Below are 72089 nucleotides of genomic sequence, written 5' to 3' on the forward strand. Positions count from 1 at the left end.
AAATTTTTTTTTTGGAACTTGAAGCTATGGCGGTCGCTTAGGTGATAAGATGGCGACCTCCTCTGACGACAGGCTTTCTCACAGGATAAGGTCTGCTTCTTCGGAAAAGAGAAGAAGAACTCTTTGGTGTCGATACGACAATCGACAAAGCCTCTGTCAGGTTCATGCTGCTGCTGTTGCTGCGCTCACTGCTGTTTATGAAGTCTGTACTTCTCCATCCATTCTTCTTTCTCCTTCTTGAATTCCTCCTTGAAGAGCTCTTATTTCAGGTCTTCAGTGACTTTCAACATTATGATATTGTCTATTTCTTCAGGTCTCGGTATCAGACTTGTCATGACCCTATGCAAAGGTTTTGTGTAAGGCGATACGGTACATCATTGCCTTTTACTTCCTCAATGAAATCGTTTCATCTTCTTGCAAAATTACATTTGACTAGGTTTCATACGCAGCAGGTCCCTGTATATAAGGAGAGTGTCTTAGCGTCAGAGTATTCATTCCGCTCTCAAACGATCACGAAGATGGAAGAGTCAGCACAGATCGACCTGCTGGTCAAATATTTGCTAAAAGTCATACGAAAGCATAATTCACAGGCGAAAGTGGCAACAAAACTTACTCTTTTGGTCGTTGATTTGATGAGAGTCATACGAAAGTGTGTGCTAATGAAGTTTGCTATATCTGCAAAGGTAAATGGGTATTTGTCTCCAAAATACCTGCTTCGTCTAAGAAAGAGAGACAAAAGTCAAGATACCTAATATCGTTGTCAGGGGAAAGGACACTGGAATTCAGAGTGCCCTACGAGAAAAGAGAAGAAACAAAAAACAAGACGAAACAGAGAAGAGGGATTCAGAAGAAGAAGAAGAAGAAATTGAAGATGATGAAGAACTTGTGTCAGTAAAGACATGGAAATGGAAAAATTGACAATGTGAGCCGATGCGTTGGCCCTGATGTGAAATTTCATACTACCTTCTAAAAGAGAATAGACCAAAGAGAATGGTCTTGACATTGTATAATAAGGATGGCGTGTTTTGTTTTTACTCACACTTTATGAAATTGTGCTCTTTCACCTCTCTCTATCCCTCTGGATCATGTTTTAGTTAGAATTGAAATGGAAGGATGTTTTCCTTCACACACGCTCTTTAGGCATGCAAGTTCGTAAACAATAGTCAGTCTATTCATCCATCATTTTTGTGTCTTGATGTTTCTTAAAGCACACACTGATGCCATAAAATAACGGGTTAAATGGGTTTTGTAGTGTTGGGAGTGGGGTGGGGTGGGGTGTAGGTGTTTGGCAGAGTTGGTCATTGCAGGTGAGGGCTTAGGTGCTTTCAAAAAACGTTTTCTTCTTCACTCTGTGTTGATGGAATATAATGGGTTATTTTCTACACTCTCTGTTGATTGTATATATAAAGGGTTATTTCTTCAATCCGTGTGGATAGTGTATAATGGTTTTATTCTTCTTCCCTCTGTGGTGTGCGCGCGCGTGTGTGTGTGTGTGTGTGTGTGTGTTAGCGTACGTTGTGTAGATCGTATATTTGGTTGTTTTTTTTTTCTTCCTCCCGAGTGTGGATAGTATATTTGGGGTTTGCTTTTTCCTCTTCCCTCTGTGTGTGTGTGTGTGTGTGTGTGTGTGTGCGTGTGTTTGTGTGTGAGTGTGTCTGCGCGCTTATGTTGTGTGTGTGTGTGTGTATTGGTCTCTGTTTGTCCCTATAAAACTCACTTTATCCCTATCCGATACACTCTACCTACCTACCTACAGTAGCGCGTATTCAGGTCAGCCACTTGCAACACTGTTGCCATTTATCCCCTAGTGTTCAGTACAGTGACGTCACTGACGCTGGAAACTTTGAGACTATAAATATCGACTTGGGGATTTCCACATTTTGTAGCTATACATATATACTAGAATTCATAAACAGGAACGTCACTCAAGCTGAGCCTATAAATAGATAGTGGGATTTTCCAAAGGAAAAACCCACAAGTTGGAGCTATAAACAGATAGTGGGATTTCATAGGAATTTCAGCTGATTATAGATACATAGGTATTTATCCACGATCGTCACAGAAGTTGATATTGTAAGTAGTTACTAATTTTATCCATTTTATAGTGTGTGTGTGTGTGTGTGTGTGTGTGTGTGTGTGTTCGCGTACGTTGTGTAGATCGTATATTTGGTTGCTTTTTTTTTTCTTCCTCCCGAGTGTGGATAGTATATTTGGGGTTTGTTTTTTCCTCTTCCGTCTGTGTGTGTGTGTGTGTGTGTGTGTGTGTGTGCGTGTGTGTGAGTGTGTCTGCGCGCTTATGTTGTGTGTGTGTGTGTGTGTATTGGTCTCTGTTTGTCCCTATAAAACTCACTTTATCCCTATCAGATACACTCTACCTACCTACCTACAGTAGCGCGTATTCAGTTCAGCCACTTGCAACACTGTTGCCATTTATCCCCTAGTGTTCAGTACAGTGACGTCACTGACGCTGGAAATTTTGAGACTATAAATATCGACTTGGGGATTTCCACATTTTGTAGCTATACATATATACTAGAATTCATAAACAGGAACGTCACTCAAGCTGAGGCTATAAAAAGATAGTGGGATTTTCCAAAGGAAAAACCCACAAGTTGGAGCTATAAATAGATAGTGGGATTTCATAGGAATTTCAGCTGATTATAGATACATAGGTATTTATCCACGATCGTCACAGAAGTTGATATTGTAAGTAGTTACTAATTTTATCCATTTTAGTCTAAACCATTGTAACTTAATTTTCGGGGATATGTTTATTTTCCTTTAAATTCTGGGACAATTTCGTCATTTTAGCGTTACTTTTAGTCACATCCATTTTGTCGTTGAGCATTTCCTTGATTATAGCTATTTATAGCATCATTACAATTATGCAAATTTTTGAACACCCCAGCAAGATTTCAGGTCTTGGTAATGCTTTATATATAAATCTCACGCTTGTACTAGTGTATGTATGTTTCTGTCTCTGTTGTGTTTGACCCTCTACCATCATTGTCCCTAGACAATCCCACCATGTTCAATTCCCCTTGACGCTATACAGACCCACCATGTTCAATTTCCATATGTTAAATTCCCCTAGTGCCTAGATAGACCCACACTTTATTCCGCCATGTTCAATTCCCCTTGTCCCTAGACAAGCCCAAACTCTATTCCTCATGTTAATTTCCCTTGTCCCTAGACAGACCCAAACTCTATGTTAAATTCCCATTGTCCCTAAAGTGACCAACGATTTTTCTCCATGTTAAATTTCCATTGTCCCTAAAGTGCCCCAGGGGTCTTTTTAATGCTAAGTCCCATTGTCCCTAATGTGCCCCACTTTACTACTGCCGTCCAATTCGGTCTGGATTTAAAAAAAAAAAAAAATATAGATCATTGCATTAGCAGTGAATTGCTCAAATGAGTTGACATTACTATTTTCTAGGATCCTGTGTTTTATTCACTTGTCGGTTGATAGTTAGCTGGTATAGTCTACGTGTTTTTGTGATAGCGAAAATAGGGAGTATCATGCCGGCGGCTGGCATCCTTGATAATTCGATTAATGCCTATTTCTAGTTAACCGCTTAAAACTGTACACTACATACTCAATGTGTTTATAGTCCCTGACGTTTCATTTGTATACGTCATCGCATTTAACTTTGTTTTTCCTCTTCTTTATTTATTTGGTACATATAACTGTTGACTACCCTTTCATGCGGTCTACCTCGGTAATATTGTAAGAGTGCATAACACGATTTTCGAACCATTGCTATGAGCGACAGACTAACACGCGAAATAAAAAACTGATTTTTTTCTTCTTTTTCTATTTTTACTTATGGCAATTCAATCGCAATGTAGCAATGTGTAAAATATCCAGCTGGTAATTTCCATATATAATCACTGTGAAAATTAACTAAATATATACATGCAATAATAGCGCATGCTGATTTGAATATTCCAACAAGGATTGTGGGTTTTGTGGCCGTTGTGGGTTTTGTGGGCGTTGTGGGTTTTGTGGGTATTGTGGGTTTTGTGGGCGTTGTGCGTTTTGTGGGTATTGTGGGTTTTGTGGGCGTTGTGGGTATTGTGGGTTTTGTGGGTTTTGTCAGGAGTATATAAGGTTTTGTGGGCTGCTTGAGAGAGCAGCTAGCAGCCATCAAACTAGGTACACCAGTTATTGCGAGTTTTACTTTTTATTTTTATTTATATTTTGTTTTGTTTAGTTTATTGGAGAATTATGTAACTTTAGGCAATATTTTGGACAGTCAATATTTTTATTTAAGTACAAATCAATTTTTATTTAAGTTATTTTTTTAATATTTTTAATTCCTTTCTCTCTTCCAAATTATACACATACCAGTCATTTCTAATTTATTTTACAAGCAAAATAGATATTGTTTAATCATTTGTTATTTGAAATTCAGTTATATGGTCAAGTGAGTACTGTCGTGACAGACCAATATTTTTATTCATTTCTTTATTTATTTTCTTTATTTAATTAGTTTTTATGAAGCTAAAGAGATACAGAAAAGTTTCGCTACATTACAAATATATAATTATTTTTTTCTTAAATTATAGGTCCAACATCGTTCTTAATGAAATAAAATGTCTAAGTCATTGTGAATGTTTTCCTCACAGACTTGACATTCTAAATTCAATTCAACAATACTTGATTATTCTAGCAATCTATAAAACATAAATTATGTGTATATTTTATAATTTGTTACTTTTCTAAGTCACTGTGAGTGTTTTCCTCACCGACTTGACAGCCAATTTACTTCTATTTATACCAATTCACTTCAAATAAGTATTACGTTATGGTTGAGGTGTAACGTCAAGCAAGTGTTTTCCTTGCAGATTTTTACATTTCACAATTACAATCAAGTCATAGTTTCTCTTCTGTAGTAAACTATATTGCAACTAAATCCACATATAGTAACTCTAATATAATTTTCACTCATCAGAAGAAATAATATAATGAACTAATAGTATAGTGCTAATGTGTACCCTGACCTTGCCTGAAATTATCATATAACATACTGTACCGCCAAACAATGATAGCATTTAGGCTTAGTACAAAAACAACAAGACTGGCATGGTTATGAATTGACTTTATTCGCTGTTTCTTAATAAAGGAATCATCTTGTGTTATGGTTGAAAAGAAATCAAGAGTTTCAGTTTACTCCATTATCCCCCTCTTTAGTCAGCTGATAAGAAGCATACTCATCCCTCGTGCGATACTCCAAGATAGTATTATCAGGACCTAGTTCGGCCGTTACACAGCCCATCTCTCCCCACTCTACTTCTTCCTATGAAGCCCATCTCTCCCCACTCTACCCCCTCCTATGACAGCCCATCTATATAAAATGCTTCTAAAATTCGTCCTTGCTTGGTATTTCGTTTTAGTTTTATTTTCATCCATTATGGCATTCGTTTAGTCGGAGTGGCGTTTTCATTGTACTTGGATTTCGCAAGCAACTTGGAATTTTACTAATTGTAAAACCCACAAAATATTTATCAGTAGTAACTGAGATTTGTTAATCAGTATCACCGTAGTCTCAAAGGTACAAACCCCTAAAGGAGACAATATACAAGATGCCATTTTCACGAATATTTAACCATGCATCAGTGGCTTAGGTGGTCGACTTTACTTTCATTTCTCTTTCCAAAATCTTGTGCAATTCATAATTATGGATTAAATTTTAATGTGAGCATTGGGCCATAAGTATGGCTATGTTGTTGTCATTGTTTTGGTATGGCAAACTATGCCACAAATATGCAGAAAGGGGTACTATTCTGCTCGTGCCACGCCAGGTAATAGTTTTAGAAAGTCCTGCTCCGCTTTTCCTGGCAATATTTGTTAATATGCTGAAGTAAAATTACAGATATGACATGTATGATGGTACCACTGGTGAAGTTGTGAACGGTATGTTCTCTCTCTCTCTCTCTCTCTCTCTCTCTCTCTCTCTCTCTCTGTCTCTCTCTCTCTCTCTCTCTCTCTCTCTCTCTCTCTGGTACAACAAATAATTCGGCGTAACAAATCCCACAAATGTCAAAATGTGCAATACATAACACGGATATAATTATTGTTTTAAAGTAAGTATCGTTTCAAACTAATAGTATGCAAAGATCTCTGACAACTTAGTTTATTCATAAATCTTTTCAAACAGTACAACATACCATATCGTTCTCAATGTTCAAGGTTTAAAACGTTTTTTCCTATCACGCAAGGAATCTCTAAATGTTCTCCTTCTGTTTTATCGATTATCATTTTGAAGTTTAAAACAGCTGTCCTTTTCTATAGTATACAAAGTAGAATTTGTACCGGGCCCGACTTATGACTTTCGTCATCGTTACAGTTCTAATTAACACATATTATCATTTCTTTGAATGAGTAATTTAGATAGTAAAAACATAATTATGCCATATACTGTATTGCGACAGATCGTATAGCATGCCGCTACTGATGCCATATACTGCATTCCGACAGATCGTATAGCATGACGCTACTGTTGCCATATACTGTATTTATAGGTTACTGCATTTGTATTTGAAAATATGAACGAGTTTTGGGATGGAATACTGCACCACCTTGGGAGTGCAGTATATCCGTCCGACAAAACGAGTTCATATTTTCCCATACAAATGCAGTAACCTTTTTATTATATGCTCTTTTTTTTATTCTATCTAAGGTTTAATTATATAAACAAAATACACTACAAGAAACAATGTAAATGAATGAATGCCGTATTCCAAACTAAATACACAAGCGCAAATTTGTCATTACATAATGGCATCATTATTAATGCGCACATAACTCCGCCCAGATAAATTTGAACTTAGTCGCGCGCTCGACATAACTTTCGAAAGAAAATGGCGTGTCTAGTTAAAATTGAAATGTGCAGTCATATTTTGAAAGAATGCGCATTGCAACAACTTTCCATTTGATCTGGAATAAATATATTTTGGTATTGTGTTTCGATTCGACGAAAGTTTGCGATTTTGGACTGGATTCATCTGTGCAAATTATACATGAAATACATCGGATTGAAGTGGCGCGGGAGAAGCGTGCTTACATCTGCAAATGTGTTTCTGTTTCTGTCATTAAATGTTTGAAATCATGATGTGGGGAAAATATGAAGTCTTTCAATTGCAATTATCAAAAAGACGCTATGGAATTTAATGCTTATTTCATTTTGAGTTCAGTAAGGAGGATAGAATTGCACTTATCATCGAAGCTGTAGCAGAATTTCGAAATGTGTAATCCAGTTTGAAAGCATATGACATGGCTCATGTAATTCGGATTTGCAGAATTAAAAAAATACATTTTGAGGAAACTCAGGATGTAAAACGGTAAGTATATTTTATTTTGCCATTCTTATCACCAGCTAAAGAAGAGAGTATATGATTTGTCACTTGTATGTTATTTGTAAGGACCTTATCTTCCGTCTGTTATATAATGTAGCTAGCCTAAATCCGTAACATTGTATCAACGCGGAATGTGCCAAAACAGCAGGTTTTTTTTTTGCAGTCCACGAAACATGTTTTAGTTCATTCTGAAAAAAATTTAAACAACAACGTAAAGAGCCTCTTACGCGAGTGTACATGATTTGTGTACACATTAAAAGTGCTGGCGTCTGCGTCCATTGTCTGTTTATAATATAAAGTAGTTTCTTTATGCACGTGAATGCTATATGTGTATTGTTGCACGAGTTCAGTATCGGGTAATATTGAACGATTCTGGCAATGTAAAGTTAACCGGGAAACAAATGAGCATATAATAATGCGACAGATCGTATAGCATGACGCTACTGATGCCATATACTCTATTGCGACAGATCGTATAGCATGAAACTACTGATGCCATATACTGTATTGCGACAGATCGTATAGCATGACGCTACAGATGCCATATACTGTATTGCGACAGATCGTATAGCATGACGCTACAGATTCCATATACTGTATTGTGACAGATCGTATAGCATGACGCTACTGATGCCATATACTGTATTGCGACAGATCGTATAGCATGACGCTACTGATGCCATATACTGTACTGCGACAGATCGTATAGCATGACGCTACTGACACGTTTAAAGAGCCATAACCATTAGGTGAAGTCGATAAAAAGGCACTTGTCTTTGCCAAAATATGCTGTACTGCAACTTTACAGTTAATCAATCAGAACATCATTTGCAGATGGTCTTTATAGTGTTGTTGTTGTTGTTGTTGTTGTTAGTAGTGTAGCGTTTAGCGCCACTTTCAGCACACGATAGATTGCGTCTAGTGTTAATGGTGGAGGAAGAATCCGGGAAAACCCCGGAAATAAAAGAATGACCCACGAGAAGATACTGGCGAGCTTTCTCACAAACCCACACTGGCCAAATCCCAGACTCGAACCCAGGTGGTCTTTATTTTAAACAGACATACGTTATTAAATAAGGAATCATTGCAGCCATATATATATATATATATATATATATATATATATATATATATATATATATATATATATATATATATATATATATATATATATATATATATATATATCAGTAGTCGCTAGTAGAGGACTGATATTAAATAAGGACTAACACAATTTGAGATGGTCAGGATTTGGATGTACGAGTACAGCTAAAACGAATGTACAGAGACCAAATACGTAGGCAGTAGTGAAAGGGAGCTATACAGCGACAATGGGACAATACATTGCAGACCCCCTTGGGCTTGTATAGTGACAAGATTTACAGTGACAATGGGAAAATACAGGTAAGGTGACGTCACAGTACTGAAGATAGCTAACAATGTAGCAAGAATCTGACCTCAATCAGAACCAAAGAGCGGGAACAAACCCTAGAAAGTTTTGACGGGACATAGTCAAAGAAAACACATACAACAGAAAACATACAAAGACCAACAACTATACAAGCGACTAAACGTTTATTAGGCAAAAGAGCAAATCTTCTCGAGGCATATGAGTGGCCCTAAAAGGGGCCTTTAGGTTCGTCTTCTTCTCTCATTTTCCCCAGTATTTCCATCATCTCCTCACTTTCTCGATGATTCCTTTATTTTTCTTTTCTGTATCTGGAACCCAATCAGAATGTCCCATCATTCTAAATTTTTCCTGCGTCTTCATCCACTTTCATTCAGTTTTTCAAAATCCTCTTTTTTATTTCCGTTTCGAGTTTCAAAGTCACAGTATTCAAGCAAACGAACAGGGAAGGAACATTTGTCTTTGACAGGTTCATTTCGATGAGGGTAGGGTGAAATCAGCAGGAGTTTACTCAGTTTTGGATGACATCCGTAGGGTGTTAGCTGCATGGTGTCACGTGAATAATGACATCCACCATGAGAACTAGTAAAGAGTTTACGATAACAACTGACATCGGTTTCGCATCCGTCAGGTTTGATACGTAAAGCATCCCTTTCCATGGTAGGTATTGTAGTAGTAGTCATAGAAATTTCCCCATGATGTGGTACTGCATCACTGAGGTCACAAAGTGCAGCGTCGCTCTCATCGCCAGGCACAGCATCGCAATCCACTTGAGAATCCACAAACTTGAATGATATCTGTTTTATAGGATTCTTCTTTCTCGCTTGATTTTGGTAGTGACAATGAGATATCGGTATTGGACGTTGTCTCTTTTTATATACTGGCCAATATCGACGTGTCCGTACGGCAAAATTTACACTCTGTCTGCACTTCTCCTTGTGGGTACCGGTATTCGTAGCCGTGATGTTTAGGACCGCCACTAGCAAAACTTAGAATCTTGCCGGGGTGTTCGTCTGTCTAGGCTCTTGAACAGTCTATTCTTATCTCAGGATGACGTTGACCCAGGCGATCGATGCAGATGAAACTGTCCGTGTCAAACTACCGGACGCGATCACCTAACAGTTTTAAAGCTTCGTACAATTTTAAGCGAGCATGGGCTGTCACGTAGGCCGCAATGATAACATTTCCAAATTCGTCGGCTTCTTCAAAGTCCAGTTCTTCTTCGTAATTGACCGAAATCAAATTCTCACGAACGACGTCCACGTTGTTCATCTATTTGATTTTGTCGTAAATCATCTGTAAGTAGCGGGAAGGTTCTGTCAAATACTCTGTCTTGGGTAAACACAGTCATTGTGACATTTTACCGCGCAAGCAATTTAGCATCACTTTGGCAAATGATCGCCTTCTTTCCTTTTTCTCTACGTGGTCTAAAGTTATGCCTTCCTGCTCCCATTATTTATCTTTGAATTTCATTTGGTCTTCGGGAGTGTAAGACCAAAAAAGATAGCCGTTGAGTTCTTGTTTTAGTTTCATAAAAGCGTCCACGTAGTCTCAGAAAATACCTTTATGAGTCTCCTCGCCCCTGTATTATTGTACTCTCTTGGGAAAGTGGTAAATTTCGTACATTTCTAACAGCTGATATCCCAAGTTCAGAGCTTTACACATTTCCACGTTGACCCACGTTCCCGTAAAGGCGCGTTTTCCCGAGTGTGCTGACAAGGTTGGTCTCGGTTCCACGTTTCGGCACAAGTACGGCACATGAGAGACATAAGTACGAAATGGTACTTGTCCGTGGGAGGCAAGAGTTTGTACTTGATCAATCCTTCATATTGTTGAACGTTGTCCAGATCGATGTGTTCTGTAAGCAATCGCGGGTGCGGGAAAGCGACACAATTTGCACACGTATGGATACAGCAAACACACGTCCAAGTATATGAGTTCTTCTCATTTCTCTTCATCAGCGTGGTAAAGCAAACAAGTGGCATTCGTCCGCCCTCCGTACAAAATATTACGCGGGTTCAGTGTGTCCACCAGCTTGAGACTTTTCACAATGCGTTTAAACTCATCATTCGGTTTTCAAACGGTGATCGTACTCATGTTTCCACATTTCCACTATACGGTCCGATTTTCTTTTCGACTTCTCCGTTTGGGAATGTTAAATCCATTTGTCTTCCTTGTCTCACAATTATTGTAGCAAGCGTAGGTTTTGAGCGAGTATTGACGTTTGACAAAGTTGGTCATTTGAGGCCTGATGACAGCCAGGGTGATTTCAGGCATGAATTATCTGTGGTACACTAAGGAATAGGTTTTGGCGATGGTGCGGACTTCTTACAAAGGATCGATTCCTCCGTGTTCCATGAATAATACTCGAATATTTCCACAGCAACGCCGTTAAATGTCCACGTCCGAAGGACAATACTTTAACATTTCTTCCTGAACGTCGAAGGGGTCCGAGGCGTCAGTCTGGTACCAAGTGTAGAAAGCTATCCCTTCTTAGGTTCGCATGTTGTCGTGGTCGTAGTAGTGATCCTCAGGCAAATGGGGTAGAACGGCGTGTTGATTGGCTTCGGTATTGAAAAAGTGAGGAAATAGTCTTTGACCATTCCTGTCATTCAAAACGTTTTAGGCATTCAACTCAATGGCATGACCAAGTAACTCCTCGAATATTTGAAATGTACTTGACCCACTTGCATAAATGATTTTGGCTCCGTTTAAAGTCACTTTTGGACGTTCGGTACTTTGTTCCGAATTTTATCTCAAAAAATGTTCCATTGTATTCTGAGCAATTATGAGCCATCACCGTGACATGGCGATGACAATCTCCGAAACGTTCGATGTCCTCTTGACTCCACGTATCGTCGATGGAGTCTAAGATCCATTTGACAAAATCGGCCAGCGTGTTCGGTCCCTGAAAGATATTTTTACGTCCTCCAGGAATCTTGCTGCATTGAGGGCCATGACTAAAGATACGATCTTGGATGCACTTCTCACACGCTCGGTGAGCCATGCAGATATTAGGAATGTGACTGCAGGTCTCTTGCATGTATTTGAAATCGAAAGAGATGAAATTCCCTTTCTTCTGGTCATCTTCCTCCTCTTGTTTGGATTGGTACTTTTTAATGTAGCATTTGTGTTCGAAGTCCACGATTTGGGTGACAAATATGACATTGTTGTTTCATTGAACATACGTGTACCTTGGCATTGTTATACGTATGACTTGTCCACAAATAGGGCACAATTTCAGGAGTTGACAAGCACTTTTCTGCTGTGAACCTTGCGTCTTTAGATGTTTTTGGCAACAGACAAGGGCTAACAAAAGTGCGCTGACAGGCTGGACAATGCACTCGGTCTTGTCCTTCGTCTAAACAGGGTTGAGAGGCCAAACATCCTGAACATTTCGTTCTACAATGCTTGTTTTGCTTTTGTTTGTTATAGCCATTGTCACATATCCGCGCACTTCATGAAGGTGTACTTTCAAGGTGTAGCGTGGAGCCAGGACGTATTGCAATTTTTGCATTTCAGAAATGCCACATGATGTGTCTTTGCTGTGACAGGAGTCCTGCTTCTCTTTGTTTGGCTCGGTCTGATTTTTTAATCGTTTTTCAGGTTATTTTCCATTCTAACGTTTCGTTCTTGTCGGCATACGTTCGTCCCACCTCCATGGCACGGGCTAAACAAATCTGGTCTTGAGGATTGTTAGTTTGAACAAGACTATGCTTGATGCTATGAAGGCTGTCCACAAGTATCACCTTATTGTATTGTCCCATCCCTTGGGGAAGAGAAACGATGGTCATGAACAATGTAGCTTTTCCATCGGTGATGTGAAACTTGTCGTTAGATTGTTGCACGTGTTGAATCGTGTCGATTACTGGAAGGTGACAGTTCTGACGGACTGCCACACTCTAAACGGGGGACTTCAAATCGTCGTAATGAAAGGAAAGTCTCAAGCGGTCGTCTTCTTTGCCTTTTCAGTGTGGTAAACAAAGAATCCACACTTCGGTGATGAACCCTTCTGCTTTCTTGAGCGGTACGTGGGACTTTAAATATTCAAACTTCACTGTGTAAGCAGCAATCTTTAAGTTTCACAGTGTAAGCTGTGGTTCTAATTTTTCTAGTGGAGCGCTTTTCCGTCTCTCGAATTTGATGCAATCGTTTCATCTTGACTGAAAAAGTCAAACGTCTATTTTAAACGCCTTGGGTCCCTTCATATTATGTCAGACCAATGTATACAAAAAGTGTTATTGTCTTCCCTTCCAGTATTCATTTCACTCTCAAGCTGACCAGAACGATGGAAGAGCCTACACAGATCGAACTTCTGACCAGAGCTTTGCTAGATGTCATACGAAAGTTGTCTTCAGACAAGCAGACGGATTACTCAGCCTCCTTTCGAGATAAAAGTCAAGATACTTGCTATATCTGTAAGAAGAAAGGACTTTGGTCTTCAGAGTGTCCAGACCGTCAAAAAAGCAAGACAGGTGTCAGAGGAGACAAAAGTCAACGTACCTGTTATCATTGTCAAGAGAAATGACAATTGGTTTTCAAAATGCGCTAAGGAACACCAGGAGCAAGAAGACGAGAGGGTTACGAAGAGGAAGAAAAGATGTACCCTCCCCAAAAAAAGAATCCAGACAAAGAAAAAAGGGAAGAAAAGAAGGAGAGAAAGTGAGTAAGAAGAAGAGGAAATGCTGTGAAACTGAAGAAATTGAAGAAAGAAAAAATCAGAGACAGTGAACAAAAGACACAGAAGAAGTCTATGAACTTTCTAAAGTCTTGTGTTGTGATATTGAATTGCAAAATTTGTACCAGAATAGACCAGGCTGAAAAAGTAAGCGTCTCGTAAGTTTGATTTGTTAGAAAAAGAACCTACACTCGCGCACTCACTCACACACACACACGTACATCATGGTACAAAAGAGATTTTGAATTTTAATTGATTTTGTCAATTGAAATAATATCTCTTTTCGTGAGAAGAGAGTGGCCCTGAAAAGGACAGTTAGGTACCCTCCCCAAAGGAAGAATCCAGACAAAGATAAAAGAGAAGAAAAGAAGGAGAGAAAGAGAGGAAGAAGAAGGGGAAAATGCTGTGAAACTGAAGAAATTGAAGAAGAAAAAAAGACCGAGACAGTGAACAAAAGACACAGAAGAAGTCTATGAACTTTTTAAAGTCTTGTGTTGTGATATTCAATTGCAAAATTTGTACCAGAATAGACCGGGCAGAAAAAGTAAACGTCCCTTTGGTTTGATTTTTTAGAATAAGAATCTACACTCGCGCACTCACTCTCACACACACGTACATCATGGGTACAAAAGGGATTTTGAGTTTTAATTGATTTTGTCAATTGAAATAATATCCCTTTTCGAGAGAAGTGAATGGCCCTGAAAATGACCGTTTGGTATTTGATTGTTTAAAAGAACAAACTCAGGAACGTGACCGAATCAGTTTTAACTGCCTTAAGTCTTTGCCACGGCCATAAGCCTACATCTAGAATGGCTGCTGTCGATGATGATTTGGTAGAAATCACTAGGGGTGGTATCGCAGGCGTAGTAATAGGGTTGGGTTGTTTGGCTCTGGACGGTATCTTTCTCTTGGGTCGCATTAAAGAAGTCTGATACATTTGTTTCAGACTCCTCAACTCTGCGAAAATGTCTAAGAGCACCGTCACCATTTGACTTTCACTGTCCTCCTTCTCTCCTAGACCTTGTTTGTTCTCAGCTGCTTCTTCTTGTTGTGATTTCCTTCCTCTTGCATCTTCTTCTTGTTGTTACTGTTGAAGGAGAAAAGCTCCTTCAACATATATATATATATGTATGTATACGTATACATATATATATAGAGAGAGAGATAGATTTAGATAGATAGATATAGATAGATATAGATAGATATAGATATATATATATAGATATAGATAGATAGATCTAGATAGATATATATAGATATAGATAGATATAGATAGATATAGATAGATAAAGATAAAGATATGTATAGATAGAGATAGATATAGATAGAGATAGATATAGATATAGATAGATATAGATAGATATAGATAAAGATAGATAGATAGATGTGTGTGTGCGTGTTTGAGTTATGTCCATGAGTATATATTGTAATTATCATGATATTACATATCTAAACTCTCTTTCATGTGTGTAGATTATATTTAAAGATCGTGTCGCATACATTGGTGTTTACAAGTTGTAAAGAGTTAATGTAAATACTAATACTAAACCTGTTTACGAGTTTGAGGTACATTTTCATTATATCATTAAGTCCAGTGGTTGTCACGCAGTAAAATTGATGCTGACCAGACATGTTTTATATTTATCGGTGAGTATAACCGTTCTTTTTTACCAGCAGTCCCATAGATGCTTTTATCCGAAACATGTGCTGCATCGTCATTTGTAGACAATATATCATTCCATGCATCCAATGAAAGCATCAGCAATGTAAAGGGACTTTTACATTATGATAAGCATGATTTGGTGCATTGTAATTTGTTGCTTTTTATCAGGATATTTTAATATACACTTAAACTAAATGGTTGGTTTCAAACCGTTAACCTTTAAAAATGCTACTCTGATAATTTGGTCTTATTCCCCTTTTTCCTTTCAGGTTATTCCTACTTTGACGTTGTATGTGATACATATTACAAAACTTCGGTAATCCAGACAAGTGACTATTATTTTACAGTGGCCACAGCAGCACACGAACTTGGACACAAGTAAGTTTAGTCACGACGCCCTATTTGCTTGCTGAATTTGCGTCAACTCGATTAGATTTCATGGTGTCCTTGACAGGTTTTAGGATTCCCACATATGAAACTTCGTGGCCGCTTGTCCATGACCAGTGGTTTCCTCCGAATTTCTTTCATATGTATTATATTTCAAACAACAGATCACGGCATATTTTTGACGGCCGAGAATACTTTCTATAAAATCTATAGGTTATGTTTTTATTATATTGTCGTTTAGCAACATCTGTTATCATTTTAATCAAATATATTTTAAATATGTGACGTAAGTGTGGAAAATATTTTATTCCTTTTGTTTTGGACATTTTATTAGGCGACAGTGGACTGACACTCGATGCATCAGGGGCAAAAATCAATACAGGTTTATGTTGTCAAATCTACACTGTATCTGGCGTATATATGCCTTACCTGCTTCTTATTTCCAGTCTTGGAGCAGATCATGACGGTGAAGGGAACGGCATAGCTTGTAGGGCTGAAGATTATTTTCTTATGAGTCCCTTTGACCCAGTGTTCAACAAATCTGAACCATATTCCAGACACCCATGGATTTTCTCTAACTGTTCCGTGGAAGCGTTCAAGAATGCACTAAAAGATAAGTATGTATGCACAATATACCTCTAAACATATATCATAGTAGAGTGCTAATAGCGAGTTTCGATTTTTGCTACTAATCATTTTCAAACCCTTCTAGAACTAATGACTTCGTCGTGATATCGCAAGTGCATGCATGCTAGCCCACGTTCATTTCCACGAGCAGCCTATGAACGAAGAAAGTTATATGTGATCAAGACTTCAGCCAAGGTCAGATACAAAACAAAATCGATTATATCACATTACTGAAACCGATCGTTACAAAACAACTGGTACACCGACCGTCACACCAACTGGTTTGAGTTACATTGTCGTTTCAATTCGTCCTCGATTACTTGCTTTATGTTACCTAACAATTCGTCTGTCGAAATATTTGCTCTCTTTTCTGTCGTTTTACCTTACACCTATTTTGTTGATTGCCGTAAAGCATAAGGCTACTGTTGAAAGAATTCAAGCGCTAGGAGCTTTAATAATGATATCATACTTTTCTCATCTGTTACTTATGTGTTTAATCCAGCTTCCACAACATTGAATCAGTCCATTATTATTATGTAATTATTAATTACCGCTTTTAGATAACTCTTGCCGATATCTGATGTTTTCATTGACATAATAATATATATTGTGGGCGAGACCTTTGGCTAATGCAAGACGTTTTTACAGCTTGGCAATATTTGAAAGAAATTCCACATCTGATAAAATATTGGTAAGATAATTCCATATATTTCTTGGACTGCTTTGGCAGGAATGGAACCATGTTCGCGTTGTTTATTTCCACAATATTTTGCGGTGGAATGTCTGTTTCTTGGCATGTATATGTCTTTTATGCTTTAAAAGGAAATTACTGGACTTTTACAACCTGTAAAATCAACTGTTTCGGTCACACCGGTTCCTTGTCTGTGCTCAGACCCGTCGGTGATTTTGCATTTCTACCAAAAAACGTCTCGAACCTATTCTTGTGATTGCTTTGACTTCAATGGACGTCAAGATTATTTTACTGATTCCACTGTGATTCACACATATTCTCCAATGCAGCCGTGATACGATTATTTTTAGCGTCACTAGTCACAACAGTTACTATTGAATCTGCGTTGGGAACAATTCCGACTGAGCTGCCTATAATAGTTTTTGTGGTAGCGATACCGACAACACTTGGTGGTTGGCGCGAAGGCGATTCAAATGGCATATACAATACATGTATGCGTTTGAATTTCATGAGTAGTGCGATTTTTTTAATAATTTCATCTCGCACATGTTGTTCCACGTCGATTTATATTTTTCCTCGGTAAATGTGAGAGTCTAGCATATTTATTAATAACGTGACCTCGAAGTATAATTGCACAAGAGACTGTCCGTCCTCAGATGAAACTAACACACGCACTTCTAAATGATTATTCTTTTTACCCCTTTGTCATACACAAATAGAAAATTGATTTGTATGAAAGATTTGAATTGTTGACGATAGTGTGTTATATGGGTATTTCATAGCGTTTATAAAACCACACTGATTATGCTGCTGAATGTTTTCTGAAACGATGGGTCTCGTCTTCACCCAAAACTTGTTACAAGAACAAGTAAGTCCTTGTTGAATAACAGTTTAGATTTCTCTCATTTTGGATGAGGTGATAATGTTGCTACATGATCAATATGGAATGAAGCTGGGACGGATTTGTTGGTGAATTCCAATTCATCGTTGTAGAAACAATCCCTGTGTGTTTTCATTCCTTACTCTGCATTCAATGACCGGACATTTTCATTTGCGAATTCAACGATTCCATTTTAGCGTCGAGTTAGTTGGCATTTGTACATTACGGTGGTCCTTAATGTCAACTTTCCTTTCACCCTCAATAAGATTATACTTTAGTGACTGCCAGCGTTTCACACCACTACGACACAGATATTCGTCAACATGGGGACTGAAGCGTCCACTGTCACCCGGTCAAACACCCCGTCGTAAAATTCCGCATCATCATTACCGCGGTCAATATCCATCGCCTATATGCAATAATAAATCTTAAACGTAAACTGTCGAGAAGGTAACATAATCGTCGGGATACATGAGGGATGCTTCAGACTGAATTTTATCTTAGCTCGCAATGATATCGATGCCGTATATACGAGAGCTTTTGGGAAACAGATTTCGGGTTCATTACGGATTATTACTTGTATACGAGACTGACTGTTTGCCAACAGTTTTAATTAACTCTATTCACTATACCGGATACGATATAAAACTAAGATCCTGGCTCCAGTGCCTCTAAGATGTGAGATTTAGGTTTAACAGTGTTCTCCACGTCAGTACAAACAATTCGACCATTCATTATTAAATGTTCAGGTATTCCCTTCCCTTATGTCCAAATATTTAGTGAGTTTGTCATATGAACTAAAGCATATTTATGCACATGGGCCGTTGACAAAGCCGCATAAGTTGCACGTGGACCTATACCAAAATTTTCTCGTAGTAATTGATGCGTTGTTAACAAAACGTACTACACGGGATTCTGCTGAACATATTAATATGCAGCGTGGCTGGGTTACTATGGGGCGATTTAACGGTGTACTTGCGGAACGTATATTCAACCACTAGTACCTACTTAAATTGTTAATGACCTGTAAGGAATACTCTCACGTATGAGCAGCAAGGTATCCATCAGTTATGGAAAAACTCTAGAACGAAACCACATCAATTACTGAGGTTAATCCGCTGAAGCAATTCAACACAAAGACTCTCACCGTTATCTAAAATACGATTTCACTGCTATTCAGACGGAAAGAATTTGGTTCGGTACATGTGTGCGTCGGTTGAGCAGAAGGCGGACAAAATAGTGACACTAATCCGGCATGGTCCATCGATGTATTTAGAATCTCGGACAGAAATGATATTCCAAGGTAGCCAACACTTTACCATTGGTTGGGACCAAAATCTCTGAATTGATCATTTGCATGTGGACACTTAGTTTCAGCTGATACGGAAATGTCTCTGAGGTTTATTATCAATTCACGTGTGATGATATCAGAGAAATTGTATCGTTTGGTGTCAAGTGGGAATACGTTTACTTTACTGCAACGATGCATGCCTATCTAAAGTCTTTCTGACCGGAAAAGATTCGCTGGGTGCGCCAATTCCCGCCACTCGCGAGGACATGTCACATACATATCGTGTTGAAGATCCGTTTGCAGTATCACATATGTAACTCATTTTACCTTCTTTAGGATTTTGCTGTTTGAAACCAGGATCAAATACATTTTGCGGGCAGTTCAAGTTATTACTTGACAAACTTATCGGCGCACTCGTCCTTGAATTGTTCGACGACTTACCAGCTAGGCCTCTCCATTATCAGCATACATGCCGTAAGTGGCAATATGAATGAACAGCGATACTCCGTGTGCAACATGATGATGTTATTGACATATTGCGTAGACAAAATATTAAATGTGCTGTTAAGACACCTCCAGCACAAACGCTATAACATAGACTGGTTTAGTTTGCTTCCGATGTAACTTTACTGTGTAGGGCAGCTAGTCAACAATCGAAACAGTTTGGTGACTAAAAACTATGGTCAGCAAGAAGCTTGTATCCTGCTGTACAATCACGAATGATGTAAATGTGGATACGTTTGCGTTTAACTGTATCCGAAAAGGATCGAAGACAATCATGTGCAGAAGCACATCTGTTCTTTCAAACACATCATGGTCAGCAACCTCTTTTTAATTTTGCGTACTCATGATCGTCATTCTGAAATATTAATTGCGAGACAGACACGAGTAATAGGCGCTTATGGCAAACAATTGTGTGTCATCCTTTTTTTCCCATCCGCTTATATATCCATATGGGTACACTCCTTTTCTGGTAACCAACTTCATTATGTCAAGGTTAGCAGTATCATCTCTTGATTTTAAATCGATTATTACAATACGATTTAACATTAAAGATTACCTAGTCAAGACTGGAACCTCCAGCGAGATAATGAATTCCAGCTCTCCGATCCTGTGTCATGTACTTTTACACATTGTTGTGAATTAGGTTTATTGGCACATTTGATGATGTAGCGACTCGTTGCATGATGCGGTGACTATCCTACCCATACCACGTTGAAGATTGACACCCATACATGTTTTGTTATGCTATTCTGGTCCAGCTGTGTACATGCATGCAGTGTCTGCATGGAAATTCTCCACCCTCGTACGTACTGTACCAGTATACATTCTTGGAACATCTTGTGTCCACACGTGATGGGACAAAGTCTCTGGACAGTGCAAGAACAACAAAACAATATTAAACTACATGCATGTAATATCGATTGACAAATCGACTGCATGCGTTTAGTCCAAACAATGCAATAACAGCTATATCAGGATGAAATCTCTCAAACTTAATGATGTCAGTAACCTATACAGGCACCCAAGTGTTGTCTGTGCTATCGAAGTTGATCTTTATTATCAATGACGATTTGTAACGTGGACAAGACGCCGATTCAAGACATCGCTGTCATGGTTTCTCACATACAGTATTGTTCGCCACAGAAACCATGGGTGTAATTTGAATTGCGGAGACACTTTAATGGCGAGAAATATGTAGTTGGGATTCCATGCATCTGTTCACAAACCATCTGAATCTTTTCCTTGTTGTAATTTTTAACGTCTCAGGAATCTTTGCAAATGATCTGTTGATTTCCTTATTGATGGTCTCAGTGGAATGTGCTTAAATGAGAACTTGTTTTTTTGAAGTGATTTACTTTACAAGGATCGGAAGCTGAAATCGCTTTAACCCTGGTTATTTTGTTAATGACTTCTGTGTGTTTTTCTTGAACATTTATCTTTTGTGTTTATAGGATCATATGCGCACTGATTCTTCGTATAAGTGCCCTATAACACTAGCAATCAAATACGCATGGTCGGCAAAGTTGGTTGCGTGACTTTATACTACATTTAAGTCATGGTTTAGAACAGAGACCAAAACGGCAAATTCGCTCTCAATATTCCAGAATTTTTATGTGTGGTCCAGATAACTGTGATACTACCCATGACGTCATTATATACAACCACACCTGAAGAGTTCACTTGGAAATTATTCAGAAACTCTTTGATCGATTCAGTGTTGCAAATTAGACACTTAATCACTTAAAAATGTGTTTTACCATGTTTGTGTTACATTTTAGGACATCCTGTGAGACAACCAATCAGAATAGAGGCAATTGATTTTATTTTTTGGATATGACTGGATATCAGTGATAATTTTCTCAACTGTTAGTTTCAATAATTGTTGAATCTCCGAGCAAGATGTCTTGTAAGAAAATCAAGCTTCATTACTTTTCTTCTTCAAATGTCATGAGGCTATTAATACATTGAAGTCCATACTTAGGGGTGCACCAGCTGTTTCAGCTCCATAGTTCAGTCAGTTATTTCCACAATCTAGAAGTGCAACATGGTTTATAATTCCCTTGAAACGATTTGACGTGTATATTAGTTTAGATTATTTTCTGAATATTGTATTCAGTCCTTACAACCCCCTAACTTTCATTAACAAAATAAATTTAAAAAATCAAGAGATTAAATGTGGGGTTTGATGATGCAGGAATACAACATCGACATTAGTTACATCATGCAATAATATAGTCACATCATGAGATAAGATAGTCACATCATGAGATAAGACAGTCACATCATGAGATAAAATAGTCGCATTGCAGATGCATTTTCACGTAACTGAACTGTATTGCTTTGTTGGCCTTTATATATATATATATATATATATATATATATATATATATATATATATATATATATATATATATATATATATATATATATATATATATATATATATATATATATATATATATATATATTAGTGTGTGTGTGTGTGCTTGTGTGTGTGTGTGCGTGTGTTGAAACTTTATCTCATTGATTGAATTTTCCAGTGGCTACCATTTGATCTCTGCACAGCCCAGTAAAATATATTTCAATATCGTGTCAGCCGAAATAGGATCAAATTAGTCGCCATCAAGTCCTGCACCAACCCTAATCATATATGAGTTTGCATGTTATATCCAACCAGGTCATACGTTATGGAGTGCTTGTAAATTTTCTCCATATTTTTACTTCGTTGTCTTTGCCGAAAGCTTCTCAAACGTTCTTCCAGTGCTTGCTCTGTTCCGCTTCTGTAGCTTTGTACATTATTTCGTTGTAAGAGTATATTAGGGAGAAATCAATTCTCTAACTTATTTGCTCATTGCCACATTTATTATCTCTGGTGACGTATCCACTGCACATTTCAATGTCTATATGGCAAGGTTCACACGCTGATTTCTCAGTTCACTTCGGTGATTTGATTTCTTCTTGCACAATATCAGAGAGCAACTTTTCAAACTTTACAACGTATATTTCGCCAGCTTCACGAAGCTCCATTTTGAATTTGATCCATAAGACGATTAACTTATCAATAGACTCTTGATAATAAAATTCAGTTTCTATGTTAGTGTGATACGTCATAAATCCTTTCAAACTATGATACATATTAATTTGTGAGACTTTCGTAATATATATATATATATATATATATATATATATATATATATATATATATATATATAGAGAGAGAGAGAGAGAGAGAGAGAGAGAGAGAGAGACAGACAGAGAGAGACAGATACAGAGAGACAGAGAGAGAGATATATTGTCACAGAATAAGGCAAGACATAACTTGGCTTTGCCTTAGAACGATTTTACCATCTTTCGTTGTACATGCGTACAACGTTACCTAGGGTGAATAATTGTTTGTCCAGGTAAGCAACTGTACTAGCATGTATCTCGTCGAAAATTACTTGCGAGGATAGACATTAAAATCACGATATGCACGGGTATTTTACCATGACTATTACTCACTCTCCTATGGATTTAAGGTAGATTCCATTTATAACCGACACTGGTTGTTTTGCATCTTGTCGAGGAGTGAACGTTCTCCATTATGTTCTCCAGCCATATGGCTGTTCAGGGCTATTCATGGTTGTGTAGAGCTGTCTGAAGTTATTCAGGGCAGTTTAGGGCTGTCGGTAGCGGCTTAGGGCTGGCTGTCGCTGTTTAGTGCTGCGTGCTGTCTAAAAGCATGTGTATACGTGTGTCTGTACACGTGGTGGAGCCACGAATGTAGACATAGCCAATACAAGGGTGATGTATGCTGTCTGTACTTATGTGTATACGTTTGTCTGTACATGTGGTAGTTCCGTGAAGGGTGTGAGCGGCCGATAAAAGTGTGGGCCAACCCAAGGACTCGGTGAAACTGCGTGGTTCATGAGTTATGAATCATACGACTGTACAAGTGTCAAGAGGTATATGTTTGTTCCAATTGATGTTTCAAATGAGTACATTTTCAACTGCACGAGATTATTTTGAATTTTATTTATATTATAGGAGAGTATGTGAAATCTCGCTTACATTGCACAATATAGGAGAGTATATGAATCTCACTTACATTGCACAATATTATTTGAAACATATTTGAATTCCTTAATATTATTTGAATCTTATTCGTATTCCACACGTGATATTATTTGAATTTCTCTTACAGTACACAATATTATTTGAAACATATTTGAATTCCTTGAGATTATTTGAATCGCACTTTGTATGCATAAGATTACATGCATCATATTTTCGTTTTTCAATTTGCGAATGTTTGTGTAACGTGATTGGATCAATCGTATGTTGAGAGCATGAGAGAATCATTGTATCTATAATATATATATATATATACATTTCTATTAATTCCTTTTATAAATTTCCATCGTCCATCACATTGTGTTTTGCATTATTCATTTAATCCAAAACCCACTCGTTTTCTATTCTGATATATATATATATATATATATATATATATATATATATATATATATATATATATATATATATATATATATATATATATATATATATATATATATATATGTGTGTGTGTGTGTGTGCGTAAAACTGACATGTGTATGCATGGATGTCTTGACATGGATATACGTATTAGTAAGTATTTACGCACGTTTGTAGCTATATCACTTTGAAAGGTCCATTTACGTGTTTCAGAACGTGCTGGACTTTATTTACTTATTTGGTATATGCTATATCGAGGGTGAGAAACTGACATGTATATGCATGGATATATAGATATGGATAGACGTATTAGTAAGTATTTACGCATGTTTGTAGCTATATCACTTTAAAAGGTCCATTTATGTATTTCAGAACGTGCTTGACCAATGTAGGTGCTTTCTATAACATGAAGGAATGGACACAGTTTATGAAGAAACTGCCAGGACAGTTATATTCTCCCGATGTGCAGTGTGAGTTCATAAATGGACACGGATCCTTATTCTGTGGGGTATGTTCATTCTGTTTTCTTGTGCGTGAGCTTATTCCGATCTCTGTGAAAGAGTATGCAGTATTATAAGCGAAATGTTTTCATTCTTTACATTTATAGTTCAGTCAATACTCTACTTCAATATAGTTGATTACAAACAGAGCGCAATGAACGACGCGTGAACGGTGTGTGTGTGTGTGTGTCTTTCTTGCTCTCTGCCTTTATATATATAGAGAGAGTTATAGTTATACGTACGTATGTTTGTATCAGCACGAGTTTCACTCTAATAAATACAAATTAAATAGGATAGTTAGGTTTAAAAATGAACATCATTGAACTATGTGATAAACCCTTCCAATCATAAATAAAAATTTACTTCAGAGAAACGATGAACAGGTAAAGCTATTTTTAATATAATGAAAATGAATTACATCATTTTCACAAAATAATTTAATCAGTTTATTCAACGGCATCTGTCTTGGACGTATGCCAGTTGTAATTCGAGACATTTGCGGAACAAATTGTAATGATATAATCGCGTGTAGTTTAGCATTGAGAGACACATGGAGGGCAGATGATAATTATATAGGCCACACATTTAACATGGGAATGGTTTAATTAGGACAAAAGTGTTTATAGTGACAAACCTGTTTTAGTGGAGAAAAAGAAGCATTGTTCCGAGTGGCAGACCCCAATTGGTTCAGTTTATGTTGTAGGTTTAACGCCATTTTTCAGTACACGATAGCCTATACACGTGTGTTTAGTATAAATGGGAAATTCCCCATAACAATCATCGACCCACTGGAAGCTACTGGCAAACGTTCTCCAATACCCACGTTGGCAGACACGAGTCCAACCCCTGCGGACAAGGTGAGATGGCAGTGATTGTTAAAGGCCAGCACTGTAGACCAGTCAGCCACTCCGTCCCCTAACCTCAATTACTGTTACATAGTAACATTGTTAGAGCAGACCTCAATATTCACCACCTTAGTTACTTACGGGAAATAATATTTTCAATTTGTCAGGTTTAATATGATGATATGGACAAACGTGTTTATGGGACCAAAACTGTATATGGAGACAAATGTTTTGATGGGGACAAAAGTGTTTATAGGAACTACGGAACATAAAATGGTAATTTTGTAATTGTTATAGGTCATTTCCAACTAAAAAAATTAATGGGACGTTCGAAAACTGTAATCCTAATATTTTAGATTCAATTCAACACCCATTTGGAGTATCATCCAACTCCAGTTTTGTATTACAATCAAACACATGCCTTACAATCCAACAACTGCTTTTCCATTAAAATCCAGCACACCCCATAAACAATCCACACTCACTATTTTATTAGAATCTAAACACATAACATATAGAATCCAGCCCTCACGCTTAGATTACTATCTAAACACACCAAATTATACATTTCAACTAGCACCCGCTTTTTCATTACAATCCAAAGGTATGAGTCCGCTTTAAACTTGAAAGAGAAATAAGAGTCAAAAGTGAATGACTTCAAAAAGTCGAATGCATGAGGATGTACGAGAATTACATATGAGATTAGCTATCTACTCTCTGACAATCCAAATACACAATCCAAAATGCATTGTGTAGTCTCTAAGTACTTACTCCTTCTCTCAGAAGAAAATGGGATATCAGTTACTATGAAATAGCTATACTACATATAAAACCTTTTGGGGGCGCCTCGTGGTCTAAAGCACTCACCGTTACGGATCACTGCCATCTTACCTGTCTGCGTGGGTTCGAGTCTCGGATTCGGCCAATATGGGTGTGTGAAAAGCTTGCCAGTAGCTTCTCGTGTGCCGGAGGTTCTATCCGGGGTTTTCCTGGGTTCTTCCTCCGCCATTAAAACAGGCCGCCATGTATATCCTATATTGTGCTGAAAAATGGTGTTAAACCCTACAACAACAACCACCTACCTTTTGTATTTTATCCAAAATCAACTTATTATATACTATTTGCTACTAATTGCTTTTATACTGCTCAGTATGATGTTAGAGTGATCAAGACCCCACTCCTTATAAACCAACGAAATGGGAAAATGTTTTACACGTATTATGCTTATATGCACACAAATCTACTATTACATACGGCTGGTAGGATGTAAGAGAAGGTGAGTGGAGTTGCAAAGAATTATATTTTTGACTTGAAACATTCACAAGACTCTCCGTGCATCATTTTTTCTTTCTGTTAGGAGACAAACACTTCCAGTTATATGGATGTTCTCTTTTGTTTCTGTTTGTTCATGTGAACATGTTTGTGAGAACCGAAGTGATGTTTACGTCTATTAATGTTTCACCCTTCCTCTGGCGTAGAAGATGAAGTAATCTCTGGCAGGAAGCATATAACGAATTTGAAAAGGTATCTGAGCGACTCAAAACACGCTTTTAAGTTTGAACTAATTAATTTTTGTCTGCCCTCAAGAAAGCTACTTTAAGAATTTGTAGATTAAGACATTTTAAAGAAATTAATTGTTTTCCGTCAATGTGCCATTTTTAAGGCAATCAATCCTCTAGTGCCCATCAGGTTCATAATGATTGCTACTGTACGAAAAGCCGATTTTAACGTGTCCTAAACCATGTCCTCGTTGTCGAGTGATCCATTTGTTCATAGGATACATTGGTTATAACTCACTTTTTGAAAATGTACTTTCACTGTGAATTTTACTTTGAAGAATAAATTGTTTATACTTAGATCGTGTAACTCTCAAAATACAGTTTTACAAGCAGGAAAATAGTGAGGGTGATCACATTGCATCTTCTTCGTAAGCAGCAATGGCAGGATCCACTTGGAAAAGAACGACTCCGGGTAATGGAGTGACTATGGTTTTTAATTGGTTGTACTCCACGCCATCTAACATCACATTCAGTCCTACGTTCACTCATATAGGATCACAACATACTTGTTGATGATGTCTTTGAACGCTATTTCTGTGTTTCCACTCAAAATGGAAACCCTTTTGGAAGAAATAAATGAGTGCATAGCGTTTTATCATCCTGCAATATTGATAACTAGTCGTTGAGGAGCTACTTTATGGTACACGATCAGTTCAATTCTCGTAGAAAATAGTGGCAATCCTTAGGACAAGATGTTGTGCAATAAATTGAAATCATGATGGAATTCTCATCGAATAGATGTACATCTGAGGGCGGCTTTCGATGTTGTTGTTTGTTGTTTTTGTTGGTGTGTCGGAAAAAGCAGGATAATTCTCCTCCAAGTCCTTTTTAACTTGTTTGTTATTAATCTCGAAGGTATATGTGGTTTCATTTCCAGTCTCATTAAGGATTTCCTAGTCAGTGTCGTGATCCAATCGTGCTCACAGAGGTAATTTAGCAGGCAAACAACATAAGGTTTTGATGTGGAAATTATACATTGCACTGTCATTTTTTAATGCTAAATGAAATTGGTTACCAAATGTTCCAAAATAGCGTTCTTGCTGTTTATTTGTTGTTGACCTTGGTTTTGTTGTAGAATATCTCCAGTAGAGAAAAGGACAAACATCCGCAATACAGAAGCCGATTGAAACGTACCACGGTTGTTTTTATCTTTGTTGCTAATTTAAATTGACTATGGCTGCTCCGGTGACACAATACACCAAAAAGATTTGGTAGTAAGAAACGATTTTAGTTTTAGGCACGTTTTATCCACACCACACCCATAGTCGTTGTTTTTGTAATTTTTGAAGGGAGAATCTCTGAAAAGGAGACGTAGAAGTAACGTTTAACGACATCATGGTTACTTCACCATGTTAAAATAAATGACTTTGGATGTGGCAATCTAAGAATCAGAACTAAGTGGATATCCTTTCCAACACTTTTTCACTTCTTCGAGTCTGTGCTTTCCTACGTATGTGTTCTTCGATCGTTAATATTTTCTATATCGTACACGTCGTGTTCTGTTTTGGTCGCTTGTTGTAACTTGGGTTTGTAGACAATTAGTTTTAACACATCACCCATCAAGTTTTCCTATGTATACATGCCAAGATCAGGGCAACACACTCCTCTACTGACACGAAACAATTCGGTAGTCCAGTTAGGCAATTTATCCTTGTCAAAGGTGTTTTTTGGTTTCTCCAAAACTTACCCAATCTCAAGGCTTTAATGGTTAACCGTTCTATGTGGCAGTAGGTGGCTTTCCAAACAATCTGTCACGGACCATCACTTCAGTTTTGGGAGTACTTCTTCTGGTAAACAACCAATTATATTATTATATGATTGATTGTTAGCTTGGACGATACTTGGCAACACTTGAGAGTGTGTTAATATGTAAAATATTTCCACAGTGGTTATTTAAAAGGTTTTGGAAAACGTTAAATGCACTAGCTATCGTGGTTTTTCTTTTTTGTTTGCTGAAAACATGGATATGTCTTTCTCTAAATTCTTTTTAGAAAAAAGCCTGGCTCAGAAATCCTGTACTTTTGTCAGTGTGCAATCGTAGAGGATGATGACAACATTGCTTTAAGCCAGTTTAAAGCTCTAAGCATTTCTTAAACACGAAGGAACTACCAACCTGATTATGAAAAAATTCGGTGACACAAAAGCAAATATTGTACGCTGCGAAATCAGAGATATCAGCTAAATCGGCTTGCCATTGACGATCTAATCGATCCACCTTGGTTTGACTTCTGGAAAATTTTAGTCGCATGAGTTTGTATAACGTGTACGTTGCTTGTTCTTGTAAGCGTCTTCCCAGCTCTGGTACACGCATTATTATAGCAAATGCTAGATAAAGTGTTCGCATGGTTGGTGATTGTTTGAATTGTTCATGAATAAATGAAGCAACAAAAAATACCTTTTTCATGATGTGGTATTTTGGACTGTAATCCATTACGTGTCCGATTGACGTTATCGTTAGAGGAGGATGTCTGAACAAGGTTAGTTGATCATTGATTGACGCCTGTCTTCACTTCTTTCTTTTTCTTTTCTAACGGCAGAGGTGTAGACGTTATATTTTTATCCAACCATTTCTTGATGCAGATATCAACTTGCACACATTTTCTGGTGGATTTTCAAACTTTTCTTCTCCTTGCTCTGTCATGCCCGTTGTGGTATCTATCTTAGTGACTTCGGGTTGGGCTTTCATGATTGTCTTCAAATCTCTCAGAGATTATTTATCTATTTCGTTCATAGCTTCTGGTAAAAGAGTTGCAAATATGACAATAATTGACTGCACCGCTGCGACATTTGTGCTTCTGACACATCGGTTCCATCTGTCAAATATTGTTATTCTTGTTGCAACTGTGACATCTGTGCGATTATTGATTGATATCAGTGAAGAATCGTTTGTTAGTACCGACATTGAAGTTCCATCTATAGTCTGTATATAATTAAAGTGAGTTTTCGTCTTTCTAGAAGATTTAAAGTTGCATATATAATGCCTTCCTGAAAAAGGGTGTCCTTTTCGTCTTCTTGGTCTTCCATCTTATCTGATTACGCCTTGTAAGAGAGGTCCCGCAATAAACTTCTCTCACCTTATATGCCTGCCTGAGATTCCATTGCCAGAACGAGGCTAACTGCAGCCAGTGCTGGATTTCACTAGGAATACTGGCAGACAATCAGCGCAGCATTTTATTGTGCCCAATTGTACGTCAGATTCACGATATGATCCAACACTTCATTTTCATTCAATTCCGAATAATCCTACATTGAAAAGCAATAGATAACTAAGATGAAGACCCACTATTTTAAGTGAGTATAATAAATTAAATTCATTTTTGCGCATGCTTAAATGACATTCTGCACCTTAACAATTTTTGTTTCGAAATGTGAAGTACTGCGTTATATTTCCTTGTGTTTGAATTTTGGAACTATCTTTTACCATTATTCTGTATATTAAAGTTTTTCATTTCAAAGACGTGTTCTCTTTTACCGTATTTTCATTTAGCACTAAATATCAGTATTCTGTACAATACTTAAATGTTTCTTCTTAGTATTGTGTGTTGGTTTTTTATCCAACATATTTTGTTTATTCGCACTGACTTCATTACATAGTCAACTGTGTGTGTTCATAAATTTTACAATGGATGATTACAAGTCAAGGACACCAGTAATAAAAAGACTATGCCCCAAGTACAGCCATCAATATTTTATTTGGTCAGTGTGGAAAGACCGAGGAGGCCCTTGAAAGAATAAACCCTTACAGTTTCTAAAAACTAATTAACAATATGTCTTTGTTAGATTAAGTGTAAAAATTAAAAAGAAAACATTTATTCAGATGTTTGTAAACATAGAATTCATTACAATAAAAGTCATTGATATCCGAATAAACAAAATTTAATGCAACAGTTGAATAAAACAGTTATCCGAAAAAGACGGTGTAGCCAGGTAATTTAATAGAAGCATTATTACATAATAAGTAATTGTAGATACAGTAGACTCCTGAAAAGCAGGAATGAAAGATGTTAGTGTTTGGCCAACATTATGATGTGTATAAAAATTTTGTATACAAATGTTTGTTTCGTTTAATAGAATGGATAATGTTTACGTGGGACATATCTGTTGATTGACACAGAAACCAAATCATTTAACGAGGCTAAAGAACAATGCTTACATCAAGATAGGAGAGTTGCAGGATAATCTTCTTCATATATCGGAAGAATGCGAAAGACTGGAAAACTAATTGCAAATATAACGTTTGGATTAAATAAGTTTTCAAGCAAAGATTTTATATTACTATAAAAGCGTATTTCCTCCTTTTACACATTTACTGCATTGTTTACTTGTATTCGGCCATCAGCTCAAATCAAGCAGTGTGCCTACTACAAAAGTAATGAAACTGTTAGTTTGGCAGATAGCAAAACATAGTATGATCCTTATAGATGAAGTTTTCATATTTCTTAGTCATAAGCTGATCTTCTTAATCAGGATATTAATATTATTTGTTTCACATGGATTTTGGGCACCAGTAAGCTGTAAAAAAGTCACTTGAGCTAACTTTCTATATTTTGTTCTTGGTGCCATTCCTGTTTGGGTACCATGAGCGTTTGTTCATAAATTAATGCCTGAATGTTTCAGAGCCTTGTATCCATGCACCAGTCATATTGACTGTATCAAGATAAAAACCCAAGAACCTTCGTTTATTGAACTTAACTCATATTCATTTTATAATTACAAACATGCCCTCGCATTTAAATGTCTTTTGAATATTGGACCTCAGGGAGCAATAACTTTCACAGGTTGCATGTCTGATGTTGTAATATTTCTTGTTGATCTTAATCATCTAGCTAGGATATTCGGATCCTTTCGGCGTCTATAAATTTCTCCTACGCTTGATACCTTTTAATTTGATGGTGTGCCATAATGAACTCTGGTTTAGAAGTCTTGCCAGCTCTTCAACCTTCTCCATTTCACGCATAGTCATTTTTAAACCCTCTAATTTTGTAGTTTGCGGATTTGTCAATGCTATTTGAAAATGATTCATCATGTAAATAGAGTGGGACAGTTCCTGAAACGATATATCATCATACATGTTTGTAATACAGTGAATCAGTACCTTGTGTTCGTAGATGAGGACAGAGCCAAGAGGTACCAAACAAAACTGTGTTTCAGCCAATGGAATTGTCACCCTTTTATTGGATGGACCGATTGTGTTCCCAATCCACATTATCCCTACAAATGGGGTTGCAGAGTATCGATTTTATCCCTTAAGGTGTCGTATAACCGTTGAAAAAGTCGGTTGTATTAGCATAGTCTCTAAGTGCAATATTTCCACTGCTTTTCCTTAAAGTTTGTCCCTTCTAGGAGCATGCCAGATTTGAGACTGGTGGTGTTTTATCTATATCATCCGGAAGTGGCCTTTTTCACAAGAATTTGTATTTTGTAGGCAGACAGTGTAGACCAACACAAGTACACAGCATCCTTCTAGTCCTATATTTCAGATGGAGAATGCAGATCTTCATGTAGATTCATATTTTTAAAAAATATTGTGACATGAAATAATTAAAATGTAATGATATGAAATGTCCATTCTCCTGTTAAAAATAAGCTTGAAAATTGTATGCTTCAAACTGCATACACAGACATTATTTAACATATTCGATTAATCACTTTAATCTGATGCGGTGTTTGATTTTTACTCTGAGATCTATAATGCTTGCATGTCACCTCAGATCCGTTATCAACATGTTTCAATGTAATAATTTAAATAATAATAATAATAATAATAATAATAATAATAATAATAATAATAATAATAATAAAGCCAAGATGGTCAGTTTGTTGTCTGGTATGGATTTATTTTAGTATACTAATCCACACGATTAATCGATGGTAAAATCCATGGCAACGACGTAAAATGTCCACATTTGTTCGGCAATGCTTATGCAGTTTCTTTTCTTGGATTTCAAGAGTAAGTTTGGTACGAAGTGTAGAATGCTTCTCGGTGTCTTGTGTTGATGCCGTCGCGGTTGTATTAATGAACCTCATTTCAAACAGTTTAAGCATTCTACTCAAAGGAGTGGCCAAATAACTTCTGTAATCTTTCAAATGCACTTGTCTCACGTTCATATAGATCAGTTGGGATCCATTCAAGTGATTGTGGGGCATTCAATGCCTTGTTCTGAATGATATATCAAAGAAATTGTCCATCGTATCCCAAGAAATCGCGAGCCATCCCTGCATCACATCGATGACAGTCCCTCTAACGTTAGCTGTCTTTCCTTTTTATTCCAAGTGCCATAGGTACCAAAATATTGGGAAGAGTTCGTGATTCTCGAAAGGTATTTTCACTTCCTCCTAGAATCTCAATTTGTATACACATTTCTCAAGCCGATAAGTTTTGCATTAATTTGTAATGTGAACGCAAGTCTCTTGCATACATTCCTAATCAGTCAAGATGAAATCCGCTTCTTCCTTTTTCTTCTTGCTTTGATTTTCCTTGACATCTTCTTCTAGTTCATTCTCATATCTGTGTATGTTGCAATGATGTTCAAAGACCACAACTTGGTTACAAAAATGACACCTTCTCTTTCCTGGACAAAAGTGTTATTGCTTATAACAAGATATCCACAAAAAGCTCAATCTCAATAATTCGCATGCGCTATTTTCTTGTTCAACTTCTTCCATACGATGTCCTTTACAAAAGGCACAGCTGACATAGGTTCGCTTGCAAGAAGAGCAATGAATTTGATCCATTCCATCTGGGGGTGCTTGGTTTGCAATGATTATGTTGGTCTCGACTGGTAAGTCCTTGGTGGATGTTAAACAAACGCGGCGTCTCTCTCTCTCTCTCTCTCTCTCTCTCTCTCTCTCTCTCTCTCTCTCTCTCTCTCTCTCTCTCTGCAATGATTATGTTGGTCTCGACTGGTAAGTCCTTGGTCACATTTCTCGTAATAGTATCGAAATGTTCTTGATAATGATGTACGTGAACGCAAGTTTAGTCTGGGAAATTGTGTCCTCGAAACGCCAGAGCTCCGCAAACCAATTGAGGATACACTTTCAACGCCAGCTAGGAGCCAACTTTCTTGAAATTTTACATTTCAGAATGCCACATATTATATATATATATATGCCCGCTATAACAGGAGTTGTTTCTTATCATTATATGGCTATATCCAATTTTCGAATATTCTTCCATCCATGACTTCCCTTCTCTGATTCTCCGATCTGGTCCTTCTCGGCATATGTTCTACACACAAGGATGGCATGGGAGAAGCATATCTGGTGTTGAGAATGGTCAATTTAGATGAAACTACATTTGTACTGTAAAATGTCATCCATCATTAACACTTTCTGCGTCCGCTGCCGTCTGTTGGCGTGAAATATTGGTTATATTAAATGTGGATTTTCCTTCAGTCGTGTTAAACTAGCCATTTGATTGCTGGGCGTGTTGCATTTTATCGACGGCTTTAGACAAGGAGTGTGAATTCTGACGGTGTAATAAACCCGATCCAGACTGGAGACTTTAAACTGTTATGCTGTATGGAGAGTTTCAAACGATCCTCACTTTTAATGTAGCATTGTCGTGTCGGTGCCTCTAACGAAAAATCCAACAAACATGTACTGAAACCTTCTACTTTTTGGGTATCCATTGGACTTAAACTCTTGTAGGTGTAAGACCTGGTTCTCAATTATCTGCTCCGACTCATTCAAACTTTTTAATTATAGAAAACTACCTATTAATCCTCCTAATGAGACAAATGTCACGTTACCTGCTATATCTCGCAGAATAAAGGACATTGGGATCCGGAATGTCCACAGCGTCAAAGCAAAGGAATGACTGAAGAAAAGAGAGGCAAAGGTAAAGATATATCTTTTCATTGTGAAGTAAAAGGACATTGGTCTTTAAAACTTTATAAGAAAGAATAGAACGACCATCAGCTGAATAAGCGAGAGGAAGAGTAGGAGGAGAGGTCTTCTGAAAAGGAAGAAGAACCAACCTTTGTGAATGAATGCAAGACATTAAGACCACTACAACGAACAGTGGAAGCGTCTTCTTGTCTGGATCTGTTATACAATGAATGACTAATTAAACAAAAACTCACACGTGTAAATATTTACTAAATGGGTAAAAGGATTTTGGATCATGTGCATGGGATGTTCCTGAGATAGGTAGTGTGCATGATAGCATGTCAGTGTTTTCATTCATTATTTTACTCATGTCAGTTTCTTCTAATAGTAATTGTACAATTTTAAACACTACACAAGACGTTTTGGAGGTGTGTATGTGGTGTTTGATATTTTGTTTTGGATAGTAGTCTTGTGTGACTTCATCCCTAGTTTGCCTTCATGCCATTTTCTTCTGATAAAAGTTGTAGTTTTCTCGACAATGCAAAACATGTCATGGATAGTGTGAACTTTGTGGGTGTTGGATAATACTCTTGGGGTGTTCCCTCGTACGTTTGTGTGGTTTAATCCATTACTTTGTCATTCCCATTTTCTGATAGGAGTAGAATTTTATGCAAGACTCAGAACGTTTTATATAATCTAAATGGGTGTTGGATAGTACAGATGGTGTATTGGATGGTCTATTTCTGCGATTTCGGACTTCTCTTACATTATACCCTTTTTTCTAAAAGTAGCTGTTGGTGCTTAGAAGGTACAAATTGAATTTCGGATTGCACGCATTGGGTGCTGAAAATTAGATAACAGATCCTATACATAATTATCGTAGACACCGTTAACTTTCAACTCATTTAAGCCATATACTTTCAACTAAATTTACCCTTTAAAGTTCACGGTGACCTTTAACAATTTAGAATAGTAAACAAAATGAGGGTACTCCATTGTATATGTGGTCTGTTTGGATAGTAATTAAAATTGGGTCTTGGATTGTATATGTAATGTGCAGGATTATAAGATAATGCTGCTTTGTAAGGGGTGTGTTGTAATCAAAAATGAGAATAGTGACCAAAACCAATGTAATTTTGCAATAGGATCTGAAAATGTTAACGTTATATTTTACACACGTCCTCATAAGTTCATTGTGAAAGAGTCCTATAGTGACTAAAATGTTACCATTACATTTCCCTAGTCTCTTTAAACTTTTTCGTCCCCATATATAATAAGCATTGGTTTCATTGTTGATGATAGCAAACTCGCTAGAGTCTCAGGCTGCAATTTGCAAATCGGATAAGTCGTGCTTGCTAACACAGGAAACAATCCAGAAATATACCAAAACGACGTGTTTTAAAATTAATAACATTATTCTTAATAAACATTTAATGCTTTGTGAGACGTCTATTGTAAACATGGAAGTTATTGCAACGAGTGCGGAACTTAAATGATGACTAGCATTCCACAATTGCTCAAAAGAAGAGACAATGAAAGCACCAGACATGCTTTGAAAATGAAGACATGCAACTAAATGTATGAAACGGGAGAGACTGTTATGGTGAGTATTTTCTGCGCTACGTTTTCGGACAAATACCAAAAGGCACGAGACATGTCATTTGTTAATGGTGTAGTAATGTTCCTGAATCATCTTTAAAACCAAACAATGAATGCTCCCAACATGTACAGGAGGAGGGATATATGACATCCAAACAGATAGATTGTTCCTCAGAAGCAACACAAATATTAAACGAAATCTCATGACGAATGAGGCATATAAAATATGAACTTTCAACGTTTTCTTGTCGGTGTAATAGGTGTTATTGATAAGAGTTCATGTCAAAGAATATTAAATTTTCAATGAGGATCCTAACTGAGTTCTATTCGATTTTAGCTGGATCAGTAAAACGCTTTCTTCGAGATCATGGAGTTTAGTGAAGCAAAACTCCAGGTTTCGAGCCAGACATACAGGCCATACCAATTGAGGACAATAACGAGTAAGGCACTTCCCTTTCCTTACAGTTTGCTACAAATCAGACGCAAATATAGGTCTAACTGTTGTCTCATTTGTCAACGTGTTACTGAAATTCTGCATCGTACGATGGGAATGCGTTGTTTCTTCTTAAATCAGCAATATATTGTCTATGCCTTTTATATGTGCCCATTGGTCGGCGTTACAACAAACAGCTTATCAATAGTTTTCCGCAGCAGTCAGTGTCTGCTAAAGCTCTGAACGGATCTCGTCCTTTCCTCTGGCAATTGTGTAGCACAGGAGACCTTATGTCATCTGAATCTTTATGTAAATTTAGATTGTGTGCTTCTCCTGTCTGATTTGTGTCATAATTCTAAGAAATAAACAAGATATTTACTTGAACTAGAGTTCACGACATAGCCTTGTTTGAGCTAAATTTGTATTTAACGTTGGAAATCTATTGCGCCGCAGGTCAATGTTACATAGAGAGGATTCATAAATATCTTTTCATGGACAGCACTTCGCATCTCAGCGATGAGATTTTGATGCGTACTCTCGATCCATTACAAGATCAACTGGTGCGTGAGAACCTCAGGTTGGCCTACAGACAATTAACAAATGATTGCATTTCTAGTTGATGTCTAGCGCATATTCTGTTAGCTGCATCAATCTTCTTTATCCAGCTTGTCAAGAGACGCCATTGATTTGTGTTCCGTGTCTGGTAACCCTCTATTGCTTTCGTTAGGCTATCTGAGTTCTATAGAAACGTTGATATTTACATCGATTGTGTAAGGTAATGGTCAAGAATGAATTTGAACTGCTTTTGGGGCATTGAATCGTAGACATCGGCAACGTCTAATCATACAATTTGAAACTGCGCAATAGAATAATGACTTTTCTGATGATATGATGTATGATTCAACGCATCCAGAACATACTTAGCCTTCACCTTTCTTGATTGATGCATCGATATACGTGTTCTAATCATGCACTAGGTCATTCTCACTGCCAAGAAAAAGTAAAGTATATTTTCATCATCACTCAGAAAAAGATATTTCCAATAACTGTCCTTCTCAACAGACAATGGTACCCCCTTTCATCCCTGTCATACGTTAAAATCCCTACAGACAATGGTACCCCCTTTCATCCCTGTCATACGTTAAAATCCCTACAGACAATGATACCCCTTTCATCCCTGTCATACGTTAAAATCCCTACAGACATCTCAGTTGCCAGGGGTACATCTTGTATACCTTTTAGCGGGTCGCATATTGACCTGGGACCAAATCTAGAGTTCCGTATAACAGCGTATGCTTCCTTCTAGGTAGGTTCTTATGTTAGAATGATGGACTGTAACTGTACTAGTAGCAATCCCGAAGAATCTATCGGATCATTTTTATTTTGTACGAGAGTCAGAATGTGCCTTTTTAAGGAACATAATTGATGATGACTATTTGACACCTTTTGTCCAGGTTTGTGATGAAGATATGATTAATTTTCACGGTGTGCTTGTAATTAATATACGTGAAAATGTAGATAATATGGGGGGAATATATAGGAAAGAAATTATTATTCTGATGCCATTTTATTTGCATATTCCACATAAACACCTCGAAAACAATCTTTCCTATTCCCAGGGTTACCATCAGCCAAGTGCTGATCAGAGAATAAAGAGATAGAGTGAAAGAAAGTGGATTTAAATTTTCACCATCCGGAATTTATCTAACGTAGTTCATCAGTGTTCCCAATAAATCGACTAATAAGGTAAACGCCTTCATACATCTAGAGTTACTCGTCTTTTTATCGTTTCAGAAAGTGCTTAAGGATATTTGTCGCTTCTTGGAATGCACGAATCCGGTAACGAAAAAATGCGTACCGAAGTTTTATGGAGCAGCTAGAGGAACATATTGTGGCCCAAATATGGTACTATATCTCTCTCTTTCTCCCTCTCTCTCTCTCTCTCTCTCTCTCTCTCTCTCTCTCTCTCTCTCTCTCTCTCAATACGGCTGGCCACCAATGCTGCAACGAGCTCGTTCATCAGATGGAATTTTCTAACAAAAGTACATGTTATATACAATATATTGTCTTGTTGTTTCTAATTAAATGCAATAAATTAGGCGTGTCTACTTCTGTACAAATTATTCTCATTTAGAACCGTACTATGTACAATCTTCATTTCCTTGTTTTCTCTTACAAAAGATCTGAAATTTTTATTCCAGTGGTGCATGGAGGGATTGTGCGTTTCCAAAGCCTTGAAATAGGTGAGTACATTTAATTGGTTTGGAGCCACTTAACCATTGTGGTTGGCCTAAAAATGCCAAATCATAAAGATCTATGTTCGAATCCTATTCCTAACAGACAAACTAGGTCGCGACAGTATATACATGTGCAGTTAAGTGGTTCGGTTTTATAACGTTTTATGTGAAGAAGTTTCGTTAATAGCCAAAGAAACAAACCAGCTCTTATGAATTACTTACAAATTTAATATTACTGTCTGATACAACTCTTATTACGTGAAACTTCAACATTTGCATTCATTTAGAGTGCAATTTCAATTATAGAGATGACAAAATATGAACTTTGCCTTCGTCCAGTTCATTTCGAAGTCGATGTGACATTATGTTAAAGCAATCGATTTACAAAGCAGGTCGCAATCGCAGTGTGATAAGTACCAAATGAGAAAATGACAGACCGTATTGAAACGAATTCAACTCATTTGCTATTTCCATACACATTTACCTTTCATGAATCTCCGTCACAAATATGTTAATAATATACACAGAAACCTTTATATATTACTCTTTTTACTAATCTATGGTTGTAAACTAAAATACGAAACCAACAAGTATATTTGCCTAGAACAAAAAGTGAAAATTTAAAACAATCTTGCAGCATTTTGAATTCAATATCCTGTAGTTCAAAAAGTTATACCACAAGTAAAAAATATCGATCGGTATTAATTACTTCCAGTTGTGTTCCGACAAAATTCCAGTTTTTAATGTAATAATGTCCCAATAGTATTGACTGTTCCAGTATACTAGTCTTAATGTGTCACAATGAAATAATCCATAATGTCTTTGAATAAATTTATAATAATCTAAAAATAGTATTTTTAAACCAAACAGTCAATGAGTACTTAGTAGTTGCATTGAATAATTTAAATACAAGATTCATCGGTACACAAATCTGAACACAACGGTAACTAAAGATATGAAAAATAATCTTGTTGGTTAGAATCATATATACATCCTCAATTGACCTATTACCTTCTCGGAAAATTACCAGAACTGTAAGAAAATTCGTTTATAGAATATTATTAGGTCATAACCAAGGCTATTTCTTGAACTCAGACCCATACACACAACCTATTTATATTGTTTCTAACAAAAAAAAGAGCAGTACGCATCTATCCTATGATATTAATCTTGGACAAATTTTAAGTAAACAAAATATACTAAAAATACATAACACATCCCGTCACAAAGATAAATAAAGATTTATGTAATAAAGCTTTACTTTACATATTAGTCAAATATATGTGACGATAATAATTCAATTTAGACAAAAAGATTCATTTCCCTGTTATGCGCATAATGTCAGCTTTGTCTTATTCCAGCATCAAACCTCACCTCAGTAATATATGTTTCTTATTCAATTTTGTACATGAAAGTAAGGGAGTTTTCAGCACTTAATGCAATACTCGGAGAAAGATCTCAATTAACATGCACTTCGAAATGTTTCACAGCCAATAACAAAGCCAACCATTTCTTCAAGATTGTGTAGTAATTTATCTGGTTCTTGTTTAATTCTTTGGACAAAAATTGCACAAAGAATGGTCAACGCCTATTGTAGTTTAGAAACAATATTCAGCTCCTTACATTTATAGACATTTTGTTTAAGATTTACTGAAATCTGGAACGCAAAAACTGGTGCACCTTTAAGTATGGCTTTCAATTTATCGAAAACATACCGAGATTTTTTATTTGTTGAACAAGTGAACCACCATCTAAAATTCGTATTTAACAACTTGTTCAGGGGTTTAACAGTTATTTAATATTTGAGCAAAATGTCACATAATATCTTTGCGTACTCAAACATCGCATCAGTTGCTTTTTACTGATGTACTGTAGGATTTCTGAGATAACCTTGACATTAACTTCTACAAGATTAACTTGATCGAACCCCACAATATGCCCTGAAACTGCAAGACAAGCAGGAAAAGTAGACTTTAACCGAAATTAATTATCAAATTTGCACCACGGTAAAGAATTTCCGAATGGTTTCCAAATTATATTTCCACAAGTCGTTTTGCATGATGAAGTCACTGATGTACACATCACATTTATCTAAACATAATGTTACCATTTTCATCAGACGCTTGAATATTGATGGAGAATTTTCCATATTCAAGAGTATCACTGTTTGTCAGTAAAGTCCATTTGGGGTTAAATATATCGAAATCTCTTTTGCTTTTTCCGTGATTATTTCAAAGGTCAAATTCAGTGACACATTCTGCATTTCCAAATGTGTTAATTTAATCATGGATTTTTGAATGGAAACGAATCTGTGTAAGAGAAACTGTTTACTTTACTATAGTCAGCACATGTATGGAAAGCATTATCTAGCTACAGCAGAAGAATACAAGTTACATTTACTTGTTTTTGTTCGAAATCATTCTCAAGCAGATACGGAATATATTTTTTCAAAGATCGCTGCTCGAGAAGGGTCATCCTGTAAACATGCAATTTAATATGTGTAGAATCTATAATTCCAGCATCATACTAGATTTTATTTGTTAGTGTTGTAACATATAGAAATAAGAGTGCATATTCACGTAAACACGTTAGTTATTTAATTTTTGTCTTGTCATTGCAGTTATAAGCGTTTCTTTTCCAGATTTTTTAATATTTCTGATATACGAAGATTGGCAAAAAAATGTCATTGAGACAGATTGCATGCCATTGCTTAAATGCTTACTTTGCGTGACAGGTAAAATTAAATTGATTAAAACGAGTAAATCGACTTTCCCTCTCAGCATTTTTCTATATCTGTAGCAACGATGTGTACGTTCCTCTATCCAGGAGTATTATTGATTCAATTTAGGTCCATAACTTTCATTTTTATATTATAATGACCATACTTAGGCTGAAGAATATTTTGAGGTATGGACAGGAAAGTCGGGGCACTATCACGAAGCTGAGCCATCCTTTCAAAGTATTGATGTCATAAATTAATTTCATTTTTGACTGAGTCAACAGACTATTAGCTCCTACTACTTCCCAAGTGTTCGACACTTTATATTTAAAATCACATATTTAATGAAAAAGATTAATCATTGAATCTTCATTTGAAGGAATTGTCTCCATTAAAACTTCAATGATTCAAAGTCAGTGTGTCCACAACTAAAACTAAAACCCAATAATTATTGAACATATTTGCTAACAGCAAACAGGAGCAAATGACTACGCTCATTCCATTTTTTCCTGTATCAAATAAACATGACCGAACGTATTCTTCACAAACCTGAACCTTCGATATCTACTGATTGGGATGTCCTACTATTTGACAAGTGTGCCGATATCTACAGCATTTACAAACATCAATTTTAATTTTCGGCCAATAGAATGACTATACGTCTTCTCATAAGTCTTATGTACTCCCAAATTACCATCCAAAGGATTTTCCTGTCCTCGACTAAGAATTTTCTGTCAATATGTATTTTGAACAATAATTTGATATCTCCCTTACTACTTGTCACCAGTTTGAACAACAGGTGGTCTTCATTTTCTTATTTTCACATGTGTGGCTTAAGTATCGCTAACAGCCGTTTAAAGACACAGGATATCTTATGGCATTGTTCGTGTTCGGTACAGAGTGATTGTCTTTATTCACTTTGATTAGATTATAGAGTGGGTAGTAAACGGATGATCACTGAGATCAATACTTCTTGACTGATCAAGAAAAAACGATGGACTCAATTATTGAATTCTACAACTAATATGAGTTGCTTGAAGTTATCGTAATCTTCATCAATTTTTATGGCTATAAACAATCCTTTTTTTTTTGCCATGCAAATTCAACATGGGCTTATCCATTTACTTTAAATTCCTAAAACTTTGTCTATATACCTCTGGCACAAATGCCTTTACCTTTAAAGATGCATTCTTTAATTACCTTGTAATGGGACCTTTGCTGTACTGACGAGAAGTGAGGAACTTATTGATATATTTATTTCATTGTTAAAGGAGTACTAACAAAATATTTATGTTAGCATGAAAACTTTAATTTTTTAAAGGAGTAATTTTATGCTATGTCTGTCAGTTGTAATTCTTTTAATTCTGTTTCATTTCCCCTTTTTCTGTCTGCATTTGCATTTGCATCTGTCTCTCGGTTCTGCTTCTTCTGTTTAATTTTCTCTTTCTGTGCTTGGATTTCCATCGGTCTTGTTTTAAGGTGGGACATTCTTAGCTCTATTTTCATCTTTGGTCTTTTAGCTGCAATCGTTTAATTTCATATCACAGCCAGTAAACTTACAAATCACACCCACAGCACTTTTATTCAAAGATTTTTTCCAACCAAATATTAGACCCAAACTATTTTACTTCCTTCGTTAAAGAAGCTATCACCTCATAAAGATCATAATGAAAAGACGTTATAAACCTCAGGTGACTTTGTAAAAGCTGGATTGCTACACAAAGTATGTTTCAAATATGGCAGCGTAAAATACAAAATACCAGGTACTCTAATAAAAAACACTAGAACAACACACACTATAGTTTGCTAAAAAGACCATGATCATGTAAGCACCTCTAATTTATTCTCAGTCATAGAAAAATGTCAAACAAATTACACATGCATTAGTTTACTATAGGTTTGTAATGTTGATACCTTTTTGATCTAATATCCTACATGATGCTGGGAAGAAGTGTTCCATTACTAGTGTACGGAAGTTATATACTGTTACTTTCGATTCTTCGCCTGTTTATCTACACATTATTTATCTCATTATTGTTATACTTTATCAGGCTCTCTAACAAAGATAGGTTGTATATTGTTGTTGTAATTTCTTTACATCTCGCCCACAGAATGTGAATTCTCTCAGCTATTAAAGGACAACGACGAACCTAACATGTATTTCTTCCAGAGAGTCCAGGTTTTGCAACAAGAAATCAAAGAGGAAGAACATCAAGTGGTATTTTGAGTTATTCCTGAAGTTGGAAATATTGCAAAGCCTTCGGACAGCACAATTAATTTTGAATAAAATCATCTTAACAATTTTTTTGTCAATTTGTTAAAATTATTTATTCATTTTTATGATTTATTATTATTATTTTTTCTTAAAATATTTGGTTAATGTATTGATGTGTTGTGTGTGTGTGTGTGTGTGTGTGTGTGTGTGTTATGTGGGTATAAACGCGACTGTAAAGTGTCCATGGATGTGTATTGGTGGCTTGAACAAGAATGACATGTGGTACGGTGTTAATATTAATTCGCATAAACGCAAGACTCGAGTAAGTCCAATGTATGTGTGCAAAATGTCACAGAACAGAAAGCGATAACGAGAACCATAGCCCATATTGGCCGAACTGCAAGATGATATACGACCTTTTCATACACATTCGGCTGGTCGCAAACTAGTGTAAACATAGTTATGAATAGAAGATAAATGTCATAATTAATGATTCCGAACAGCCGTTTGGTGAGAACAAATGGAGAAAGACGCGGGTATAATCCTTATGAAACTAAACAATTTTAGACAGCAAACTGAGAAGTTTCTAACAAAAGAAAAACAAATTAACTAGCTTGCTTACTATCAAACGTTTCAGATGGTTAATCAGTTCTCATGAACTTTCATTCAACCCACGAAAAATAAATAAACTAAAACATCCACTGATAATTTCAAATTCACAATCTCACTATGCACACGACTTTTAATACTGACTCTATGAATGATCATCGTACGCAACTTTAGCAGTTGAAATATATTAACTGTCGTATCCCTGCACGCGAACGTTTATGGACTATATTTTTTTTTAAATACCTGAGCTACTCTACCCCATAGCAACGTTTCCGAGCTAACACGCATATTTTTTATTAAACAAAATGCACTCTAGTTCTTAGATAAAACTACATTGTGTGCTTTTTGAGAGGGCAAAGCTATGGAGATGTTCCGCAACACAACAATGCTATAAAACACAATGTGCTACATTGTATAATCAAATTTTTCGCGAAGAAATTTTCATAGTTTACTAAGCAGTTTACAGATGCATGTCTAAACCGTCCTAAATAACATTGCCACAAAACGACATTAGAGCTTCCGTTGCAGAAATGTGGTGCAGTCTTTCACATTCCATTTGGTGAGTACAAAACATTTAAGATCTGTTTTGTGTCGTTGTATACAAAATAGTAAATCATTCGCTAGTTATTGTTTACAAATCAATGTTGTGTTATTTTATCGAGTTACCTGCGTAACGGGCATTGTCATGATCATTGACTAACAATGATTGTTTACCTTTATAAAAGGAAGTTTGTTACGCTGAAATTGAAGTCACATTTTTTATTAAGAAAACATAATGACATTTAGTTCAAGTTTCCATTAAACCTAATTTTAAAGCTTGTCTCTCAATGTATTTGTACATTTGAAGACGGTATATATATATATATATATATATATATATATATATATATATATATATATATATATATATATATATAATGAGAATCTATCAAGTAAAACGAAATATACAGCTGAGTTCTCTTGTGTGAGAGTAAATCCACTTTTCTTGATCATATAGAGTTAAGGGAAATGTCTGAAACTGTCAAAACCTTGAATTTGTAGCAAACGTCGGTTACTTTCTGAGCAGGGAAGAAATCTTAGCCACTGTATCTCTTGGTACCACTTTATTTCAAACGTCCAGAGAGTGTGATGGCTTTTCATTTATAGAAAAAAAAATCTGTCTCTTGCAGAATATGGGAAACATTTTAATAGTTCATTCAGATTAAGAAATATCACTGTATCAACAAGACCTAATCGATTTTCAAGCCAAGTAAACGTTGGTTTGTGTTCAAAGTATGACGATGTTTTTATCCAGTACAATCACAAAAGTCACAAGACACAGCAAGACAAAATACATCCATGAAGTCAAGATAGCAAGAATAAGAACAACATTTAGTGTCCTGTTTTGCTGGTACCTTGGCTTAAACGATACAAACCTTGGCAGAGGATATTACGAAGCATGTCAAATGTTTCATCCTCGTCAGAACTATCGCGAAAAATGTTTAATGATGAGTCAAAAAGAAAAGCTGGAAGAGTTATGGACTCACATCTCACGAGGTTTGCAAATGGTAAAGACTTGCGTGGTAAAGTCCACACATCTGTTGACCTTTCTGTAGACGAAACACATTGGCGTGGTAAAGTACACACATCTGTTGACCTTTCTGTAGACGAAACACATTGGCGCTGTATTGAAAATGAAAGCAGACACTTCTAGTTATTTATCGTCCTGCATTACAGAACACTTTGAATAAAATATCCAATGTAAACTGATGACTTATATTTACCTATGAACAAAAGAAAAATGAAAAGAAAAGAAAACTTGATTCATGGGAGATTCATTAACTTCGGACTCATGATGCATTCACTATGACTATGTGTCCTTGGGTAATTGCTAAAATTCTCTTCCCCCTCAAAACCTGAAAACGTTTTATTCAACGACATCGACACAGACGGCACACATGGACTTATTTAGTAGCCGTCTGCTTTCCCAACGCTCTCGTGTGGAATATTTTGATTCGTATGTATTACCTCTTCTGGATCATGACATCAGTGACAGTATAGAAAGAATATTGTATCTACTAAATTCATTAATGTGAGATTACACGAATCAGATATTATGGTGTTTTGACAATAATATATTTATTTTTGTCATCATCACAATCTTTGATTAGAACTTACGTACTATAGAACTGATGAGATAATCGAAAGATTATTTAGTCAAAATAATGGTTATCTAGATTTCTTAGCTCCCTAACGATGTGCCAGCCACTAGATGTCTTTGATTATACGAAGCTAAACTAAAGTCCACAACATATTAAATCTTGTAACCTTTCCGGTTCCTCTTTGGAATAACAACAATATCATTCTGAAAATAACGGTGATTATAGGAAGCCAAACTAAAGTCCACAACATATTAAATCTTGTAAATGCGTTAATATGTAGACATTTAACCTTTTCGTTTCCTCTTAGGAATAATAACAATATCATTCTGAAAATAACGGTGCTGAAATCAAAATATTGACACACTCTTTCAAATTCTCGCTATCGATCATGCCAATGATTTCTTTAAAGACCAAGTATCGTATGGGAGGTGTTTTCCTTCATGTTCGTGCTTTTCCTATATAAGCGGTAAGAACCCATATGTCGTCTATGGTGGACTAGCGGGCACACCATAATATTGTTGTTGTTGTTGTTGTTGTTGTTCTGGTGTTTGACGCCATTTTTCAGCACAAGATAGGCTATACATGGCGGCCAGTATAACTGGTGGAGGAAGAACCCTGGTAAACCCAGGGAAGAACCACCGACCCACGAGAATCTACTGGCAAGCTTTCCCACGTACCCACGCTAGCCGAGCCTTGGACTCGAACCCACGCAGACAGAGGTGAGATGGCAGTGATCCGGAACGGTGAGCGCTTTAGACCACTCGGCCACTCGGGGCCCCCACACCATAATATAACTGATTAAAATCATTTTCATAATTATGCACACATCAAACCAATAATCACAACATGACATACAATTGAACAGTTATTACAAACTAACATCTTAACCTTGCATTGTGATCAATAACCAAACAAATAAATCTAACCTACACCCCAAACAACACCGTCCACCCTCTAAAAGTTTCATACAACCATTTGAGTCAAACATGTCACCTTCATCTTGCTCCATATAAAAAGGTCCCTTCTCCCTTCCCTAGTAGGACATTGGTATCGAAGTCTTACCCAGAAAATAATTCAATGAAACGTTCACATTAAGCTTCATTTTTACCTTAAAAGGTGGTTCTAAGCCCAGACTATCAGGTCCCGCTTATATATATGATTCACCCATTACAATACCAAAAAAAAATTATTGCCAGCTGAGCTGACCCTAAAAGTTGAGGATATTTGGAAATATATGCCCAGACCAAGATGCTCCGAATCACAGGTTCCTAATATTTGATTTACTAAATAGTGTCCTATAATCTAGTAAGATTATATGTTGGTCAAAAATCCCAAGCGACCAGATCCATCCGCGTAAGGCTGTACATGATTATAAAATAATCTCAGAAAAATGTAAAGATGTGCACCAACAATTATGCAGGACTATACTACCCCACAAATTAGTGTTAGTTGGTCATTTTTCCAAACCACCAGGTCCACTTCCACGAGGTGGCACTGACTGAACTAAACTACATTACAACTTAATATAAAGAATCAAATGCTTTAAAAAAAACAACAATAATTGTTATTCTTAATCCTGGATATGACCCAGTGTTCACTGTTACTATTTCATCTTCCTGCCACCAATAATAACCGCCGTAAGCAAAAACCATTTATTTTCAAACATTAAAGTACAAGTCAGCAACATCTGGATGCACTAAACCTACAACAACAATGTTAAAATGTTTCTAATAACCTGAAATCAAAAGGCTTTCTTTTCTTTACATGTGGTCGAAATAGTTGCCTCAAATTTATTATGCAATGATAAAATGGCATCAGATAGATTCCAAAATACTTAAACATAGATTGATCTTAAAACACCATCATCAAAACATCTAAATATATGTTAAGTAGTATTATAAAACTTTTTTGGCTAAATAAGGACGCTGAATATACTTTAAGGTGACATTAATCTGAAATCATGTTAAATACTGGAAGAAATATTGATTGCAAACAAAAAGCAACTAAACTTTCTCATTGGAAACTATCAATATATCCAAAGGGTAAAAACAGAAAAGAACAAACGTTGCAGGGTGCTTTTTCTTCTAAACTTTAAATTTAAAAGAACACGTATAGTCCATAGTAGATGAATTAATGAAAATAGTAAACAAAATCTTTCTACGGCTGGTCGGAAACAATGCAAAAATGAAGGCAAAACATTTGAAAAGAAACGGTAAGAATAACGGCTATTAATTTATACTTGTTGGACGTACCTCATCCAGAAAATCAAAGTAAAACGTTTTCGTTGATAATATACAATGATGTTGAGAGATCCAGATAACACATCTGAAAATCATCAAAACAAACGTGAGAGAAATATAAAGACAGTGTTCCAAATGTACTAACTTTATATTGAGGAGATTTTACGTTGTAAATGGCAAAACGTAGAAATGTACCAACTTTGTATTGAGGAGATTTTACATTGGCAAAACGTAGCAATGTACCAACTTTATAATGAGAAGATTTTACATTGTCAATGGCAAAATGTAGCAATGTACCAACTTTGTATTGAGAAGATTTCACATTGTCAATTGCAAAACGTAGCAATGTACCAACTTTATATTGAGATTATTACATTGTTAATGGCACAAGATAGCAATGTACCAATTTTATACTGAGGAGATTATTACATTGTTAATGGCAAAACGTAGCAATGTACCAACTTTATATTGAGGAGATTATTACATTGTCAATGGCACACCGTAGCAATGTACTAACTTTATATTGAGACGATTTTACATTGTCGATGGCAAAACGCAGCAATGTACCAACTTTGTATTGAGGAGATTTTACATTGCCAATGGCAAAACGTAGCAATGTACCAACTTTATATTGAAGAGATTTTACGGTGTCAATGGCAAAACGTAGCAATTGACCAATTTTATATTGAGGAGATTTTACATTGTCAATGGCAAAACGTAGCAATGTACCAACTTTATATTGAGGAGATTTTACATTGTCAATGGCAAAACGTAGCAATGTACCAACTTTATATTGAGGAGATTTTACATTGTCAATGGCAAAACGTAGCAATGTACCAACTTTATATTGAGGACACTTTATGGCAAAAAGTAATAGTTATTCCTCTGCACAGTTGTCAATTTATTAAAGTTTAAGGAAAATATTTATTCCAATTACCCTCCTGCTCTTCTAGCAAAAGTAGCACCTACACTGTTCATTAAATATGTATTTCTCTAATATCAATCAACCGTGTTTCTTCAACATGTGGTACACTTAGGCAAATAGCAAATTCACCCAAAGAGATGTGTTAATTACGTTAATCAATTTTTGTTTGGCTCAGATTTTAGAGTTTAAATACTCGTTTTGTTAATGGTCATAAAGAACCAAATCCCACCAATATATGGATAATGTGCCCTATTAGCAATCACTGAAATTTTGAGGAAAAATGTCAACATGGATTGAATCACTAAAATCCTACATTCTGTAAGTAGGTAAGTTGTGAGATTATTACAAACTAGAAATTAAACTTCACAATAGAGTTGAGATTTATTACGTGCATTTAAAGTTGTATTTGTTCTTTGTCTTTCTAAAAAGTATGTTATTTGACACAATGAGGAGAATATGATATTGATTTCCACTATAAAACCCTGCAAATAAAAGGTGTATCAACGCTCTTCATTAATTCTTTATTTGTATCATACCCAATAGAAATGATCGATGTCTTACCAAACTCTTGTAACCTTTGACAGTGCCATTGAGTATAAAGTGATGTCATTAGCTAAGACATTTTAAATGTTTTGTTATTTTTTTTCATAGATAGTTTTCCTTTCAAGCGGTTATTTTAAAGATCGCCCTTTAACAAAAGATCTCACCAACAAATAACTCAACGATTTATCTATAAAATATATTGAACGAGGAGTGTAAAAAAAATATAATATACCAAATGTTTACTTTGTGTAAGTATGTTGTTAGTCTTTCACAAACTAAAATGCAAATTTTAAAGAAAATAATAGCCACTAAGCTATTTAATTGGTTGTTTGATATGCGATAATTCTAAACTGAATCTACCTAATCCAAAGCAAAACTTTATTTCGAAATTGTTTTAAATTTTCTGATAGAGTTATGTTTTAAACCGTAATGATATAAGTTTTGCTCAGTCGTGTTTAGGGTTGTTCAAAGTATTTAGGGGGTGTATTGCGTGTTCAGAGTAAAACACTTCTTTAGGAGGAAATGGTCTTCCCCTTTTCTGTAGGTCTATCTTATTTTATGTGACAACACATCGTCCTAGACTAAAGAGGGAGAATGATATGTCGATGCAAGAACCCTAACAACGAGTTTACTAAATATATCTTCCACTACATATTAAAATATTCCATACGTTTATGCCTAAAAAACAACAGGTGTCAACAAATAATTTATTTTTTATTATTTTTTTCAAATTAACTGTACAGCAAATGATTCTTTAATTTTATTCGAATATGATGTCATGGACATTGTTTTTAAAGGTTTGGACGAAACGATTTTGTAAAAAATATATCCAGATAGTAGTTTTGACTACATCTCATATGAACAATTTTTTAGTACCAATTAACATAGATATTACCTGAAAACGCATGCTTCAAATACCCTTGAAACAAAATTGGCAACAAAAAAAAAAAACGTTTGCAATCACGGATCCTGAACTATATTGCTCCCCATTCCAAACTTAATTCAGTTTCCGTTAGTATATTTTAAAATGACGTCATTATGTTTGTTCTAATGTTTCTAATTAAGCCTTCTATTATTTTTAGAGTCAATGAACTTCTACAAATGTCCAATGCATAAATAGCATGATTCCAACGGCAAATATACGCATGTGAATTTTATCATTTTCTATTCTATAAATATTACAATGAGGAAAATTGATATGGAAAAGAGCTGGTTTCTCTCGCATAGCCATGCAAAATATTAAAATAATACAGGTAGTTCGTTTTTGCCACCGAACCTTCGCTATTGCAGATAAGCTTTTTTGTCGTGCATCATAACTCTTGTACGATGTAGATAGACACAATGTCGCAGAACAAAACTTTTCGTCTGGTTGTTTCTTTTCGAATTGCATAGAAAGTATGAGATAAAAAATGTATGAAATATTTCTCAGATTTAATATGTTTGAATTTATTAAGGATATATATGATATATTGCGAAATATAGTGATAAATGTTATACAGTTTTTGACTCGTTCTCCGATAAGCAAAGCATCATCATTCAGTTACGAAAAATTAATGAATAATTACATTATATATATTTCTTTATGGTGACATTGTTTTAAAATATTTCCTTAATATCCAGTATTAACATACCCTAACTACAATGCCATTTCCAGAATCCATGAAAAAATAACAAAAAGATTATCTTGAGTCCAGCATTGGTCCCTGTTGAAAATACTAAATCACTTCAACGTAATCATGACGTACGTAAATTTGACGTAGTACTTTGAGTGACATTGTCAAGTTTATTTCATTCAATGTCATATGGCCGGTTGCAACGCGATGTGGTTCATATATGGTAGTCAAATAAGTATCAGATATTTTTAACTAAATTGAATGACTGACGTGACAAGTTGCTGAGCTAGGAATAGGATAACATTACCTATACAGTGTTGAACGAACAATAACATAAAAATATTTTCCAGGAACATAGGCAATACACTTCACTGACAATAAAAGTCCATACCCTCTCAAGGACATCCTAAAGCCGGCATAAACCAGAAACATTAATGTCTGACCAACGTTCTTCAAACTTTGTTAAACACTCTCAGCAAATCCAGTGGAATCAAACATTGTAAACAAATAAAAATGTCTGCAATTACAAGTCACAGTGTTTGATAATATGTTCACATGTTATTTCACAAGACGATTTCCATGGAAAGTATCGTTGTGCCGTTATTAACAAAACTTGCTACATTTTCCAGGACATAAATATCAATTTCCGACGATATAATGAATTTGAAATCCCCTCCCAGTCACTACACGCTTTGTTAGACTGAGCTGTGTATTTACTTCATCGTACCGTTATGTATCATAGAACGTTTCCAAATTAGAACTGATAACAGTTAAAAGTTATCGATATAAAATATATTATTACTTAGTGTTATGTTCACATGATATCCAATACTTAAATGTGATGATGCAGTGAAAATACCAAATTATTTCAAGTTTCTAATTTCCCATGCGTAACAATTCTGTACCAAGAGTCGACTGGGCACGTCATTGCCCTAATTAGCGTAATCGTATGAATGCGCTTCTACAAAATTAGTGGTACATGGCTCGAGGCGCTCATGATGCGATACTGGCAACACGTAACAATTATACTTTGTTGTATTTTTTATTATTATTATTATTATTATTATTATTATTATTATTTTTCCTTCTTTTCAAAGAGCAATATATATAGCCAGATTCTGCGTAGATAATTATTTCAATTTCATAAAAGAGAGCACAACCTCATAACCTTTCATTCATAATGAGAGACAATAATAGTACCTACTGAACACTATGTTTTAAATCTGATAAACATATTGCAAAAGTGCAGGGTTATTTTAATTTGAATGGTTAAAGGATTGGGTGAGAAAAATAATATTTGTCGGTGTTTGTACCAAGACAAGGTAACCCAGTCGAGGGGTTACGTTATTGTATCCGCTCTCGGCACAGACTCTTAGGGTAGAAAAATAATGTAACCCCAACATAGATTTCCTAAATGTTGACAGTTTGATCTATATTTCATTTTGGATATTCCGGAAAGACATACTTTTGATTCTTTATTGAATAATGGCAACATATTTGGCTATAAATAGTATTTAAGGGGCAAGGAGAGAATTTGTTGCCTAACAATTTATTTGGTAATTGTTAAAGATCTTTACTTAAGACATTCTTTCGGAGATGAGATTTATACATGTTTCTGTAAGAGTTCTTCCACTGGTATACACACTACCAATATATGACGAAAGCAGATTACAAGTTCTTATTGCAAGATTCCAAGCCGTACAATTACGATCAGAATGTTTGCCTGAACTCTAGCAGCATGCATTGGTATATTGTCACCACTCTAGTGTTTAAAGCATTCAAGCTCATGGTGGGTTTTAAAATATTACAATAAAGTTTCAAATAATATTGATCAGAATCTTTGTACTAATTAAACTATTAAACTGGTTAGCTAATTATTTAAATGTTGTCATTAAATATCTCAGTGCATGTGAAATTATGAATATTCGTCCCAATTTAAATTCAAAATTGGAATATTTGTTTAAGGATACATAAAACTAGCATGTCCATTCGCACCACCACTCATTGAGTGAATACTATATTTAAATGTATTCACTGAATACATGTGTTCTGTAAGATGATTGCATTATCATTGTTTGTTTGTTCCGCGTTTATTGCAGACGCTCGGTGATTAATCCAAGGAAAATATTGTGAAAGATTATTTATGCATAATGTGAGTATATGTCTACATTTAAATTCATTTTATTTCTTTTTAGTGCTCAAATTCATAAAGATTTACTCATGTTTGGAGCAACAGAATTTTTTTTACTCACCTCAGCCCGATGCAGGTAAAATTTGTTTCCGTCTTATAGTTGGCATCCGTATTGTCATAGAATGGAAGTACATATTAGGAGGGGATTACAGCTTTGACGGATGCTTGTCATCTAAATTAAATTTGCTCTGCACTTGTTTACATCATTCGAATAAATACACACATATACAATAAAAAAATATTTCGTTAAATGCGACATCCTTGGTATACTTGAACATGCAAATATATTTAATAAATCAACATTGTTTTACTAGTATGTGTATGGATGAGTGTGAAGGTGTATGTGTGTGTGTTTAAAGTTAATAATGTCAAACCCGCCACTTTGTACCCTAATATAAGTGCAATAATAATAATAATAATAATAATAATAATAATAATAATAATTGCAATAATAATAATAATAATAATAATAATAACGATTATTGCACGCTTGTAACTGCAATAAAAGAGTTATAATGTTACAGAAATGGAGACATCTGCACTTTCTTATTGAAACAGATCCAATACGTGAAATGACGATTAGCTATTAAATACTTAAATTTTAGTTAACTGGGTTCCATATTTATGATACCGCCTTTATTATCGACACGTATATTTATGTTGCAAGTACTCTTACGATGCATTTAAGTGCCACAGCAACTTCTTGCACCATTAGGAAATACCAGTACGTAAAGTGTACAATATCCGCAAACATGTGTTAACTGTGTTATTCAAGTTTTAGTTTTGTTTCATTTCAGATTTACAGTCACATGTTCCATTTAGTGGTCGTTACGTAGAACACAAAATCTCTCTCTCTCTCTCTCTCTCTCTCTCTCTCTCTCTCTCTCTCTCTCTCTCTCTCTCTCTCTATATATATATATATATATATATATATATATATCACAGATTAACAACTGATAAACCTTCACCAATTATAAAAACACTACACAGAAGGCGGATCAAAATATTTAATTAGGATTGGTTTTGGTCTATACCTAATTTTCTCTCATATTAAAATTAATATTTGTTTTTTCTATTTCATTTCTTATCAAATCTTGAGCCAGACATACTAACCAAACCAGACCCAATGTACTACTGTGCCGAATTTAATTTACACTCAGAACAAAATCTCACCTATATATGAATCAACGCAAACAAGGAATGTTTTTAAGTACCTAAATCCTGTAAGTAGTGTATCCGACCATTACTAACCAAATTTTTTTATATGTTGCATTCATAACAATGTATTTACTACATTGAATTAACATCGGAGTAATTAAGGCACAGTAACACAATCTACGATGGATCTGCATTTGCACCAAAAAAAGGTTTCTAGTTACGAAATGCAGGTCACATAAAAACAACAATACGTATGAGTCAATTAATGTTCAAATTTTGCCTACCTTTAATGTATTTTCAAGTTATGACATTTTTTACTTACACACTGTTACTTTTGTCACTAATTAAACAATGACCAAACAGGAAATTGAAGTATTCAAATAAACAATGAAGACTGGAAACTAACCTTGGCTGTAAAATATATGAAAATGAAATCAAGATGGAAAATTATCAAATAGGCAAAAGCAAATAGCATATAAAGACCCCATTGGTATTATCATTGACTGTCCACTCGCTATTAGAAGTCTTCATTGTACGACATAATGATTTTGGTCCGACAGTTCATTTTCTTGTATCGCTTCGACAAAGACCACACATCTGAGTATACACGTCCAGCAAGACTTGTGTGATGTCGAGACCTATGAATTTGTTTTGGTTGTCACTTCGTAAAATATAAGTGTAGTCAATTCCTGGGTGCATTAAAGCGTTCTTCATTTTGACAGTCAAGTATATGTCACGCTAGTTCAATATGTCGTTAAACCGCTCACAGAGATGATAGGTTGTGCTATCGGCCTGGACGCGAAGCCCGATCTAGTTGTTATATATATATTGAAAATGACAAAAATTGTGATTATGAAAACATTGCTGAACCTATCTATACCTGAGAATTTTTTATTCCAGCAAATTGTATGCTGTGTTTGTAAATATATATATACAAATACAGCATAAAATTTGCCTTGTTACATCGGCCATTGAGTGCACAGTGCATAATACTAAATTTGATTGAAATAATTTTAACCAAGCAATAAATTAACAGTTTTCTAATATATGGAAATGGCTTCTCACACATAACATTAATTATAATCATGGATCATTACATGGATAAACTGCTCAATTAGTGGCAGATCAAAAGTAAAGTTTAATTTCAAGAGTATCAATAGCTTCAATTATATTTTCTTGCAGAGTTTAGTTCGAATTTGTAAAAGTCTGAGGAAGTTCTTTCTCTTCCCTTTCCTGATTATGTATCATTTGTTTGACATATTTACTGGAAATATCTGAATATTTTAGTGCAAGTCCATATGTCTCCTCTAATGAGTATAATGTATATTAATTTTAATCCGGACATTAGAATTTGCCGACTTTACATTTTTTTTTAATGAGTCCCACTGTGACATTTGAGGTTTATAAGTATTTTGCTTGGAGTGTGCTGGTTTTGCGAAGACGGTGTTAACAAAAAGCACATTAGAAAGCAAAATATAAATGCACCTTGTTTAATATTCATGTTACTAAACTAATATTATATCAAACGGAAAGAGAATGCACACAATGGCGTGTTTAAATGCTCATTTCAATGGAATCTTGAAATGGTTATCTTTTCGCAAGATCGATGATGACTATTCGAGCTACTTCTATTATTTATTTATTTATTTATTTATTATCTTTGCCTTTTTCAGAGACAATAGCGATAAAGAAACATTTATTTTCTTTTATCTACCGAAATGGATATCTGCTGTAGCGTTCTAAAAAGGTTCTCATTCAAACAGTAGAGTTTTAAATAATTTGTAAAAAAAAATGATCTGTAAAAGTTTCAGAAAATTACATGAAGTCATATAAATTGCATCTCTCTGCTTCAAACGGTTTACGTTTAACCTAGCTAACAACGTTTCTTAAATGTTCAATTCCAAACAGATTCGAAATCTGCACAAACGTAATATAAACATTGTCGTAATGACCTGAAAATCTAACTAGGTGATCTACGTGAAATTGGATTGATTTGTTCAAATTCATACATTCATGATTCCTTCAAGCTTTAATAATATTAAATTATTCAGTGGTGATCATACATGTTTAGCAAGTACAAATATAGTTCTAAAGTTCAATTGATGTAATAAACCTTTCAGACGGTGTAGAGAATAATGGATACAGCATTTTACATTATAAAATCACTCTTTGTTTATAGGGATATGAGTGTAATACATTTAGACATGAATAACCGATCTGAAGTTATTTCTTTACATTAATGTATTATTAAGTAACTGTAATTTTAACAACTAACCTTTCGTTATAGATTACGAAATTTAATCAAATATACTTAAAAACCTAACTTTAGCCGCTGTTGTGAGAATTTTTGAAAGTGTTCACGTGTGGATGAGAAAGGGGGAGAGCATTTTGAAGCAAGCCACAATCTAAAGGAATGGATCGGCATTAGGTCCCACTGAATACGGGATAATTTTATTCCAAGGTTTGGCAAGCATACTAACCGGAAGTGTGTCGTCAATGCATAACTGAATGGTGCATTTTGCTCTTCAGAATGTGGTAATAAAATGAACATATTCGCAAAATGATGATATTAATAGAAAAAGCAATTCTATTGGTTATCTTTGCAATGAATAACAAAACGTTTACAGATTCGTAACTGATGCAAACGATAGCAAAAGGTCAAATTTACATTCTCGTATATGCCAGTGTACTCTACCGCTTTTTCAATCGAAGCGACAGCAAGATCACCTTCACCTTCGTTCATGTACTATAAAGATTACAACTTCGATAAAGATAGAGTTTAGATAATTTTTTGATATAGATAAATACAAATGTATTGCCCCTTCTTTCAATAAATAAGTTCAGTTCTTTATCTTCATCTACATGTAACTCAGTAAACTCTCTCACACAAGCACATAATAATAAACACACATAGTAACAATTTGCTCGTACAACATCAAAATCAGGGTGTGACAGAATTTAAAATCTAGATTTATTTATTTTAATCGACTTATATTGTATTTAGAAAATATGTTGTATTCAGGCTGTCGTTTACACCGTAACAAACCAGCAGGTCCCATTACCATACATGGGGGGAAAATGAGGTTGCTGAAATCCTTGTCATACTTGGCATCCTTGGCATCCTTTGCATCTTTGTCATCCTTGTCATCCTTTGTCATCCTTGGCATCCTTCGTATCCTTGGCATCCTTGGCATTCTTGTCATCCTTGTCATCCTTGGAATCCTTGGCATCCTTGGCATCACCTAAAACTTTCTGAACATATTTTGTACTCATTGCAATATAAGTAAAAAGAGTCATACTTTGGGGGCATCAATTAAATGTTTGTACAGTTGTTATTTTAAGAAACAAATCTGAAAATCTAATCAATCATTCATTTACAACACACTCCTAACTAGTATTATCGGCTAGTCAAACCTTGAAATATTGCTAGATTATCAACAACAGATCAATGATTGCCGCGTACGTTATATTCAAATCATTTCTTTGTTCCATCGTTTGTGTGCTCACTTTACATATCAGACCTTATTTTCTCTCCGTTTCTCCAACACTCACAGATTCGGAAATGGTGGGTTGAACGAGATCACTGCAATCTTTTAGACAGACTAACGGAAATTCAGTGATCCTAACCTCCCTGATAATTTGACTTTGCAACTCGTACGCGGGTCGGGAGCTTTCACTTTATAGAGGAATCATGATATTGATCCAACCGCTGACGTTTATTTTGCCAGAAAATATATCTAAAAAACACGATAAAGTTCGTAACCATTATCATTTGCCTTTAATATCCACATTACGAATGGATACTTTCTTCACTACTGTTTCCATTGACATTGTGTAACAGCTCCTGAAAATAAAGCTGGTACTTTTGGAACCGCCCACGTTTCCATCGTGTACGTCTATCACACTCGTTCCCTCTCTTTTAATAACATTTTATCATTTTACCTGTGTTATCTCGAGTATTAAAGGACATTGTATTCGATCAAAGAAAACCTTCTACTTTCTTGCTCTGGATCAGATGATCCATAGACGCGCAATAATAAAACAATATATATATATATATATATATATATATATATATATATATATATATATATATATATATATATATATATATATATAACTTTGAAACGTGCTTAAAGCAAAGTGGTCGTCATGCACTGCGATTAAACAATGACACAGGTACCGAATTTCTGAATCTGACTCTTCAGAAAGAATTTAAAAAAGACATGCTCATGTTTTAAGCACCAAGAATTACGATATCCAGTGTTGTTAGTCCCTTTCAAAAGAGCTTGGAATGAACCTATTTAGAAATATGTGCACATTAACACACTCCCAAGTGTTACCAAGTCCTGTTAATGCTTACAATCAATCCTTACATGATACATGGTATCATTGGTTGAGCAAGACATACCCCTGAAAACGAAGTGATGGTATTGGATAGATTGTTTGGATCTTCCGACTGCTGCCCCAAAGAAGGATGAACTGTTGAAGTATGAAAAATGAATACGTATTGGAAACATCAAAGGTACCTTTGACGAAGATTAATTAAATAACTCGAGTACCAAATTGTTTTGTGTCACTTGATGAATAAGTGGTCCTGGTCCTTTCTTGTACAAATTGGAAGACATGAACGTTGAAGTGTTTAAAGGAATATTTTACTAACCCAAGTTAAAAGGAGTTAGTAGCTTCCTTGTCTCAACATTAGCTCATCGTCTGAATATTCATTTTTCTATATAGCAAAACGCTATTTCCTCGCCATTTCTTCCAATTTGTTTCCGCTTTGAGTGTAAACAAAGAAATACCATTAAAGCGACCTCATCATCAACAATTATTTTAATCCGACTATTATACAACCAAAGATTGAATCTGATATTTGTGTAATTAGATGGGGTGGAATACAATTCGGTAGGAACCACATCGATTCCATTACTCGAAGTCATTCAATTTAAAGTGGATTCTGCCATTGCTGTTTAGGAAGAAGATGCAAATACGTTTTACTTTCAGCGTACATTTGTATACCCTCACTATCTTCCTGTCACTACATCGTGTTTGAAGTGTGTCAAAATTGGTATAAAAGTAAACGAAGGAAGACACCACTTACTCTTGAAATTAAAATTCACAGCGAAACTACGTTTTCGATAAGGTAATTGTAACCAATGTATCCTAAGAACAAATGAATCGCTCGATAACAAGGACATGGTTTAGGAACTATGCTAAAATCGGCTTTTCGTATGGCAGCACACCTCATAAAACTGATGGACACTCGAGGGTTGCATTTTGTAAAAGATGACACTTTGAAGAAATGAAAAAAATTTCTTTAAAATATCCTAATCGACAAAGGCATGGAGTATATGTTTACATAGAATACAAAAATGAGTTAGTTCAAACTGAAAAGCATCATTTTATTCGCCCAGGTACATTTTTAAAATTGCTACACGGTTCCCTCGAGGGCGTTTCTTCATCTTCCACGCCAGAGAAGGAGAGAGGTAGTAGTAGACGTCAAAATTCCCTCCATATTCCATAAATATGTTCACGTGAATAACAAGAAAAGAAAGAGAACAACCCGAGAACTAAAAAAAATGATGCACGGAGAATATTGGGAACGTTCCAAGTCAGAGATTGGACTCTTGACAACGCCACACACATTGACGATGACGCACCTTCTCCTACATCCTAATAGTCTTATGTGATATTAGGTCTGTGTGCATATACAGGTGGAATGTGTAAAACGCATCTTTCCTGTCGTTCGTTAATAGGAGTGGGGTCCTGATCACTCCAATATGGTATTGGACAGTATACAATTAATTGGTGGCAGAAATAGTATATAAAGGCTGGTTTTGGATAAGATAAGAAAGGCTGGATTGGATAGCATATAAAATAAGTATTTGTTAGTAAACTGACATCCCCATTTCTTCGGATAGTAGGTGTAAATCCAAAGACTATTCCAGATATTTGGATAGTGTATATGGGCTGTTCATTTGTAGATAGCTATACCCTTTACAATGCTCGTTTATCACAATACACGTTTCCCCTTTAAAATTCAAGTACACCTATGTAACTTTACATTGTAATTAAAAAGCAGGTTCTAGCTGGATTGTGTTTAGTGTGTTTAGTTTTCTAAATGTGGTTTGGATTGTGTATTGGGTGTGCTTGATTGTAATATAAAATCATGTTCTGCAGTTTAAAGCGTGTGTTAAAATTTTAGTCATAGATCGGATGTTGAATAATACTCATAAAAGTGTAATGAATTGCACCGAAATATCAACATTACATTTTCCTTACATGCCCCTATGACTTATAACAGTTCCACTATTACCATTTTATGTTCCCTTGTTCCTTTAAACACTTAAAGGTCCCCATACAAACATTCATCTCTATCATAACATTTCCCGATAAAAAGATTGTCCCCCATAAACAGTTTTGTTCCCATCGGCACGTTTGTCCCTATCATCACATGTTAAACCTGACAAGTTAAAATTAAGATTTCCAAAAAGTACCCGAGGTGGCTCATATTTAGGTCAACCTAGCAGAGGTGCTATGTAACTCTGATTCAGGTAAAGGGGGCGAAGTAGCCGAGCGATCTAGAGCCCTGACTTTTAGCAATATCGGCCATCTTAGTGTTGTCCGCTTGGGTTCGATTCTTGGGGTCTGCCTATTTGGGCATGGGATAAAGTTTGTCAGTGGCCTCCATTGGATTTGACTTTATTAGGGGAATTTTCCGGGATTCTTCCTCGACAGGTTATGCTGACAGCCATGAATGGTCTATCGAATGCTAAAGAATGGCGTTAAACCCAAAACGAAAAACAACCAGTTGAGGTCGGCCACTGGGAACAATGTTTCCATTTGTCCCCATAAACACATTCATTGCTATACATACTTTTGTCCTATTAGAACCATTCCCGTATTAAATGTATGGCCTATATAATTATCATTTCGCCCCCATGTCTTTCCAGAACGTTAACTTAAGAGCGATTATGTGATTAAAATTTGTTACCCAAATGATGCATATCCGAAAGACGGATGCCTTTGAATACAATGATTGAAATGTTTTAAAAAAGTGATATAAATCACTTTCATCATATCGTAAATTTGTTGAATTGTGTATCATTTCTCAGACTGAAGTAACGTTTTGATGACTTGAATGTGTATGTGTCTGTGATTATCATTTTTTAACGTACCTTTAACACTGTTGCAGTTATATCGGAACGATGTCTGCAGTGTGGCAGTTTATAGTGACATATATATATATATATATATATATATATATATATATATATATATATATATATATATATATATATATATATATATATGTATATATATATATATATATATATATATATATATATATATATATATATATATATATATATATATATATACCGCTCCGGTGGCATGGTGGTTAGAGCGTCCGCCTCGGATGCGGGAGGTTGTGGGTTCGATCCCAGTCCGAGTCATACCAAAGACTTACAAAAATGATACTTGGCGCTCAGCATTAAGATGTTAGTGTTAGGATTGTTTGGCCTGGTGTCAGGATAATATGACTGGGTGGGACATCATGCTACATGTCTGAGACATGATGCCCCAGTGTTATACATCACTACACTGTTACATTGCAGACATCGTAGCGATATGACTGAAATATTGTTAACGCTACAATAAAAATCCAAATCACACACACACACATACACACACTCACACGCACACACATATATATAAAGAGAGAGAGAGAGAGAGAGAGAGCGAGAGAGAGAGAGAGAGAAAACAGAGACAGACATACAGACAGACAGTAGCGAGTCAGAAAGAGAGAGAGACAGAAACAGGAAGAGAGAGGGCATTCGTGTGTCGTTCATTGTGTTTTATTATAATCAAATATAACGAAGAAGTGTCTTGATTGAAATATAAATGTAAGTAAGGAAAACACTTACCGTTCTGAGATGGGTATACCTTCACGGACAATCAGACACACAATGTACATACCCCACAGAAAACACTTATCGTTCTGAGATGGGAATACCTTCACGGACAATCAGACACACAATGTACATACCCCACAGAAAACACTTATCGTTCTGAGATGGGAATACCTTCACGGACAATCAGACACACAATGTACATACCCCACAGAAAACACTTGTCGTTCTGAGATGGGAATACCTTTACGGACAATCAGACACACAATGTACATACCTCACAGAAAACAGTTACCGTTCTGAGATGGGAATACCTTCACGGACAATCAGACACACAATGTACATACCCCACAGAAGACACTTATCATTCTGAGATGGGAATACCTTCACGGACAATCAGACACACAATGTACATGCCCCACAGAAAACACTTGTCGTTCTGAGATGGGAATACCTTCACGGACAATCAGACACACAATGTACATACCTCACAGAAAACAGTTACCGTTCTGAGATGGGAGTACCTTCACGGACAATCAGACACACAATGTACATACCCCACAGAAGACACTTATCATTCTGAGATGGGAATACTTTCACGGACAATCAGACACACAATGTACATACCCCACAGAAGACAGATCCGGGTCCATTCAAGAAACGACATTGGTCATGGACAGTATAAATGTCCCCTGGCAGTTCCGTCATAAACTGTGTCCATTCTGCCAAGTCGTAGAAAACACCCACATTGTTCAAGCACGATCTGAATTAGGTAAATGGACATTTTACAGTGATATGTGTGTGTATATATATATATATATATATATATATATATATATATATATATATATATATATACATACATATCTGACATTGTGCAAAAACTTTAAAAAAAAGACTGAGCTCGGAAGCATTGGAAGAAAGTTTCTGAAACTGTTCCCAAATACAACAAGGTAAAGCTATCGAGGAAATTTATAAACAGTCCATTTTGTATGAAGTGATTGGATATAAACATGCAGTCCAGGTTGGATTCATTTTCTGGAACATTTCTAGGTCATAATTAAAACAAAGACTATGTTTATAGCTCGTTATCCGAACCACTACAACAATCAAGGACAAAAATGGTAGCAATACTTAAATAGGCGTTATAAGCAAAGTTATACATACAAATTGAACTAGCAATATGAAAACAATACAACCACTGTAATAAAGAAAAATAAAGATTTATACATGCAAGTTTAATTTTAGAATGAATTTATTTACCTGCCACATCAATTTGCAGTCAATGAAATTGAATTTATACCTTTCAGTTCCATAATAGGCCATGGGTCATTAGCATTAGACCGTATCACAAGGCCTTCATCAGAAAAATAACATCTTTACTCGAGTCACGTGATCAACTAAATAATGACCACGTGACAAAACCATTCTGTAAAAGCTTAATTTCCATATTAGTTCGACATAAATTTGATACTACATTAATTAAATTGCATAGGTGGATGTCTTTTGAATGACTCTAAATATACATAATGCAAAGCAATGAAAATATTCTTTTTTAATGCACGTACATCTGTAATCAGATTATCTGTTTCTTTGATTTGCACATTGTCGATGTTGTGTTCCTGGAATATCAAACCCCAGATACACAGCCTCTTGATGTTTAAAACTGATTTTCTTAATGAATACACCAGAGAAGCAGCTGAAATAATATCATCGTCTGAGAGTAGCAAGGGAAGTATGAAACTAAGTATTCCTTCTGGGTTGGGGAAACATTCTTTCTACAACTTGCATTTTTTTAAAGTAGTAAATCGGATGGTCCACACCATTTTAGTCTTCTTGAATGCATACCCCAACAACTCCTATATCAGTTACATTAACATACATTGTAAATTATTGACTTAAATCTGGAGGTGAAACAACTGTTGCACTGTTAGGTATGGGTTTCAGTATATTAAAAGTCTCTTGACATTAGGCTGACTAATGAAGCTTGAGTTTCTTACACCATATTTTGGTCAGGGATTAAGCAATTAATAAGCCAAGCATTCGTTAAAATTATCATCGATATCTAGTCATGTCCAAAACGCATCATTTGCTTAGTACTGTTAGGCACTAGGAATTAAGAGATGGGTTTTAATCTAATATCTACAGGTTTAATTTGACCATGTCCCTCAATATACTGCAAAATGTAATATAAATACTGCGAAACTCATTTGTACTTAAGTTAATTGTCAAATATGCATCACTGACTCGATCAAAGAGTTTCGAATGATTTCTAAGTGAATATCCAAGGTGTCATTGTAGATGATGACATCATGGATAGTATCACTGATATCTAGACAAGACGTAATGATCGTGATCTGGTGCTAGAATACTTAAAGTGAATTTGTCATAGCAACGGAACAACGTTTGATAAATTTAAACTGGAGATTTGTTGTTGTTGTTGTGGGGTTTAACGCCATTTTCAGCACTTGATTGGCTATACATGGCGGCCAGTATTAATGGTGGAGGAAGAACCTGGGAAAACCCAGGAAAGAACCACCGACCCACGAGAAGCTACTGGCAAGTTTTCTCACATAACCACATTGGCTGAATCTTAGACTCGAACCGCCGCAGACAGAGGTGAGATGGCAGTGATCCGTAACGAAGAGGGCTTTAGACCACTCGGCCACTCGGGGCTAGACTAAGTATGTTCTCTCACTCTTAGTGCTGAAAAACAATTTCATAGCTACGGAACAATCGTCACCAGCGGATACCTGTAGGTATATGTGGGACTTGAACTTCATTAATAACCCTGTCAAACAAATAGGAGATCCAACGATAATGTTTCTGTTCGACATTGAGTGATTGTCCTTTGTCTTTCTGATTAGAATAGAAAAGATGACTAGTAAAGAGAGGATCACTGTGATCGGTGCCAGTTCCTTGATCAATACCAAGAAAAAACGAACACATCGAAAGACTGACCAATAAATGTGTCAGCTGAAAGAACAGTGTCGTGACCAAAATTATTTTCAAGAGCTCGTGTTGCTATAGACGTAGTGCCTGTATGAGCAGGAGAAACATTGATTTTAATATCAACAGGATAAACATTACAATCCAAATACGAATTATCAGTTATAAGTGTGTGAACCTTATCTACAGCTAGCTCATTGAATAATATATGAATACACTCAATATGCAGATAATTCATAGCTGCTATAGTCACTGGCCCTGATGCGTTGTCTGATGCAATATCATCAGAATGAAGAGGAAATTAGGAAAGGCTCAGTTTAATCCCTTTTTAAAGAACTCTTTTTCTCTAGAAGTGGACGTCTCATATAAAGGCAAATTACTTTGCTGGTTCATAAGTTCTCGTAATAGAATCAGACTGAGTTTCCTTTTCCAGACAAATTTATTGCTTTCAAAACATGACTATGACCTTGACTTCTTAAAACCAAGTGCAACCGCTTAAGTTTCATTTTATTCTATTCCTTGTTTTTCAACCATAAGCAGTCAGAAATGACGTTCTCTTTTATTTGATAATGATGTTACGTACAAAGAGGTTTCTGACCAATAATAAAAAAATTTTGATTCCTAAATATTGTTCCAGCTTGACATGGAGAAATATTTGCATGAGACCGAAAATACTTCGATACCAAAACACTGCTTAGATGGAATAATTATATACACCAATTAACATGATTGACAGTAATATGGAAAATAACAGGACATTTAGGCTAGGACAGTTAGAATTCATAGTCTACGCAGGTTTCAGTTTTGACAAGGTAACCTGTAACCTTAAATCGTACTGTACTGATCGACTTGAAATCACCAATCAATATGGTACCGCTTTCCCAGAAAAAAAAAAAAAAAATTGATGATAGCAAAGGAATGTACCCACAATTAAAAAAAGAGGATTGGAAACATTTGATGAGACATACTTGCTAATTGCAGCTATATGAAAGACTTTGTAGTGTTACGGTTTAATCAGAACAGATGGATAGCTCCCTATACTACAGATGAACTCTAATCAATGCATGCACTCGATGAACAGGTTTGCAATGATTTCTTTAAACTTATCAAAGAACGTATTCACTTTGACCTTTTACGTGCTTATACAGCAAGATAAACTTTGCAGGCCATAGGTTTGAATCTGAATCTAACAAAACCAGTCTAGGCGTGTTTTTGTTGGACTTGTCTAACCAGCTTATGTACGACTTGTATTACTGGGTACGTTAATAACATCATTAAGTTGTACATAGATGCACACTAGTTGTTCATTCATATTACCACCAATGCAGATGTATGCAGATGAAATAGACGCATCGCTGTAAGTCGTATGAAAATTCAAAGATGGGTGCTTGGGTAAGTTTATCAACAATACTTTGAACGGCGCCCCAAAATTGATTTGGTCCTGGTTTCATCTAGCACAGTCCTTCAGAAGGTAAAATGAGTTACCCATGTGATTAAGGTAAAGGATCTTCATCACGATATATATGTGGAATGTCCTCCCGAGTGGCGAGGATTCGCACAAATCGCTAATGTCATCTGGTCAGAGATGCTTTGAATATATATATATATATATATATATATATATATATATATATATATATATATATATATATATATATATAATTGCACTAAATTATGTTGGGGGGTGGGGTGAGTATATATTCTTTATAAGGCATTAATTATTCCTGTGGGTACTGATGCCCGAATATTCGTTCTGCAAGTATATAGTTAAATCGTCTCATAGCAGTCCAATCACGTCTCGTAGTTGTCCAATCACTGCATAATTATACGTCCAGAATGAACCGGTATCTTATGATTAATTAACAACGTTTCAATTCCATCGAGAATTGTTTTGGATGGATCCACATGCAACTTCTGCAGCGTTGTCAGCAGTCTAACTGCGTAAATACATTTAAATTCATTTGGCAAACTAACTAAATCTTTGTCCTTTGCATCCACTGGTAAATCATGATTAGTACTTATCACAGCTTGTCGTTCAATAACTGATTATGTCAAATAACAAAGGACTAACATGATGAAATAAGTTAAGCAGTTTAAGATCAACCATTCAGGGAAATCTGCTTTGGTGCGGTTAGATACTTTGATACAAGGGTCGCTTGGTTGAGTATGCTCGATCAACCCTAATTGTGACATTTTCATATTAATGTGCTTTAACTCCAATGAGTTGACTTTGTCGGCCGAGGACAGACCCTTATAATACAATCACAGCGTTAATTCGTCCGTTGATAATTCGTTAGGCAATTCTTTTTCATATTGTAGGAATACTAAGAATAATGTTATGGATGTAATATCGTAGCAGAACATCACTCTGAGGCATACGCTATAATTTTAAACCACGTACGCACGACCTTGTGTTCAAGATTACTATCTATACCGTTCCAGGTTCTTCGGGCTTCTGTTGGTCCTAATTACAATCAGGTTGTATATCGTTTTCCAGGCCCGTACTAATTGGATATAGGTTCAGAGGTAGCCACAGATGTTTCTCATCAGGATAGTTACTCTTCAGTGTGCACGATAGTTTTGCTAACGCAACAGCGAAATCATCGCCTTCAGGGCTGTTTTATTTATAAACCTCGTTTACGGCTGCTCAGTAAGGTAAATGTCTTGAACGACATCGATCACAAGTTCACATGAAGTCGATCTGATCATTAGGCGTTTTAGCTCGAATTGGATTCCCGGTATCGAATTGTTATATGCAATACTTGACATATATCATGGAATCACAAAAATTACAGATCTAATCGTCTTTGACTTCTCTTCACAGAAAAAGCTCAAGCCACTCAGGCATGATGATATTCTTCAAAACTCAGTTCACTCTGTAGGCATTGACCCGGGTATTTCTAAAACAATGTAACTGTTGTTGAATCGAGGCATTTGGCGATAAACACGGAATCACCTGTACATGATTACTTTGTAAGCGGATAACTGACCATGATGTACTCGGGATTTTACTGAAACGCCTCAGTCTTCATTAAGCAGCAAATTGTCTGCTGTTGATTTGTATACCGCAGTTGTTGAAGCTCTTACCAGTGATGAGCTTGATCCGAGTAAAGATAATCATGATGTACAAGATGATATAATTCTTGAAAACCTAGACAACGCAGAGAGAATATTTATCTAAGACCGACATAAATGCACACACGTGGTTACACCAAATACCATCTCTGCGGGGTACCTTCTACTTTATCATTGGCCAGTGATGCCACGTTGCATTGCGATGTGGAATAGCTTTTATATCTTGCGACAATCCCGCTGTTTCAACTGCATTCGCGTTCATCCTGTGACGACGGTTGGAGGACACATATCATTTCTTAAGCGCAGGAATGGAGTCAATGTAGTTGGTTGTGTCCCCAGTTGATAAAATCAATCCAGATTTTGTCTGTGTCTTTATGCATGATACACTCTGGGACCAAGGCTTACGAAGTAAGTAACCTGGATTCAGGAAGAGAACCGATGGATACATTTGGTGACATACGTGGTTACACTCAAATCAAATAAATGTTGAATAGGTAGGGCTTGCAATTCAACGCTGGCGTTACACACTTTTCTGTACAGCCACATTCGTGGATAGGCTGCCATCGAATAATTACATGCATTATAGTTCACAAACCATTCAAAAACAAGTTGAATTTACAATCGTTCCTAGAAAGTACACTTGATACTATGGCGAGAAAACCTATTGACATTGAAAGACGCGATGTTGGAACAACCAGACGCAACGCTGAGTTGATCAAAGAAGAGTTGGGCCTACAGCCTGATGTTAACTTCGAACAGAGTAAGCTTGTGATTTTTCAAGATCGAACTGGAAAACTTTAACCGTTTCGGTATTTACTGCACTGTTTCGAAACTGCGTGTCACCGTCGTCAAAAACCGGGCCAAAATCAATGATACTGGGCAAATCAGAGATTATTATTTGTCTTTACCCAAGGACCATGTAAATGAAAAGGCCACTAAACTGCGTTCACAAATACCGTCTGTATTAATTTCTTTTTCAAAATACCCATGACTGCTGATATGTAAAGAAGAAGAAAAATCGGAACATTTAATAATAAATGGTTGAATGGCATTTACTGACGTGGATTGATCTTTCTTATTTATCCGGTTATAATAGTGCATGGAATTAATTTAAATTATTGATAAACAGTCTTCTTCGTCCACATGTAACAATACATAACTAACCTGTCCTCGGTTTTAAAAAAAAGCTTTTATATAAACGACATCGATATCTGTGATATCTAAGATGAAAGTCAGCTTGAAGCATCCCACATGTATCCTGACGATTACTTAACCGTCTCTGCAGTTTATGTTCAAGATTTGTTATTGCCTGTAAGTGATGGAAATTGGCCCTAGCGACGATGCTACGGAAGTTTTCGAGGGGGGGGTGTTGAACAGGGTGACAGCAGACGCGAAAGTAGTAAATGGGGATAGATTAGTGACAATGGGAATTAGCATTACAGAGACCCCTAGGTCAGATTAGCGACAATGGAAATTTAACATGGCGAAAAATCGTGGGTCAGATTAGCGACAATGGGAATTTAACATGGGGAATAGATCGTGGGACTGTCTAGGGACAATGGGAAATTTAACATTACGGAAACCCCTGGGGGATATAGCCTCAAGGGAATTTAGCATATGGAAATTGAACATGGTGGATCTGTATAGCGTCAAGGGGAATTGAACATGGTGGGACTATCTAGGGACAATGATGGTAGAGGGTCAAACACAACAGAGACAGAAACATACATACACTAGTACAAGCGTGGGATTTATATATAAAGCATTACCAAGACCTGAAATCTTGCTGGGGTGTTCAAAAATTTGCATAATTGTAATGATGCTATAAATAGCTATAATCAAGGAAATGCTCAACGACAAAATGGATGTGACTAAAATTAACCTTAAAATGACGAAATTGTCCAAGAATTTAAAGGAAAATAAAAATATCCCCGAAAATTAAGTTACAATGGTTTAGACTAAAATGGATAAAATTAGTAACTACTTACAATATCAACTTCTGTGACGATCGTGGATAAATACCTATGTATCTATAATCAGCTGAAATTCCTATGAAATCCCACTATCTATTTATAGCTCCAACTTGTGGGTTTTTCCTTTGGAAAATCCCACTATCTTTTTATAGCCTCAGCTTGAGTGACGTTCCTGTTTATGAATTCTAGTATAAATGTATAGCTACAAAATGTGGAAATCCCCAAGTCGATATGTATAGTCTCAAAATTTCCAGCGTCAGTGACGTCACTGTACTGAACACTAGGGGATAAATGGCAACAGTGTTGCAAGTGGCTGACCTGAATACGCGTTACTGTAGGTAGGTAGGTAGAGTGTATCTGATAGGGATAAAGTGAGTTTTATAGGGACAAACAGAGACCAATACACACACACACACACACACATACACACACACACACACAACATACGCGCGCAGACTCACACACACACACACACACACGCACACACAGAGGGAAGAGAAAAAAAACAAACCACAAATATACTATCCACACTCGGGAGGAAGAAAAAAAAAACAACCAAATATACGATCTACACAACGTACGCGAACAAACACACACACACACACACACACACACACACACACACACACAAACTATAAAATGGATAAAATTAGTAACTACTTACAATATCAACTTCTGTGACGATCGTGGATAAATACCTATGTATCTATAATCAGCTGAAATTCCTATGAAATCCCATTATCTATTTATAGCTCCAACTTGTGGGTTTTTCCTTTGGAAAATCCCACTATCTTTTTATAGCCTCAGCTTGAGTGACGTTCCTGTTTATGAATTCTAGTATATATGTATAGCTACAAA

At 35.9% G+C, this 72089-nt stretch overlaps 1 protein-coding gene across 1 annotated transcript; it reads left to right on the plus strand.

The window, feature by feature from the left end:
* The first annotated feature begins 5883 nt into the window (after positions 1-5883).
* LOC149804263 (metalloprotease mig-17-like) lies at positions 5884-32373 on the plus strand. Its single transcript, XM_089932101.1, has 5 exons — positions 5884-5917; positions 15378-15486; positions 15942-16112; positions 24337-24472; positions 32212-32373. The coding sequence occupies exons 1-5, from the start codon at positions 5884-5886 to the stop codon at positions 32371-32373; spliced, it is 612 nt and encodes a 203-aa protein (XP_089788227.1).
* The last annotated feature ends 39716 nt before the right edge of the window (positions 32374-72089 follow it).

Source organism: Sinohyriopsis cumingii, chromosome 2, assembly GCF_028554795.1.
Source record: "Sinohyriopsis cumingii isolate HCF-2022 chromosome 2, ASM2855479v2, whole genome shotgun sequence".
NCBI classification, from domain to species: domain Eukaryota; kingdom Metazoa; phylum Mollusca; class Bivalvia; order Unionida; family Unionidae; genus Sinohyriopsis; species Sinohyriopsis cumingii.

Bases quoted from the DNA above. Each gene is read 5' to 3' on its own strand.
- LOC149804263 (XM_089932101.1), top strand. From the start codon at position 5,884: ATGTATGATGGTACCACTGGTGAAGTTGTGAACG. The intron at 5,918-15,377 runs GTATGTTCTCTC...TTTTCCTTTCAG, and splicing joins CACTGGTGAAGTTGTGAACG to GTTATTCCTACTTTGACGTT. The intron at 15,487-15,941 runs GTAAGTTTAGTC...TCTTATTTCCAG, and splicing joins GCACACGAACTTGGACACAA to TCTTGGAGCAGATCATGACG.